At 39.8% G+C, this 72,089-nt stretch overlaps 1 protein-coding gene and 2 long non-coding RNA genes across 4 annotated transcripts; 2 read left to right on the forward strand and 1 right to left on the reverse strand.

Annotated features, from left to right (window-relative positions):
- The first annotated feature begins 9,812 nt into the window (after positions 1-9,812).
- LOC116653190 lies at positions 9,813-21,457 on the forward strand. Its single transcript, XR_004306662.1, has 3 exons — positions 9,813-10,243; positions 11,606-11,709; positions 15,928-21,457. It is a non-coding gene; the product is annotated as an uncharacterized LOC116653190 (long non-coding RNA).
- On the reverse strand, positions 15,474-33,039 carry LOC116652406. 2 transcript variants are annotated; one of them, XR_004306661.1, is made up of 4 exons: positions 25,518-33,039; positions 24,300-24,359; positions 19,796-20,158; positions 15,474-19,247 (listed from the first exon to the last, which is right to left on the reverse strand). It is a non-coding gene; the product is annotated as an uncharacterized LOC116652406 (long non-coding RNA). The 2 variants fall into 2 exon arrangements; XR_001554358.2 differs by lacking the exon at positions 19,796-20,158 and having other exon boundaries at positions 25,518-33,025.
- Positions 33,040-45,776: 12,737 nt separating this feature from the next.
- Positions 45,777-48,874, forward strand: HTR1B (5-hydroxytryptamine receptor 1B). Its single transcript, XM_015859058.2, has 2 exons — positions 45,777-47,068; positions 47,693-48,874. Exon 1 carries the CDS (start codon positions 45,866-45,868, stop codon positions 47,003-47,005), a length of 1,140 nt encoding a protein of 379 aa, XP_015714544.1. The 5' UTR covers positions 45,777-45,865; the 3' UTR covers positions 47,006-47,068; positions 47,693-48,874.
- The last annotated feature ends 23,215 nt before the right edge of the window (positions 48,875-72,089 follow it).

Here is a 72,089-nt window from a genome sequence, read left to right on the forward strand (position 1 = left end):
AAGTACATGCCAGAGGCACCTACACAAGTGATCACTGTATAAACAATCAAGCAGATGAACAAATCAAGTGAAGATTAAGTATATTAAAATTCTTAGCACTAGATTAGAAATAGAACAGGAAATATCTTGCAGTGGAATAGATCTGTTCCTTTGAAATAAGAATGTGAAGGAACCTCCTTCATGGGAAACTGTGGAAACAGTGCTTAACTAGCAGTACAAAGCACAGTAACTGCTGCTAGTCATTCTTCATTTAAATCACATATATACAGCAGTTAGGAGCTGCTGTCAAAACAGAATAAACCATGTGGGTAGTGTGATAACATGCTGTTATTTCCTATCTAGCCGTATATTTGCTTTACTGTTTTCTAGTTTTCCTTCTGTATCTTCTTCAAAATGAAAACAGGTAGACTGAATCAGTTATTGTTTACTGGTTGCTTATTACAGAGTGGCTTTTAAACAAAGTTAGAGTTTCATAAGCCAGAACACATTAATTCTAGATCAAATAATGAGTTCACATATTCACATTGGACCTCACTTCCCGTGTTTTCCAGTGGTTACCTCTGGGCTTTCAAATCAGGCACGGAATCCAGTTATTGTGTGTGTGCCACATTGCATTCAATTATTTTAAGTGAAGTACTGGTGCACTGAAAGGTGTCTCATGCATTTGCATTGTTTCCAGGCCTTCATATTTTGAGATACAGTACTGAGATTGAAAATACATTATTTCAGCATGAAATTTCATAACAGAGGTTCCAAGAAAGTAGTTTTATGTGCAATAAGTTGTCGTCTAGCATAATTTGATATCAAGAAAGAAGAAAATGGCATAATCTGAAGTCAAATTCTCAACATATTGAAAAGAAAATAGATACGGCTAGGTATTTTCTAATTATTTGTCTGCTTTTCTCCCATTTCTAAGAAGAGTTATTGTGGGCAACATAATACTGAGGACATTTTAAGCAAAAATAGTGATATGATTAGATAGGTATTATACAGTTCTGTATAATTAACATGGAAAATTTCACAAATATTATGACTATTGGACATAACATCAATGTAAAAACATCTTATTTAAAACTTCAGAATATTCACACATGTCCATAGGGCAGTTATTATCACCTTTGGTTTGACTTGAAATGGATACATGTATGTTTGTGTGTGCAGATATACACACATATACACATATAAAACTGCATACTAATGAGGAAATGGGGTGTTCTCCAATGTTTTCTCACTTACCTTTTAGTCAGTCACGTAGACTAGTACAGAAACAATTAGTGCTTGAAGGCAACCGTATGCATTGATAATAAAAATGTGACGCGGTTCTTATCAAATTCTCAACTCAAAAATATGTTTGGACAAGCTAAAATTTCACTGTAATTGTGGAACAAGAAAAGCAGTGCAGAAATACGGCAGCATACTAAAGGTAAAGACTGGCTATTACACAGTTTCAGTATTGAATTATATTTGGGGAAAAAAAAAGGGGGGGGGGTAGGCTAGAAAGAAAGTATGGAGGAAAAGAATGGCTTTAAGAGATTCATCATTGTATATTCATATTTTCCTTAAAAAATAAATGAGTCAAAAAGAATAGGCACCTAAAATATTCCCTTGCACTTAGACTAGGAAGCCATTTAGCATCTCAGGCATAACTCCCAAGATTTTAACTCTGGTTAAAACAAGAGAAGCATGAATAATTAATGACATGAGCTGCTTGGCAAGATGAGTATTACCCCTAAATTACTTTGAATCAATTAAAACTAAAGATTAGGATCTTGGCCTGCAAATAAATAAACGAGTAACAAATTCTGATGACCCAAGATTATCTGTGCCTTTCCCACAGAACCAAGAAGCTCTTTGGATGATTCTTCCCAGCTCTCAGCAATAGTATTTGTGGTTAATGCAGGAGATCACACAAAGCTAGCAGGGGAGAAAGGAAATGCTGTGCAGGAGGAGATAAGGAAGGAGCACCAACAGGGAAGCAGGGAGGCAGAATCTGAAAATAGCAGCTATTCTAGGAATTGAATTAAGGCCCTAACTACAAAAAGGCACTCAGAATAATAGGAGTGATACTGAAATATAAGGTTCACAATCCAGATACCCATACTTATAACTTAATACTTTACAAAGAAAATACAGTTACAGTGAATCAGGAGGGGAAAAAAAAGAAAACAAATAAAAAAGAAGAAAAGAAGGGGAAAGGAAATTATAAAAAGAAAAGTAAAAGGAAAGAAAACATATAATTAAAAATACACATTTTTACAATGTTTGGAGATTTTTCTGAAAGTTTATGGATGAATCAGGACTGTGTCCAAATGGGGAAAGAGGCCACTAGGAGAAGAAATAGATTGTGCTTTATGCTGCCAACTTAAAAATAAAATAGTGATTGTTAAATAACTTGAGAGTTACTGGATTCCTTAGTTCTTTGTTAGATAAAGACTGGAATTTTTATACATGAAAACTAGACTTAATTGGGAATTTTCCAAAATCAAAAACCACAACTCCCAAACCCAAAAGCAGAGGATAAAATATTTCATCATGTCACTGGGAGATGAAATATTTAGTTTGGGACTGGTTTATGCAGCACAGAGATTAAGCTTCATGAATTGAGTTAACATAGAGTGGAGGTTTGAAGGCTGGGTCATCAGGATTTACTGCTCAAGTTGCGGAGTAAATTGAATGAAGATGAATCTAAAGAACTTGGCTGAGCTCAGAGTGGAAATGTCAAGATGTGCCGTTTAGCTTAGAATGACAAAACAAAGGAAGAGGATGCCATGAAAGTTGATTTGCATGAAAAGAAGTGTCAATATTTCTTTTGTCTGATGCATAACAAATCTTGAAGTCCTGACATTTTCACAGGATGGAAGTCTTGATTTGTCACCAATTCTGGTAAATTTAAACCCCGTGTACTGTTAAACAAGAGATGTGCACAGTATTGTAAGAGCAGAGTCAGGTAAGGATCTGAGGTGGATGTCTTGACACTTAACATTAAGGTAGAGATCAGAAGACCAAAACACTTTTTCATCTGAAAGGCAGATTTTGTTAAATATAAGCCAAAATATTTAGCCTTTTAATGAGACAAAACTTGTAGTCACTCATGCAGAATAGAAATTAAATTGTATATAAACGTCTCATCCACCCACTGCATCTTTACAGGCAAGTTCTTGCTTCTCTGTATGGTTAGTGCGCCTTTTCATTTGCAGCCAGCTCTCTCTAATCCGTAAAATATTTCTCTCTGCCACTGTGGGTGCTTGGTTAGGGGTCAGTTTCTGCTCCTGTTAGCATTATCTCTATGGGTTCTAGCCCATAAAAGCCTATGGAGCCCATCAGTCACCTTCTTGTCATCGCTTCCACCCTCTGAACCCTTCCTCTTTCCCTTGGGTCATTCTCAGCCCTGTGGAGACACTACTTGGAGCACAAAAAGTACATGATTCATTCTGGGAACAAACTGTCCAGTATGTGTGGGAAAATCTGTTTTTGTATAGTTTTAGATTCTGGTATTTGGACCACAGAACTACACTGTTTGGCAACATCACAACTTTTCTGATTTAGTGAGTACAAAGGTATCATTTATTTGACTATATGAAACGAATATTGTTTCTTTTTTGGTGAATCCATTGCCAGTATTAATTAGCTTTTTCTCTGTATGAGATTTTTCTCTCTGAAATAAACACTTCTGATAAAGTCTTTCATAAGTTTAAAGACTTTATTTAAGCTGTGTTCAAAGTATGAAACAACTCATATCAGCATGATAAATTTTGACTTTATGGAATGTATTTTCATAGCAGCAAATAAGGAAAACATTAAGATCTGTGACCTCCAAAGGAGAAGCAATCCCAATGTTATTCAAAATAGCACAAAGAAAATTGTTTGATCCACCAAGAAAATAAAATAGGTGTATTTTGATGATCATAGTGGTAGCTTGGAGCTGATGAGAGCAAACTGTATACCATTCTACTGGTAGTAGGAGACACTGAATGGAAAATCAGAACAAGTTGGGAAATCTCAGTGAATTAAAGACTCCCCACTTACTGCATACAGAAGTTGACATAAATCAGTGTGATTTATGCCATTTGGGTCACCTGACTACAAATATCTAATTGCAATAAAAGTTGCATTTTTTATGAAAAAAAAAAAAAAGGTTGTATACTTTTATTTATTTATTTATTTTCTTTTTTTCTTGAGTAGATTATTTAGGCAACTATCTGTAACTCTTAGTCAGTACATAGACTATAGCCGGCATGGTTACATAGAGACATACTTAGTCAGATATTGCACATGCAATATGTTTAATTTTACAAAAAAAAAAAAAACCAAACCAAACCAAAACAAAACAAAACCTATTACCATGCCATTATTCACATAAGTAAATTTAAAGCTGGAACATTCAGTTTCAAATTGGGAATATAGCTACACAGTCACCAAAATTACTTGAAAAATCAAATATTCATTCAGATATCTTTCCGTTGTAAAGAGAGATGATGGTACTTCTGCAGGAAAACAAGCTCATTTCTTGTAAATGCAACCTCTGATGGTGAGATTTGCATACCTAAAAGCAGAGCTGTGACAGATACAGTCTTAACAAACATCTTGCTCAGTCAATGGACAAACCCTTTTTGTTCTGAAGATACCTCTGTGGAGAATCACGCAGGAAGCAACATTAGTTGGATATGATAACAGAATTATTTTTAAATAGAATAGAAAAGTTGTTGGTGTATGGAACTGAACATAAAATTTAAGAGTTTGGTCATTTTCCTGTTCTGTGGATTCTCTCATAAAGAAAATTTTGAATTACAGGTAATTAGAAGATGTATAAAATAAACATATGGCAGGAAAAATATGAAATAGAGTAATAGAAAAAGGGCTATCTTTACAGTCATCTGGTTAAAGATATTAGTCACATTTAGGCTACATCCAGTATTAGCTTGAGTAGATAACTAACCTGTGCTCCAGAGACAAAATGAGGTAAGCACATGGGAATGGAGTAAAATAGTACAGGAGCACACATTAGAGAATCTTCTGTTTTCTTATCACTTAATTCTGACAATAACATTTTCAAGGCATAACATTTAATATACAAATATCAGTCTTATCAGAAGTAATGTTATTTACTTAAATTTCTTCTAGTGACTTTCCATCATGAAAATTAGTTTTTCTTCAGGAAATCATACATTAAATATTTATTCAGAGCAGTACTCTGGTAAAATAAAAAATGAAAGTTGATTTCAATTGTCTGTCTATACACATGGAGAAAATCTACACATTCAAGTGGAAAGGAACTCATTTATAAAATGGGAAAAGAAACCAAAGGTCTAAAATTCCTTTAGAATCAGTTATATATATATATATAATGTATATGTATATATTCTTCATGAGTCCCTATTTTAATAATTTTAAGGCCAAAATGTTTTTACTAAGCTTTCTTGAGTCCCTGTTTTCATAATTTTAAGGCCATTAGTTTTTCTAGCATTATAATATCACCCCAGGCTTGAAGTGAGGCCCTGATGTTTCTGTGGGTGATGTCAAAAGGAAAATAAATCCACAAGCCTCCAGAACATTTCCAAAGCTTAGGGAAGTATTTTTTATCCCAGCTGAAAACAAGGAGAATAATGTGCAGAAAATTACTTGTTGGTTAGAAGGAGCTGCAGTAATAACTCTGAACTCTGGCAGTTCAAAATGGGGGGAAAAAAATGGTGATTGGACAGAAACACAGCAGAAATCTACGGGGATTAGAATACAGGGATGACACATTTGGACCAAGTAGATAAGCAATATTTACATTTACTACCTCTGCAAAAGTGATGTAGGATTGCAGAGGGAAAGTGAAGGAAAAGTGTGATCTAACATTTTAATTTGCTACTTAACAGGTTTAACTTCTATTTAATCGGAAAATTAGTTTTTAAGACTGTCCAAATCAATGGCTTATAATCGTTAATGGAGCTGTTTGTTTAAATAAGCAAATATGTCAAAGTACCTTAATGCCAAATCAACCCTAAAGCATATGAAGTTCACGTTTTATAGGGTGCTTGATTTATGTCAGCATGCTTTGACACATTGTCCAATAGAGGCCCTTGTAACAAGTCTGGGGTTCTGAAGAATGACTCACCTAAATCTTGCAATTACTTTTCTGCCAAACAAGGTGGCTGTAATTGAGAACATCAGTAGTACTGAGATCTCCCGTATGTTCTAAAAGATCAGTGCAGCACTGTCCTTCCCTTCTAATGACTGCGCAAATGACTTGCAAATGGGAGATTATCCATTGAATGCAGAAAGTTTCCACAAAGTCTAAGCTCTTTTTGCTACTCAGAAATAAATCAAAAGCATTAGATTTTTCAGAAGCATTTGTTCTAATTCAAATACACTTTTAACATCTGATAAAAATCTTTATTTTTTTTATTAGAAAAATTCTAATCTCTTGAATGTATACTTTGTGAAGTGGTTGTAAGGATAATTATAACCATAATTATACATCCTCTAAAGCCCATAAGGTTCAGTGGGGTGAATACGCTAGAAGGAAGATCATGTTTTCTTTTCCATCCAGCATTCTCAGGAAAATATTTTATAGGACAAAGAAAATTAATCGACATGATTTATTTAGATTTCCGAACTGCCTTTGAAAAAATCCGTCATGCTGAACAGAAAAGAAGTGAACTGAATTCATGATGAGAATGAGTTGGGGTTTTTTTTGCCACAAACTAGAAACTGGGTAAGAAACAAGGAAAAAGTAAAAAAGTGAAAGGAATGGTGACTTGCTGGTGGCACAGCAGGAGTATATGTTTGGTTTGCACAGTTATATATGTGTAGCATATCTACCCTGGGGAAGGTGATAAAACAGCAAGATATGAAAATTATATAGGTCAGGATAAACCTGGCAAAACTAGAAAGAAATGGGGAAATAGGCAGTGTGGTGAGGCAACAATTTGAAATTGAATACTACTATAAATCTGGATGCGGTCTTAAATTACTAATCCCTGTTCTCTAAGGATCACAGCCTAACAGAGATGAAAATAAGGAAACAAATGGAAAGATTGTCTACAAAAGGTTCGTATGAAGAATAAACTGAGAAAGACCGTAATCACATTTTTAAATCAAGATACATCTGTTTCAGTAGGGATATTGTCCCCAGGTTGGCCTATCTCAAAATAGAGTCTTTCTAAGTGTACAGATGGGAGTAATAAGAAAGATTATGAAGAGACTGAATGGTTTATACTAAAAACATATAGAAACTGAAACTCTGGGCTACAGAGAAGTAAGCTTCCTTGTCTTATGCAAGTGAAGGATAGTGATGAGAAAGATAAAAGGAAATAAATCTTACAGATCAGTGTGCTTCATCCTTCTGATACAGATTTTAGAGGAGGAGAAATACATTTTTCAGAAAAGCATGACAATGAAACAGAATTTCACGAGTGAAGCTGTTGATGCATGTGTATATTCCAGGCTCTGCCTACATTGCAATCCTTCTAGTTCGAGTCCCAAAATGTGATTAGTCAGAATCTATGTACCTGCATTTTAAGTAGTGCTTCTTCTTATGAAAAAGATATGCCTAATTTCTCTCATTGATTCCAGCACTGATAACATGTCCTCAGCAATTTCAATGCCATCTCAAACAAGTGGCAAATATCTAAAAAGCAGGCAAAGATAGACAGTGGCAGTTTTAGGGTCTGGAACTCCTGAAATGGGAAATTTGATCATTCTTTCATCACAACCGCTTCAAGTGGCAAAAGGACATTGCTTGAACAGCATTAGCTCACCACTTCTGCCATTTGTCTGAACAGAAGAAATAAGAACTGCTTACAGAGCAGCTGCCTGTTTGGGGAGTTCCCTGAAGGTGAAGATGAAATACACAGACAAAATTGAAGTCCCTACTATAGATATAATGAGGTGGAAAGGCACATTAACTGTTGAAAGTCTCTGCTGGAGGTATGATATAGTATTTGGACACCTAACTCCTCAAGTTAGGAGGAAAAAATCTAGGAATTATTCCCAGTTTTCTCTTCCAGCCACCATACAATTATTCAATGGAATGTGTACCTTCTACTGAAAATAAACTCGCCTGAATTTGTGAAGAGCTTTGAGACCATTCTAGACTAAAGTTGCTCACATAAATTGTATCTGTTTTACACTCATTTCATAGCATGTGGAAAGTCAAATGAAACACATTTTCCCAGACAAATTTTTCCAGCTTCTCTCTGTGTTTCTACTATTTCTGCTTTAATTCTCAAATAGTTAATATAGCTTCTCCTTTGCCAAAAGAGTTCTCCTCAGCCCCAGTCCTTGGATTCAGATTACAAAAATAACTTTGAAGAGAATAGTGTAAACAACACAGAAAATATACTAAGTGCACTAATGCTAGGACTGGCATGAAAACGAGTGTCTTTCTGCTACATCCCTTCTGTGCTTTGTTTTCCACTGCTGTGTTCTGCTAACCTTTGTCCGGCACTGCTCAGAAAGAGCTCGTATTCTCTGAGCAAGACTCTCAGGCTTAATAATTTAGCTTACTGGTTTGAGCTGGTGCAAAATGTGGCAGAAGTGATGGCAGAAATAAGACCAAAATAGATTTGATGGAATTAATGGAGCACTTGTGGGCAGGACTTGCTTAACACATTAAAGGTTTTTTTCCTATCTTGACAGTGAAATGCAGGGCTGTATCTGCAGGGGATGGAGAGTTAACAGGGACAGATAAATCAGTGTAATGTGGTAGCTAAAACTACAGCTTCATGGGGAAGAGCCCAGAGAAATCCACAGCTGTGTGCCACTGGGGCACCATTGCTGGTGATAACACTTAAGGGAGGGTGATAAAAAGGAGAAAGGAAAGTGTACCCCTAAGCAGACACTAAAAAGAGCCCTGTTTATCCCGGAGCATAAGACATAATAGGATTGAGCTACCCACCCCATCTCTCCTAGATGTGCGACAGGAGGCTTTTGTGTGAGCCACAGCAAAAACAGGCAAAAATGAGCCCTTCATCCATTAAGTGAACATTTTGGGGCTTCTGAATCTCCAAGATGGTTGCAGTGCTTTCAGGCAGTGTACTGTCCAGAACAAATACAGGAAAAGTCTCTGAGTCTGCCAGATTTTGCTTGCAATCAAGGCAAGAGCAACACATCTCTTTTCTCTTTAGGAGATATGTATATATATAGATTTAATTTGAGAGGGAGAGGGCTGAGGGCAATACGAGGATGCCTTGTGGGAACTCTTAGACATTAATTAGCACTGTCTAAATAGAGCTAGATACCCAGGTTCCATCTTCATCCAAATTAAAGCAATAGTCTTCAGTTCTTATGCAGTTTTATACCTGAACGTGTCCCACTTGCAGATGGCCTTGCAGAGAGATTTTCCCTTTGCCTTCTTCCCTTGAATATCACAAGGCAGGAATAGTATTGTTGACTTTAAAATGTTGCAACACTGGTTTCAGCTGTGACTCTCTGAACTGCTGCTTTGGGATGGTCAGTAGCTTACCTCCAACTGCAGGGTGAGTCTGTGAAGCTTTGGAGCAGTGCCAAAGAAGCCCGGGGATGTTTTTCAAGGAACAGTGAAATCCTCCTGCACATGACTGGTGAGCAAAGGGAAGAACATGGGCTTTGAAGGAGGGAACTCTGTAGATCTCCCCCTTCATAAAAGATGCTAGCAACATCTTTTATTCATCAGAGCTGTGCAGGTGAAATGGAAAGAAAAACATTATAATCTGGCCTTCAGACCAAGAATCTTGAAGAAATTCACCTTGCTGAAATGCTTCATCCAAACTGTGGCACAGCACATCAGCAGTGCTGGCCAGTGTGACCAAATGGGTAGACTGACACCCAGAACAACAGATCCCTTCCATTTTGCTGCTGTTGAGCCTCAGTTTGTTCTCCTCACTAAGCAACAGTAGTGCAGGTCTGACTTAATGCCATGGAAACTATTTTGTTCCAGTGCTTGGAACACTTTGTTGTACAACATACTAGCGCTAATTGCTGGCAAACAAAATTACTTTGAGTATCAAAAAAATAATAATAATCAAATTTGAGAGGGTAATTAAGAGTCGGAATGCTCAAGAGAAAACCTTCCTTTTTATTTTCATTTTTGGTGGAGATAGAAAGTAAGGAGGAGATCTTCCTATCTCTTTTAAATATGAAATAAAGTTAGAAACGAGACCTTAAAAAAAGATAAAAAGACAAAGAAAAATGAAAAAGTATTTTTATTGGCAGAAATGAAAAAAGCTAAATGCAAGAGTTTCATTTCAGAAAAACTGGATTGATGGACCTACAGAAGGTAAGTCCTTTAGGAAACCTGTTGCACGGTGACTTCTGTATCTATCCCTGGTTTTGCTGGAGAAGAGTTTTTGACAGAAAGCTGTAACATGCTTGGGAGAAAGAAGTAATTTTAGGAATATGGCAGTGAGAACTGTATGTATTAACCAACAATTTCAAGAATGTTTTGATGGAAAATTTTTCAGTGCTGTCTAAATCAAGGCATTCTGAGGTTAAAAAATGCCTATGGCAATTTATGTTCACTATAAGTACTCAATGTCAGGGCAAATTAAAATACTTTTCAAGAAATTGAATACATAAGTATAGATTTAAACCCACATGCTTAGAAAATCTCATCAGTCTAGACTTAAGTAGAATTTAATTCTACCAGTCTTAGTGATGAGGAGTGGTAGCTGAAGACACGAGTGATCTTATTAAATAAATTCTGCTTTCAATGTAAGTTAGACTCAGGATCAGGTCCAAAGTTATTACAAAAGGTGTATCAACAAATATTTATTAAAGCAGAAGGGCATACAGAGGAGCATCCAAAGCGTGCTGTATATTTGAAAACTGACATGCGAGGCGAATGAAAATAAATCTAATCCAAGCCCAAAGGCAAAACTCACTTTCTTATTGCTACAACAAAAGCAATGACTAACAACCCTCTATTCTGTTCCTACATTTCTAGAACATATATTTCTAAGAGCTTGGCATCACTACGTTGCTCACAAAATACTAAAAAACAGAACTAGCCAAGCAACAGATTTTGCTGGCTTTGTTTTCTTCTTCTTTTTTTTTTTTTTTCTTCTCTCTCTGTATTAGTGACTAAATAAGCCTACATCAATGACCCTGCTAACTTGTAAACCTAGGTGTGTTACTAGGCAATCATTATGTGCAACTGCACCTAACTTTCTCCTCTCTAAAAACAATCTAAATGTCTCAGATCCTTTCACTCATTGTTCTAATGGAAATGGAAACTTTCTGTTGCTAAATACCTACACAGACATTTTCCATAAAATTTGCAGAGTACCAAAGTTCTTGTTATCCTTTCTTCAACATAGTGCTCTTTGGTATGCAAAATGGTTAACACGCTCTGAGTGAATGTACTTGCATTTCCATTGAAATATATGTTTCATGTAAGGCTAGACTTGTTTATCATTTAGAAGATAGTAACAGTGTCAGCAATTGCAATATGAGTAAAAAATGTATGGGATTTGGATGACTATACCTAAGAATTTATTTCAGGACTTATCTCTCTTCAATGCAGTGCAATTGTTAAATGGCAAATTAGTGCATAGCTTTTCTGAGGTATCACTGAAAGATGCCTGTTTAGCATTTATATAATGAAAATTACAGAATAATATTTTTTGTACTTTTCCTTAAGGCAGACTTCATGTGCCAGTGGACTCCTGAATTTGTTGGAACGAGATCAAGAAAAAGCTGAAGGAATTACAAGAGTACAACTACTGATGCTAGAAGTAATAGTGAGTAAGTGGTAGTCAGCATCATCTTGCCAAAGCAGGTGCTTCTACATGAAAGGTGAAACCTTGCTTACAAACAAACAAACAAACAAAACCAACCAAATCCCTGCAGTTAATGACATGTCATCTCAAGTTTCTACAGATAATAAAAGCTCTAAAATTTAGTGCAGAGAACACAAAAGCCATTTCAGCTAGGTTTGGCTGCGAGGATACTTAAGACAGATTAGAAGATGAGGTGTAAGAAAATTCTCTGTATGCCATCCATCAAAATGGCAGCACTGACAACTTGAAACCACTGTGCAATTAGCAGCTACTGGCACAACTATCCTGATGGATGCCTGGTTAGTGATAAATCCAGCATAAGTAAAGAAACTGCCACCTATGCTGGGCAAAAGACTTAACTCTCCACTGCTTAAGTGGAGAGGAGCAATTCCATTACTCAAGTCTTCTGAAATGAGCATTTTCTGTTGTTTCTGTTCTACTGGGAATGCTTTACCATCTTAACTGAGGATTAAAGAAATTTTAAAATTAAAAATGAATACAGTTTTTCTTATAGTTCATACTCTTTTACAAACCTATTAGAGTGATCTCAGTACTCTATTAGCTGCTCCACTTGAGTCTTCCCCAGTGCTTGGAAGGGTCAGTGGGATTTTAGAAAGCCAGAGATGTTCAGAGCAACAAACAGGTAGGGTATGCAGAGTGCACTCTATAGCAAGGAATAGCAACGACATAAAAGCAGAGGACTTATGCAAGCTTAGCAAAACTCTTGAAGAGAGATGGCAATGACATTTGAGAGGCCAGGAAACTTATGTCAGTGGAATAGGAAGAGGAAGACAAATGAATGACACCACACGCCTGGAGGCCAATGTGCTTTAAGGGATGTTTAAACTCCGGGGTATTTTAAGCAACAAAGAACAAAATTTGTCTTGCTCTCTGAAGAAATCACACATTAAAAAAAACAGCAGGAATCACTCAGCTCTCAAACCTAGTGTGTGTGGTTTTTGCTTGTTTGTTTGTTTGTTTTTTAACTGTCAATATATTATCATTTTTTCCTCCTTAGCTAATACATCTGTTAAGTAAAAGGTCTTTCACATAGACCTGAGCAAAAAGGACCATTTACAAGCTGGTTTCAGCTAGGGTGCAAGAGGGTCCTCTGAGAAGCAGAGATCTGCTGTGACATTGAGCTGAGAGATCTGTTGGCTGAAAAAAAAAAAAATCATTTTGACAAAAAGGAAAAACTATAAAACTGGCATTTGGGCAAACACTACAGGGAAGAAAAGTGGGGAAAACATGAAAAACGGGAAAAGACGTGCTTCTACAGAACAAGAAGAGAGGGTGGTAACACACTGGAACAGGTTGCCCAAGGAGGTTGTGGATGCCCCATCCTTGGAGGCATTCAAGGCCAGGCTGGATGTGGCTTAGGGCAGCCTGGTCTGGTGGATGGTGACCCTGCACATAGCAGGGGGGTTGAAACTAGATGATACGGGTATGGGATGATTAGGGTACTATGGTTAGGCTGCGGTTGGACTTGATCTTCAAGGCCTTTTCCAACCTGAGTAATTCTATGATTTTGTGATTCTAAGATCTTTCAGGTCCTTTTCAACCCAGGGCATTCTATGGTTCTATGATTCTAAGAAAACTAAAAACATATTCAAAACTAGGAATTTTCCACCACCAACAACTACGCAGTCACTTAACCCACTGACATTTCTTAGAATCATGGAATCATAGAATCATAAAGTTACCCAGGTTGGAAAAGACCTCAAAGATTACCAAGTCCAACCACAGCCTAACCATAGTACCCTAACTCTAATGACCCTCTGCTAAATCATATCTCTGAGCACCACATCCAAAGGGTTTTTAAACACACCCAGGGATGGTGACTCAACAGCTTCCCCGGGGAGCCTATTCCAGTGTTTAACTACCCGTTCTGTAAATAATCGTTTCCTAATGTTCAACCTAAACTTACCTTGGCACAACTTGAGGCCATTTCCCCTCGTTCTGTCACCTGTCACCAGTGAGAAGAGACTTGCCCCACTCTCACTGTAAGCACTCTTCAGATACTGGAAGAGAGCAATAATGTCTCCCCTCAAATTCCTTTTCCCCAGACTAAACAGTCCCAGCTTCCTCATCCTCTCCTCACAGGGCTGATTTTCCAAGCCCTTCACAAACCTTGTTGCCCTTTTCTGTACCTGCTCCAGTATCTCCATGTCCTTTTTGTACTGAGGTGCCTCAAACTGAACACAGTGCTCGAGGTGAGGCCTCACCAATGCTGAGTACAGGGGCAGGATGACTTCCCTTGTCCTGCTTACCACACCATTCCTGATACAAACCAGGATGCCATTGGCCTTCTTGGCCACCTGGGCACACTGCTGGCTCATATTCAGCCGACTGTCCATTAGTACAACAAGGTCCCTTTCCATCAGGCAGCTTTCCAGCCACACCTCCCCAAGCCTGTAGGGTTGCCTGGGGTTGTTGTGACCAAAATGCAGAACACTTGGTCCTATTGAAACTCCTGCTGTTAACCTTGGCCCATCGATCCAGTCTATAATATATATTGTCTTGTTTCTTTTTAACAGACAAAATGACCCCATGAAGGACTTTCTCCTCTGATTTCCTATGAATGTATGATAACATCAGCAGTGCCCAGCAAGGCCAGTTCTAAGTGTTCTGATATTGGTTTGACCTTAAATCAGCTTAAAAGGGCCTTGGTTTTGCCCTGTTGCTCTGAATTTTGAGATAGTCATAGTTTAAATTACAGAAGCATGAAGACAACAGCAGGAAAATATGTTCCTGGTGAATTTTAATTATGGCAAAACCTTCCTAAAAAATAGAATTATTTGACTGACTAATAGGAACACACTTACAGGGTCCAATTGAGACAATGTTAGAACCATTCTCCACAACATTTTAATTTATGGTGTACTTTTAACAGTTTAATTTTAGGTGTATTTGTGTCTGGAGTCACAAAGGAATACGAACAAAAGGTATAATATCTAATTATTTATTAAATTTGTTAATGGTGAAACATAGCAAACAGGATGGTTCAATACTGTCACATACTGTGTGGTAACACATCAATAGTTATCATACTGCAACCAGTATATTATAGTTGAGAGACATGTTGAACAATGAAGAAAATTTTGCATCAAGTTGCTGCAAACTTTCCTACCCATGTTAGTGATGTGCTTTACAGGAAATCCTGGAAGTGTGATTTGATGTTAGTCTCATACAGATAAATATCAACTCATATTCTAGCTACACTTGAAATCAATCAGTGTTCTGCTTAGTAAGGCATGAGCCAAAGAGTTCTAAACATTAATGCAAAATACATATCTTCTTCAGAGGAGAAGGAGCATAGAGGATTTCTATAACAGGAAAAATCTTGTACCTGTTCTCAGACAATCTGACACATTGCACTGGGGAACCATAACTAATTTGTAGCTTGGAGAAGTGCATATCTATAATAGAACACACATATACACATATCCAAACACAAACAACATACACCATGGACTAATGGACTGCTCTAATCTAATGTCTTCTAGATTATTCACTTGAAGATCATTGGCTTTATATGTATTCACTTTCTTAGAAAATTCCCCATCTGATAGTAAAGGCCTCTCTAATTTGTCAGTTTATAACACTATTTATACAAACTCAAATGCTGTATTGTACATGATAATAGAAAATTGCAACATTTTGCTTACTGAATTGTGATAGTAATTTTTCTGCCCGAGATATTAAATAAGAACAAAGGACTATATTTGAGGTTCTGCTTTTTTTTTTTTTTTTTTTGCAAGAGTTACATATTTCCCAGACAACACTGATCTATGTCTGGAGTATTACTTTCAGATACAGAAGAGAAGGAACAATCTTTTTTATCAGGCTTTGCATTACTTACTTCTGTGACATCTTTTTTATTTTTCACATTGTCTCCATGGGACCTGTTATAGTGCTAAACTTTTTCAGAGAGTTTTCTAACAGCTTTGTGTTTAAGCACTGTAAAATACCTTTCTAGATGGGTGTCAACCTGGATTCTTTCTTTTCTTCTCAAGCATTATCACCAGTAATGAAGGCTGTGTTAAATAAATTCCATTTTTGGGTACCTTGCAGCCACCCTCTGTTTTGTGCATGAGTTGCTGCATCTTACATAATCGACTTTTCAGTTCATGGTAAACAAGAAAGAAGAATTTACTCATACCTCTCCCTCTTGTTTGAACAGACTCTTAATACGGCTGAAGATCTGCTGTGTATATAGGTATGATAACAACTCTGTTTGCTTTCTGTCCCTCATTAATGCTAAAACACAGGGCAGATTTTTGTCCTTGCAAAAGTCATCTAAAAGCATTATATGTATTCCAAGCCTCATGACTACTACATGTGGTACTCTGATAAATACGTGTTTATAGGCACCAGTGAACTTCCATTGCTTACAGTAAATACTGTAAATTGTAAATAGCGTTTAAATTGAATCCTTTACATCTGTGAATGCTATGAAAAACCGAGGATAAATTCTAAATAAAAGCTGTTATACGATAAACTTACTGATGTTTCCCACACAAGTCTCTATTTTGTTGCTGTGATACATGTTCAAAGGCTTTATGCCTTTACATTTAGGACATGTACATAAATATATGATTCTTGTTTTCTTCCAAAGTGAATGACTCAGTATTTATATCCCTATATGATGCATATGTGTTCCTTTTGCATCTTTTTGTCACTGTAAATCTTTCTATGAAGATTTTGCTTTCAAGTGGGAACATAACTGGAGATTTGCAAAAGCAAACCGTGGCTTAACATTGGTCAGCTACTCTGGAAGAGAGGGCAGATGTGGAGGAGAGATCATAACTACCCAGAAGAAAAAGCCACACAGAAATGTCAATACAATGCAGGACCCTCGGGTAATGAGACTGCTTAGTTGTGGGGACCAAGCTGCTATCTCTACTAAATGTTTGTGATTGTGTTAGGCTGTATTTTGGTGTTGATTTCTCTATGAAACTTACTTGTTTTTATTTAAAAGGCAAAATATCTCAGCAAAGCAGAGGCCCTATATGGGCCAAAAGAATAAAATTCCTCACATCCATCACAGATTTTGTATATTCGGTGTGTAAACCATGAAATGGCACTGATAGAACAACAGTCTGGTATTTATTGTATTTCCTTTGTTCTTCCGAAAGGAAAAATGCTGAGAGAAGATGCAAAAACGTGCACTTTTGAAATATCACACAGATGCCAGATCACGTTTTGCTGTGGAGTGATCCCACTAGTTTTTTTAGCAAGGAATTTGGTTCCCCCAAAAGAAGAGACAACACCAAACATGTCTATCTACTCTCTGGAAATGAGAGAATCCCTGGCACTGACATAAAGTGTCACCATACACAGAAAGCCACATCTTCGTGGCTTCCCAGTCCACACTCCTTCTGTGAGGGTACACAGCGGGATAAAGGTTTTATTTATTAATAATAAGTGCCCAAAAATAGGCATACAACTAAATTCTTCACCTGTATAAAGCAGAGAAAACTGGAGAAGAAGGAAGAAGAAGGAAGGAAGTTAATAATAAAAAAGAGAAGGCAAGAACTGGGCACGAGGAGTGGCCAAGATCAATATTTCTAGAAGATTAGATTATAAACTGAGAAAGAAGAAAGGAACCAATTACTGGATCAAAGAATAAAAAAACTCTGGCAATAAATTAAAGTGATGAAAATGAATTAAAAATTGCAGTGCTGTTAATCATGTGCAGTTATGTGAGGTTAGTAGAATCATAGATTGTATTAATCTGGTCGGAGCTGTGAACTAATTAGTGAAGTGGAATACAGCTGGAAAGTCATGCAGGAACCATGAGACAGTATACAGACATTGGTAAAATGTACATAAGAATGAGTTTTCCTGCAGTTATATTTTATTGCATGGGTGCTGATCATGAGTGAATACGGTTAAGTTGTCCATATCAAATCGATTAGAAGTGCTTTGCTGATCTTTTCCTCTCTAACCTCAGGCTACTTAACCTCGTATTTAATAATAATTCACTCCCTCTACATCCTGCCTTCCTCCTGCTGACAAGGTCCAAGTCAGATCAACTGATCCATCATGATTTGGCTTTAGAGTTGCAGAGTTCAGCAGATCATAATCACAAAAGAGACAATTACAATGGGATAAAAATGGCCACTCTAAGAGGGGCACAGTTTTAAGGAGACCAGAGGTCTGCCATTGGCTGGCTTCTGAAACCCAATGTATAGCTTAATAGGGTCCTGTATGCTCTCTGCTATGCTAATAGCAGACCTAAACATTTTGAAGAGTTGCCACACCAATAAGGGAGTCTTCCACAAAGTAGCATATCAAGAAACACTGATGGAGAAGTTTAGGACACAACTATGAAATTGCTTTTCACTGTCAGAGTCAGATAACTAAATACAACCTTGCTAACTAGACACAACCTGGCCCAGAATGCCTGAACACTCATTCCATTTCAAAGTAACTTCAAAACATTGAATTAACTGAATACTGTCTCCATCAAGCTTACATTTTTCTAGTTCCACTGACTTTGTGAAACTAGTTACTTATGACTTTTATTAGTCTGAAACTGAATTAAGCTCTAATATCCTATCATATTTTAAGCACATGGATGGATCATATAGGGGCTCCTCCCTTTGGAATGACAGTTTTACAAAACCTGCAGTGCATGCAGGTGACATCTGACTATTACTTTTTAAATTGATTTGTTGCCTACCTGTACAGCTAAATAAGAAACTTGTAGTGATTTGCTGAGGATATCCAGATGTTCTGCTTTTCTCCCTACATGGGCTGGTCCCTCTAGCTGCACACCAGCTTTGGATCTTATAAAAGTTAATATTAAGGAAAGAAAAAAGAACTTTTCTGTCACTAATTTCTCTCTTATTTTTCCAATGAAATTTGAGCTTTCAGTAGATATGGAGAAGGTGGCTACAATATATCAGCTACAAGCACTGGTGAGGAGTAAGACAGATTAAAAAGTAGACAGAAACCAGGAAAAGAGCGATGAAAAAGCTCCAAAAATCTGCTTTAGAATGATTCCTAAATGCATTAAATGGATCAGGTTTTTTTTTGTTTTGTTTTTGTTTTTTTTTTTTTTCAGGCCAGTTCAGCAAATTCTGGCAGGGTAAACATTGGAGATACCTCTGAGAGCCTGGAGATTTGAAGACCCCCAGCCGAGGTATAAGATGTTCTAGAAAACAGTATCAGCATGATAAAAGCTTCTGGTGATTCTGGCTACAGCATCTCTTAGAAGGTCCAAAGAAGCCATGTCTTTGGTAGTCTGTTGCTGGGCTCACCAAGGTCCAATGCCAGAGAAGTATCACGCAGCACAATTTGGGAAGGCGCTCAACACTGTCATTGTGTGAAATGGTAAAAACATATGTGCTTTCCTGATTTTTCCAATGGACAACGTGTAGGATGAGAAGATCAGCTTTATCTATAGCATGTGGGAGAATTATTACTGCACTTCTATTCTGGCCTCAGTTTCTCACCACTCTCCCTGAAGAGGACAGAAGGAAGAATCATCAGCCTCTATGAAGAAAAAAAATGAAAATTAATAATAATAACACACACACACAAAAAAACAAAAAAACAACCTACAAACAACCACAAAACCAGACCAAACATGCAGAAATGCATCTTTCTGAGACTGTTTTTCTAGTGTGTCCATGGTCTGTGCTGTTTGCTTTGGCTCAGAGAGCTCAGGAGGTCTGTGTCATCCTTATACATTTCCCAAACTAAGATATCACAGGTCTGGCATCCTTTCTTCTCCTTCATATTCTTCTTGAAGTTCCCTGTCCTTCACAGTATAAGTAGCCTTTCCCTAAATTCCGACCTGGCTCCATGATAGTGTGTCATTCTCTCCTACTCCCTGATCTGTTTTCAATAAATATTTCTTCTAAATGAACATAACTAATTCCACAAAGGGAAAACTATTTCTTAAAGCATCTACTGCTGCCTCATTTCCAACCACATGACACAGGCAGATGAACCAGACATATGCTACATCCACCTCATATGATATGAAAGCAGACCTATTTCATGGCATTGGAGAGGAGGATGAAATAGCTACTACTCACCCTTCTGCTTCATGTTGCAGCCATACGTTCCTGCTTCTATTTGCCATGTCATTCACCTGCATGGCAATCACCTCTCTGGTGGTAGTGGGTATGTTTGGCATAGGCTGCCCAGGCCTTTCCAGACCAAGGAACTAACAAATAATATAATCTTTCTGTCCTTTAAACTCTGTCAAAGTAGTGTCATGGAATGAATCTGGTGAAAGCAATCTTGGCCACTGTCACTTTACAAGCACCTTCATGCCACGGCCTTTCAAAGCTTGCTCCAGCATATTGGCTTGGTTGATTGAATCACAAATGCGTCTTTCCCAAATGACAACCACAGACCCCTGAGTTACTCCTAGATTTCATGTTCTTATTGTTCGTCTAAAAGAGAATCATAATTTCCTTTATTAGACAACTACCTTTTATCGTGCCTCTTTTGCTCCATGTCATAAGAAATGCATGACCTGTAAGTCTTACAATGATAGCTGTGTGTACAACTATCTCTGTTGGTTAAAAGACTGACCTATGTTTTATTAATATTTATAGATATAAATTTTTAATACACAACAATTCTGCATTATTGAATAGGTGACTTCCTGCGTCTTAATGGTTATGGAATAGGAGTGGGCTCCTTGTAGTTAACATTGCAATACATTTTTCATTATTAAATATAAAGCTGCTACTTCTAACCTCCTCAAAAAAAGAAATCCCCTCAGAAAACATGTTGGTACTATGGTGTAAATTCTCTCAGGAGGTATAGAATTTATTTGTGACAAGTTTGCCTAAGGGATTTAGATTTATGGCACAAGAGTTTCCCATAGCTGGAAAAAGTTAATAAGTTTCTCTTTAAAGTTGCTAAATTATTCGAGCATTTGGGATCACTTACTCAGTTTTGGAGATGGCTGCATTCTTATTTGCAAATTGATCTTCATGTTTTAGAAGGTGAATGTTGCTAAAATAAGATATTCCAACCATTCAGTTCTTGGACTAAGATTAGGATGTAGATTCAGGCTTTTGTAAATTTAAGGTCTTTAATAGTTGCTGCATTGTAAAGTAATTGCATTTTAGAGGACAACTTGGGATTTCCAAGGAGTTACATAAAAATATGGACCGTATGGCATAAGAAGGTCAGTTTATTTCTTAGGAAAAAGAAACAAAGCAATTAGTCACAACAGTCACGTTCTAATTCTTCTCTGCCAGCTAAATATTCTATCAATAATGTCAAGGTCCAGTTTGTGCATTTTTGTGATAGTAAGACTTTCAGTGGTGGCACATGAACAGTGAAGAAGAGTTTCTCTGGACTAACAAACTTGACAGCATTTCACCATTAGACGGGTTGTGTTGTTCACAGGCTGTTATTGAAAAAAGGACCATTGTGTTCTTCAAATAAAAGTGTCAGTCCAATGAATTTTCATTTAGGAAGGGATGCTCCATGTGAATACCACAATCACAGAGTAGTCTAGTATAATCAGTAGTTGATTCTCTTAGACCGTCTCTTAATGTCAAATTTGTACTGCATAAAAATTAGTCAAGTCAAGCTTTTTCTTCTCAGAATCTTCAATATGGTTCAAACTGGGACAGTTTGGATTTTTTTAATGATGAAATACTCATCTTGAAAAATCTGTTTGCCGTATCAGCCTTCTTTTATGTTTCATTTTAATATATAACTTTCAACTACAACTGAGTCCACCTCATATGATTTTCAGAATATATATATATGCCAGTGAATCAAAGATTCAGCTGATGGATTTGCCACTGTAATTCCTTATTTGCAGGATATCATGTCTGTGTTTACCTACAATGAATGTAAAGAAAGCTAGAAATCTTGCAATCTGTGCAGAAGAGTTGGTGTTGCTTTAAAAGCCACTCACACTAATTGAAGAAAATTGGTCATGTATATGATTAGGAGATATAATTCAATATTCAGAGTAGTCAGTAATTAAAATCTGTATGTTATGAATTAATTTGGATCATGTGTCATCTTAGAAGTTGCATGAATTCTCCAGTTTTAGGAAACAAATGGTCATCCAGAATTTGGAAAAGGTTATCTACCCTGTTGTATACCCACATTCCAGTGACAGTCAGATGAAAGTACTTGCACACAGTGACAGAGGCAGCTAATAAACATTTCATTACACTCAGTGAAAGAGATCATGTTACCATAGATTCTTTCCTGATGTATTTCTCATGTTGTCCAACAGTCAATTGAGAAATAAATGTGTTTGCAAAGAAAAACAACAAATACCACTACACTGTGATGGTATACTTAAAACAATTATAATTATTAATTAAATATTTAAAATGCAATGTTTCCCTCTGATTTCACAGCCAGTGAAATCCATCCTCATCTGTGAAGCTCAAATTCACTCCATATTTTTATCTTGACCTGCAAATAAATATTATTTTTTATGCATGAGTCAATATAATAACCTAAAGAAAGATCAGAGTTTCTGTGTATATGGAATATAATGCGTGTGCGCCATTTTCCAGTAGAAGTGTATGAAAATGCAGCAACACTTCAAGACTGCCATATTTCATTTCTGAACACCACAAAAATAGCAAGACACCCACTCATTAGACAGCGCTGTAAAACAAATAACAAAGGCAAGAACATTGTTTCCTTTCATCTTCAGAAATGCAAGCTGGCAAGCTCTCCTGGGGTATGATTAACAGTTTCTCAGCTGGGGGTACTTGCAAATGAAATTATGTCTTTTGCTATTAACCTTTGATGACATCAGTAATTCCCACATCTAGGAGATAATGCCTGGTAATGGACACGGAGGAGGAACACGCACTAATTCACGCTGCAAACAGCCACACCGAAACACAGACTTGGATGAGTTTAGCTTCCAAGTCATCTGCTAAGCAAACACCAAGTTTTCAACAGCACTCAGAAGCTCAAGGCTCCCACAGTGATGCTATGAGGAGATTTTCAGAAACATTCAGGCACCAGCTCCTCTGAAAAATCCACTTATTGCTTTAGGTGCTGGAAGCAGCTGCAGTCTTCTAATGAGCTGCCCCTCGCAGACTTTTTCAGCCTCAGGGAACAGTGGCTCAGAGGCACTGCCTTGCTCTGCCATTCCTCTGCCATTATTTTCACTTACCCCTTCCCTCACAAGACTGCGCTACCTGCGTTTTACTGCTGTCACAGCTCCTTCCTATCTCAGCGGTAAGTACGGACTGTGTTCTTTTGTGTCTGTCCAGCAGAATGGTGTTTGAGCATCCTGCTCCAGTCCTCTGGGCTCCACTCCAATACAAGTAACATCTGCTTGCAAATTACCCTAGTGCTAGGAGACAATGATGTATGACCTTTCACAATACTGGGCGAGGTATCGATCAGCGTCATTGATCCCATGTTTGAGTGACTGTCTCACCCAGGAAGACAAGTGAAGCAAAAAAAAGTCTGACAGTGTATGCAAAAGCCTGTGTCTGATTGGAAACTTCAAAACCTCTTTTTTTTTTTTTTAAATTTAATTTAATTTAATTTAATTTAATTTAATTTTATTTTATTTTATTTTATTTTATTTTATTTTATTTTATTTTATTTTTTCCTGGCCATTTGGCCTGGACAACGTTAGCAAATATCATACTATCATTTTACTGAGAGGGGTTTGAGGCCCTGGCACAGACTGCTTGCCCTATCCCTGTAGGCTCTCAAGGCCAGGCTGGATGGAGTTCTCAGCAGCCTGATCTGGTGGGTGGCAATGTGGGTTGGAACCAGGTGGGCTTTGAGGTCCTTTCCAACCCAAACCATTTAAAACTTCTCTGATTTTTATAATTGTTTTTTAAAAAGTGGCTTCTCCTATGCAAATAACTTATTTTATTTGGTTTGTTTGGTTTTTGAATGGACAAGCGACTATAGGGTATCACACAAACCTTTACTTGTGTGAGTAATCCCTAATTACAGAGCCACTGCTCTGCCCCATAGGAAACACTTTGCAGATAAGACACAACACTGGTCAGTACCTTTGCTAGGGCTAGATTCACACATTGCACATATGCTTTTCTCTTTTGGAAGACATTTTTCTAATTTTTAACAACCATCTATAAGAAACAGCTCTTATTTCTTTTTATCACTTCACTGGGACATCATTAGTGGCTTGTTTTATCTTAAAGAGACAACTAAGATTGGCTTCCAAATGGTAAGAGATAAAACTAGATCACCTCATAAGCCAGCTCTTAATACATCCAGACTCACAGCTGTAACATATGGTGTTACCTAAAACTAAATGATCCACAAAAATAAGCACTTTTGCTGCTTTTAGTACTGTTCTGCACATACCTACCCACAGTATGACAGCTGGCTAGGTGAGGTTATGCAGTGACACCCCATTTCAGAAGGAGCATAGGCAAATTTCTGCTAATGCCATACAGATTCTATGAATAATGGATTTAGCAGGCATGCATGCTGAAGTGGGGTAATGAAGATGCTGTCCTTGGTAAGTGAATTCATGTTAAAATGGGAAAACAACTCTATATATCATTCTTACATCTGCAATTCCAAATGGATATCTGGTATTACCTGGGCAGGGAGATTTGTAGCAGAATGGGTTTCATCAGAACATCCCAGTTTTCTGGGAGGCTGCAACAGAGTTTAAATAGATATTTTCAGATCGAAAGCAGAGCAACTAAGGAGATGGCAGAGAAATAACTACCAGTTCTGCATAAAATGTGAATGTTTAGAAAATGTTTTCATAAGGAAGCAGAGTGAACAAACCAATGCTGATTCCATGCAAGAGGCTTCTAGCACAGATGCTCAATTGTTCCAGTGCACTCACCTCCAGAAGGATATTCTGCTTTACCTCTCATTGCTAGTGGCATGTGATATACTGCTTATGAGACATGCTGAGCAGAATTTCTCTAGTAACAAATCAAAATTTAATGTGTTTCCTTTTTTTTTTTTCTTTCTTTTTTTTTTTTTCTTCCTTAAAAATTTAATTTACACATAGTATAAGAAATCTTTCTTTGATAAGGTCAACAACCCTGCAGTCAGCCTCCATAAAACACCTCTCTTATCCCTTCTGGATAATGCCATGTTTCATTGCTCCCCTTGCCAGTACCTTGGACTGCAAACCACTGCTTAGGCAAGTCAGTCCTGTCCTTGCATCCAGTCCTTCTGGATGAACTTCTTCCTTAGGTTCTCCCCTCAAGATTATTCTTAATGAATTGATAAGTACAATTGATAAATGAAAACAACTTAAGTGAAGCACATCTCATTGAAATCCTACTCTTTATAATTTGCCACCACTGGAAGAAAACAAAATAAACCTCCCACTGCCATTCTGCCACACAAACGCTCAAATGTCTGGAAACAAAACAGTAGGAAGCCCAGCCTGATCCATTTAGAACTGGCATAACCTATAGTCTGTCTCCTTTTCTGGTGTTGCTTCCCAATGCCTGATAAAATAGGCACGGAAGAGGCAAACAGCAGCTTAATCAAGTCTCTGATATAGTAAATGTAGAGTTACTTTTTACCTACCACCTAAATACCAAAGCATTAGACTGGATTCTGGGACACCTTTGTCCCTGATTTTTTAGCCTTACTAATAAATAATTGTGTTACAAGGCATTTTTCATCTAAGCTTCCCCCTCTGGGATGCCTCCCAGCTTTCTCACTGAGAGTCGTGCATCGTTCCACCTGCAGTGCTTGAGAGCACCAGCCCATGCAGCCTGGGTACTGTCAAAAACTGAGCGCAACATCAACCCACTCTTCTCAGTGTGTCTGCAGGCTTCTACTCACCTCTGCAGAAGAAGGAAAGTGATTCCCTGCGTAGGCATCTCCATGGTCAATGAACTCTTCCAGTCACCTCTCACATCACTTGTCAGGGATATACGCTGGCACCAAATGAGCAGAAATGAAGGCAAAAGCCTTCTCTGCCGGACAAATCAAGTCTGACAATTGGCTTGCGGTGGATGCCAGAGAGATTCTGAATATTTTGGCAGAAATGCAGGCTTTTTCTAGGTGAGAATCTGCCTACATAGAATTTATGCAAACATTTCCTCACTTGGTCTGTAGCCACCCCTTTGCAGCTAAGCAGTTCAGCGCTATCTCCATTTCTTTACATAATTCTGAGTTTAAAATACTACCATCACCTAAAATAAGAGGAGTTTCAATTACAGTGTTCTCTGAAATGAAAGAGGTGGAAGCCAGTTTGACAATTTAAGCTGATAGCTAAGATACTGCTGCACTAGCATTTTTGGCACCTGGCCTAGGGAGGAAATAAACAGAGGGAGGGAAGGGACAAAGAGAAAGGAGGAATAAAGAGGGTGAGAGGGATCCAGTCCACTGAATATAACGCCATGTATTTATTATAAAGGAAGCTTTGTCATCAGTGAAAAGAGAGAGGTGCTTTCAGATGCTCCAGAGGGTATTCTCATCCACCAAACCTAGGCACGTCACTCCTTTCACTGACAGTGCAGAGGTCCTAGTGTTCTCAGGGAGCGATGAATCCCACTGGAATGAATTGCCTTTTCTCCTTGGAGTACACCAAGGCAATGGAACACAACACACATTTTCACTCACTCAGACCTGATGCTCTTCTGGAGCAGATGATTCTGTTGAGAGCTCATAAAACTTGGTTAAGAGAATGGGGGAAGAAATTGGTCCCAGAACCTGGCTGCAAGAAAACCTTGGAGGGGACACAGATTTACACCTACTTGGAAAAACACATCAGGGCCAGAATAGTTAACAGCCTACACTATTCAGAACAACCAGTCTGTGAATGTGGTTTGCAGGTCCAAAGTCATGGGTAATGGCAGCTGCCAAAAGAACAGGGTAAAGTCAGGGCTCCCAAGCTGAAGCCCAGCCTTCCAGCTGAAGCCGCCACATTGCTGGCCATGTGGGGAGCAGGAAGCCAGGTGTATGCCTGGAACAGCTGCTCCAAGAGAGAACAAAGGGATTATGTCTAGTGTGATAGAAACAACCAAGCTTGCAGGTCAGGGTTGTAATGAAGGCACTGGCTGAGGCAGAAATGAATGCCTTGGCTGATGGCCAGTGCAAAATGCCATTTGTCTACATACAAATAAGGTAAGAGCTGGGTAGCAAACAGGTATTTCTGCAGTATGTGAGAACTGAGTCACTGCTCAGGCAGGTATACAAAATGTTTAAAGAGGACGCCTAAGCCTTTTGTAAACACAAGGTCAGGCATGTAAGAGAACAATGTGAGTATGAGCAAACTGTCTCTTGAGAGGGCAGGTACAAATTACTATTTAGGGACTGAAGAGCAGTGACAGGAGAAGCCCCAGCACATCATCTTAGACTGAAGCAGAAGCTCTTAGGCTAAAAGCAGCTTTCTACTGCAGAGTGGCATGCAGGGGTGTGGAGAGCCAGAAAGATGCTCATGCATGAAAGCGGTGGGCATTGCTGGGTTTCCTAGGCATCACATGAGCATACCTGAAGTGAGAACATTACAAAAGTCTGTGGTATGTGGAAAGATACAAAAGCCAGAAAATGTGAAATCAGTATTTAGCTCACGGTTTCACCAAATCTAGCAGCACATTACAGAAAATTTAGAATGCCAGGCAGCATTACTCTTCAGAAAAAGAAGTTTGCTTTATCATACTGGATATGACAAGCTTTCCTCTCAGTGCAAGCAGCCCTGTGGAATTAAATAGGAAAGCAGCAAAATATTCCCAGGCAAGAACATATTTGTAAATGCATCAGGCAGCATTTGTCTGAAGCTAAATGAAACATTTTTCCACAGAACTCAAAGTAGCCAATATAAAGATCTATTAGTAACTGCAAAATATGTAATTTAGAAGGCCAAATAAAAATCACTTATGGCTTATACTGTCAAGACCAACATATTCAGGGCCAGCACTGCAAACAGGAGTCATCTGCAACTAATCCACAGGATGAAGGGGAGGGGCAGAACCCAGTAATGGCTCCAGATTTATTATCCTCTGTTGACATAGACTTTTCAATTCCAATGTGTGAGATTAGAGACAGAACAGAAGGTGCTGAAGCTCCTTTGGCCAAGTTGTGAAGACTGCCAAGCACCAGCTGTGTGCTGATCTTCCATTCTTTGGGCAAATGGCCACAGCCAAGGTAGCAAGCTGCTCTGGTATTCAGGGCTGTCTCTCTGGTAGAGTCTCTTCTGGAATCAAATGACCCCCAATCAATTGACCTGTGGAACAAATGATTATCTGTAATCTCTAATAAAAGGGATTTGGCTTCTCAGCTAGTTTAAACATCAGGTATTCAGACAAGGTATGTGATGACACAAAAAGATGTCTTTCAATACATCAGTGTTCTCCAGTAATGCCCAGCTTTCCCTCTGATATCAGAGGGATATCAGATTGATGATACCGTTCCTATGCAGGCAGTGTGATTGCACTTGACTGGCAGAATTACCATGGATGAACTTTTGATCTTCTGCAATGACGACCTCAGTCTCTTTATGATCTTCTCCCTCACGCTTCTTGGGGAATAAAATTTTAGAAAATATCTCTTTGTCCAGTGACTGTTGGTTAAAAATAGAGATCTATATACTTGATAGACACCATGAACATCAGTGCTGTGAAAAAAACAAAACTCTATAACAAAATGTAAACTAGGTGAAGATGAGCTGTCCATGGAGGTGTGCTGTGCTGCTACTGCTTCAGGCCTTGATGCCTTTAGGGGTTGGAGCAATCTTCTCAATTAGTGGTGACTTCTACTGCTATTTTTGTCATTACTATCTTTTCTGGTAACTTCTCACTAACATTTTTGAAGTAGAATTTGTAGCCCTGACCACCTTCCTTGTTTTTATAAATTCAGATCTTCAAATTCTGTGTAAGCAAGCTGTGAACCGTGCAAAATACAGTTGGTGACTTCTGTACCATCACTGCAATTTGAACTGATGAAGACTGGTGATTTAATATTTTAATGTCATCCTCTACACACCTACAATCAGCAAATGTGCATTTACAAATAAAAATTGTTTCAAAGTGCCACCAACTGTTGTTTTTGCAAACTGCAATTCAAAGCATGCCTTTTTGAAATGCACCTCCTGAATGTTATCACATTTTGTGGTGTAGCGCACAACTTACATGAATGAGCCTACATTATCCTTTTCCCAAGGCAGACAAGCAGCACATCCCTTTATAATACCTCTTTATGGCTAGCCTAGGTTTCAAAGACAACAAAATACACTTTATCAAGCACACCTTTTCTGTTGTTTGTAGAATATATTTTTTCAGATTTGCATGTTTTAATGACGATCCAATTTCTAAAACTTTCCATAAGCCTCCAAAACAATCTTAGGAAACCAAGTGCTAGAAGTTTGATTTGTTTTTTGAATGCATCTTCTATTAATGCTGTGTGAATTCCTAAGCACTGAGTATGTGCTGAAAACACCGTGCTCCAATGCTTTGCTTTCACCTTCTCCAAAGTTTAATTTTCACTCTTCTTTTCACTCTTGGATTTCCTCAGTTTCCTCACCTTTTGGTTCCTCATGAATCAATCTGGACACCTCATAAGACAAAACTCTTCTATCATCTACAGTCATTTGTAAAGAAACATGATTACACAGTGTGCAAGAAAGGCTCAGTTCTACCTATCTCATGGTGCCACGAGTGGGGTAAATACTCTCAGAAGTTTGTCAGTCTGCACTGCTTCTGAGTAATACAGTGTGGGGCTCTTCTAGGAGCTTGAATGGTTACAGCTCATGGTGAGCTATCTCCATAAATAGCATCTCTAAATCAATTCTGTTTGCTTGCTGCGATCATATGAAATGCATCAACTGTTGAATAAATCAATGTGACCCCACAGATTCCTTGGCCCAACATCTTGTTATTATTTTGTGGCTACTGGCTGATTAGGCATTTAAATAATTATCTGAGAGAGCATCTGCATTATTTGAATATCACATTGTGAACACAGCTTTAGATTTCTCCAGTGCTTTATTTGCCAGTAATAATAATAATTGAATTAACAACAGCCTTCCCTTGCTTTTGTTGATATCATTTAGCTTTTCCAGAGAGGACAAAGCAGGCATTTTCCTGGTTTGAAAGGAAACATGTTCTGAAAGGTCTGAGCTATTGAGTGGTGGGAGCTTTCATTTCAGAGAACAGTAAGTTACTCCGACATTCCCAGCCCAGACTGATCCAATATAACGAGACCCCCCTTGAAGTCTGAATTCTGCCATATTTTCTCTATAAAAATTGCAGCCCTGGCCCCATGTAGATGAATTGGGTAATCGGTGGTGACTGATTTCTCAGACCATGGATATAAGAGAAGGGAGAGAAATGACGCAGTGTCAGGAGCGTGTAGGAAGTTCAAGAACATGGAGAGGAGATTCCAAGGTGCACTTCTATGACAGCAATCCAGTGACTGCAAAAAAGTGAGTGAGCAAAAAGAAGATACTGCTGAAGGGTGAAATAAGGAGATTACAGCTCAGTGCAGTGATTAGAGGAGGGAGGTGTTTTCAGCAAAACAGCACATGGTTAAATGGAGGAGCTGAAGTAGATGAGGGTACAGATTTGCTGAAGTGCCTAATCACATGGAAAGAAATCTGCTCAGATTTCTGTTCTGAGAGAGAAGAATTCAAAGCAGCACATATTGACAAAACACTAGGTGCCCAAGACGTGTGTCAGTTCCTCCTATAAAAGTTTTGAAAGAAACAAATTGGTAGTTTGAATAAGAACAGCACTGAGTTGCAATGCTCTCAGTTCTCCTTGTAAGCAGAATTATGATTTTTGAGATTATCTCAAAAATGTAAAGTATTTTCTGAAAGCATCAAATAAATAGAAATATCCAGATACTTAAATCTGCCACCGCCTTATTGGTATTTGGCTTCTTACTGAACTCACTGTCAAAGAAAAGCAAAACAAACCACAACAAACAATGCTTTTATTTCCACTCACTATTCTACAAGTACCAGCTCGCCAAATCCCAAGTGCTGTGCAGACAGGCTTCCTAGCCTTGGCTGGTCTTACTGGAGGAGTTTTGACTATGTAACATACATGAATGCCATTGCCATGGAAAAGTATTATATCAGATAAAAATAAGGCTTGATTTTGTAACTGGCATCACAAAAGCAACAGAGAACAGAAAGACAACTGGCAAACAAAAAAATCTTGAAGGCTTGCAAGGTTAAATATCAGATTTCTATGGCCCACAGTAGTGTGGTTCTACAGTTTTACCAGAAAAAATTAATTGTGATTTAATTAAAAGACAGTTCTGGTGTCAGCTTAGGCTACAATAGGGAGTATTTCCTTCCCATTACTGACAAGTGAATCTGAATTTGCAAAGCTGTAACCAGAACCTACTGCCCATACTTAACATTGGTTTATTAAAAAAATATTAGTTTTCCCTGTTTCCTAATCATTTGCTTCAGTGTTCTTTCCCCACAGTGCTTTCAAAATGGATATGTCTCAGCACTTCATTAACAGCAGCGCTTCCTTTTGTAACAAATTTGCATTACTGTAGTGTACAATATGTGTTTGCATCTCATTTACATTAGGATCCCTTATATAATTCTGGCAAAAGAGGCATATTCATAGGAAAAATCTAATACCTGCTGCAAATATTTATTTGCAGAGACAAGGAGGATAAGGCAGGCTCCTTGATTTTGCTGCAGCACAGATATATGTGGAGCACCACATCTTTTCTCAACACCCTCTCCCTGACAAAGCATTTAACAGTGCTAATCAGTTCAGACCAGGCTCTCTGCCTGTATTGGTGGCTGAACAGTGACCCACAAATACCTTTTATCAGAGCGAGATTGCCAGTCTTTCATTCCAGCTAATGAGAGGCTAGGCAGGGTGAACAGGGATGGAATGTTACTAGAGCTCAGGCTCCATGAAACTACATTTTGCAGCATCCAGTCACATCACCTCTCAGTAGTCTATCAGTGAAAAACTAAACTCCAACGTGTAACTACAGGCTACTTTCCAGGCTTATGGAAGACTCAGATATCTGACTTGCCTGCAACAAATGAAGTAATTCTCTACTTCATGGCGGTGATTGTTACAAAACCGCTTCTGCTGAAGTCTGTCCATTAAACCTAATATTAATCTCTAACTAGGAACCTCTTCACTTAGCATTCCTCACAGTTCTATGAGGAAAAAATAAATATCCTTCTGCTTCTCAGAAAAATGTTTCTGCAACCGAACCTCTTATTAAATCCTTACATCACTGAGAGCTGTCCTGTCATGCAAAAACTCTATTAGCATGAAACAAAAGTTAGAAAACACTGAATGTTCCTGTTAAATGAAAGTTATGATGAAAAGCATACGTTCCGCAGGGTTTGCCTAGCACAAAAGCAATCTTTATCGAGTTGCTCTAGATATCTAATAGGAGCAACAGTAACAGTAACTGAATTGTCGCACTTTGCTTTCATACATGCTAAGGCAAAACTTTGCTTCAATCAATAATCATCTAAACACAGTTGCTTTAGTCCATCAATTGTGCTTTCTGCTCATTGCAGCCCTCCTTGAATCACACTCAGACCAGTGGAAAGGTGTTATTTCTTGTTCACTGGGATCTTCCACATTCCTGGCAGCCCTTCATATCTCTTACTTCATTACCCTGATTTCCATTTTCTCTAATTCCCATGATTTTAGAGCATTTTGTTTTGAAAGCCAAGCAGCCCACTGCCAAAATGAAGTCACCTTCATTTTGCTAACACAGAGTGCTGGCCAGTGGCATGACAAGCAGGGTGGACTTTCTGTTTGGATTTTAATCTCAGAGATGATTCTCCCCTCTCCCACTCACGTACAATACTGAAAGTGATGAACCTGTATAATGGTCAGTAAAAGTCTTGTCTTGATAGCTGATGCTATCTTCCCAACATTCAGTTATTAATATTAATTAATCCTTTGTGGGTATGTTTAGAAGCCTTGCTGCATTAATACAACAAAAATAATAATAATAAAAAAAAGACAAAATAAAAAAAGAGAAAGAAAAGAAATGCTAGTGGGAGAAGGAACCTTTGGAAATCATCCAGACCAACCTGCACCAGCACTGTATTGTAGAGACAGCTCCTCCTTGAAATATCTCCTGATTTTATTTCACTGATTAGTTTATATAATGGTGGAGTATGTCTGTAATCTACTAGTGAACAGTTCTGTTACGTATGTATATCTTAAAATAAAACAGCCCTGATTTCCCACTAGTTCTATTTTGAGATTCTCCTAGAAATAAGACAGCTCGAGAGCCTAACTATTCTAAGGGTAGAATCAAAATTTTCCAAATGTGTTGTAAAAAAACCTCCTCACTACTAATCACCGTGGTTGTGAATAATAGATTCTTTCCTCCCTTTATATGATCATCTTTCATATATATTTACGTATATCACACATACATATATATATGTGCATATTTGTATTATTTTGTATATAATGTATCTCATATATATAATTTATATATGATGGTATATATATAGTACACATATGTATATAGTATTTATAATGGTATTTTTTTTGTGAGATCTACCTATATCTACAGCTATATATTTCAGTCTTCCTGCTTTGAGACAAGTAAGGCAAACAACTTTGCAAAAAGGTGTAGGAAGAACTAATGAGACTGAAAAGCCAAACAGCACAAAAAGAAGCAATGGGGATATAAAGAATTGAAGACAGAAAGTCTCTTCTACCTTCGGAAAGAGGTTACGAAGGATGCTTGATTGCAGGCTACAGAGAGCTGTACTAGTACAAGTCATTTGATACCAGGTACTCTTTAATTTAACAGACAAAAGCATGCAAGAATCAACTGCTGAACACTGAAGTCACCAAAGTTCACGTTAAGAAAATGATGGAAATTTTTATCAGGGGAAGCAGTTCACTGCTGGAGTAGATTAAAAAGGGATGTGGGAGAATGATTTGGGGTGGGTCAATTTTCAACTGTGTGACCAGCTGAAGACCTCTCTCATGTCCCTTAGAAACTGTCTGCTTTTCTTCCAGTTATCACAGCTGGGATGATAAAGTGTATTGCCTATCTCCCTCTTCTGTGGCATGATTCATTCTTTACTCACTAACTTTTCAGTCAGAATAGGGCCAGTAAAATCATATAGCCCATGGCTATAGAATAAACCTCTAATACTTCCCGAGCCCTTAAAAAATTTTTAACCTGTTTATGGATTCCAAGAAGCTTCAGATAAGTAGGTGTATTTCAACTATTACATTGCTTCTGTGTATAAACAGCTCCTATTCCTTCAATCAGGCTCTAGATGCATGTGATCTGCCATTCTGTTATACCATCTCCTACATTAGCATTATGTTGCCTTTCCCGGTACTCTTTGCTACTCTGATTGTTCACAGAATCACAGAATGGTAAGGGGTGGAAGGGACATCTGGAGATAGAGTCCAAACTTCCTGCAAAAACAGGATCCCTATAGTAGGTTGCAGAGGAAATCATCCAAGCAGGTTTTGAATATCTCCAGATAAGGAGATCTCACAGCCTCTCTGGGCAAGTTGCTTCAGTGCTCTGTCACCCTCAAAGTAAAGAATATTTTCCTCAAGTGCAAATAGAACTTTCTGTGTTCCAGTTTGTGCTCATTGCCCCTTGTTCTATTGCTGGACACCACTGACGAGAGCCTAGACTCACGCTCTTGACACCCACCCTTTAGATATTTATAAGCACTGATATCCTCTGTCAGCCTTTTCCAGGCTGACCTTTCCCAGGTCTTTTTGTCTCTTCCCTTATCTACCGAGCTGGTCATGACATCATAGAAAGCCACCAGAATTGTTAAACATGATTTCCCCGTGGTGAATCCATGTTGACTGCTCCTGATAATCTATTCTGCTTGCTTGGAGATGACATCCAGAATATCTTCCCTGGGACAGAGGTGTGGCTGACTAGCCTGTAGTTTCCTGGCTCCTCCTCCTTGCCCCTTCTGAAGACTGGAGTACATTGGCTATCCTCCAGTCTTCAGATATCTCTCCTGTTCTCTGTGACCTTTCAAAGACAATAGTGGTTCAGCAATTGCTTCTGCCAACTATCTCAGTACACATGGGTGCATCCCATTGAGGCCAATGGATTTATGTGCATTGGGCTTGCCTAGACAATCTCTGACCAAATTCTCCTTGACCAAGGGGCAGCCTTATTTTCCCCAGATTCTTTCTCTTACTTCCAGGGTCTGGGATTCCCAAGGGGTAATTCACAACTCAACAAACTACTTGTAATGCTTACTTTATTAGTATTATCTACAGTTATCTCCGATTATTTCAAAATCAAGAGAAGGATCTCTTTCTTGAATAATGTTTACTTATGCTTTAATTTATGCCATGTAGACAATGACAACATTTAACTAGGATGACCTTCATATTATCAGAGTAAAGGAACTGATGTCCCTAACAGCCTTTCTACTCCCTCATATTTGATTTTGGGTAAATAAGGAAGGGTAGTACTCTAGGAGTAAATAACCATTTTCATTCTCTTGCATATGAATTATATTTATGGATGGGGTATCCACAGCTTCACTGGGCAACCTGAGGCAGCGCCTCTCCTAACATCTAACCTATTTTTCCCTTCTTTTAGTTTAAAGCCATTTAAGGCCATTTCTCTGTCCTATCACTGTCAGACCGTGTAAAAAGTCAGTCTCCCTCCTGCTTGTAAGCTCCCTTCAAGTACTAGAAGGCCACAATGAGGTCTCCCTGGAGTCTTCTCTCTGATCTGAAAAAGCACAACTCCATCCTACTTATGTTTGACCACCAATATTTTTTTTTCCCATATTTAAGCTATCACATTCTAAAAATCTCATTCTGTGTTTGTCCAAACTTGACATGACTCCAGCCTAAAAATATTCTATCAAGATGTTGCCATTACCTCATTTTTTTCTTCTGTTTGTCATAGGCAGTTACTCAAATTCTTTAACAAATATCAAACATTCAAAAAATGCTATCCTGTGTGTGAGTAACGTAGGCAGAATTTAACTGCATATGAACACAGTTATATTACTTAAATCATAGCAGGGTTTGTTCCTCATTTTATCACAATTTTTTTTTTTTTTTTTTTTTTTGGTCTCTTGGGTCATTTGCTGTACATTCCTGGTGTGACACAAACATTTGCAAATCACCTCTATTTGAATACTGTATAATTTAGTGAGGCTACTGCTTATATAATCTACAATTGTTAAAATGCAAAGATTTGAATTATCTTACATAGTTGAATAAATATCTTCAGATTCATCTAGTGCCTTCCTCACATCTTGCTGTTCCCACTAAGTACTCTTAGCCATTTTAAATGTCAGAGGGCAAAATGTAGAAACTTTTCCAAAAAATCGCCCTAGGACTACTTCATCCAGTCCTCCACTTTCAAAGTCATGTCAAGCATGATCATGATTAAACACCCAAATTATTAGGGTATGGTTTGGTTTTTTTTTTTTTCATTTCATTGGTTTTGTGTCTTCGATAAATCCAACAAGGAGTAATTCAATGGAAACTGTCGATATAGTAATGAAAAGAAAGGAGCTGAAAAGCTGCAGTTTGACTCATAAATGGAAAAGGAATTTTCCAGGGTTTTCATGTTTTCTTTCCAGAAAACAGAGAGCAGATGATTCTAAGTATGCCTAAAGTCTCCAAAACTTGCTTCAATGAATGAAAGAGAACATCTAAACTACCTAGGGACATATACTATAATAATTTTCATGTATCAAACCCAAGAAGAGGTGCACACGTGACTATCAGTTCCAAGGAATATCTCTCCTTATAATTTTAAGCCAGCTAACATCAGGCTTAGCATCTGACTAACCCATTGCACTTCTCCTGAGAGGCTCATGTCTCAGAGGACTCTGTGCATTTCCCGGCAATCAAATGGCAAAGATGAAAAGTACTATCAAAACCCAGAGTTTTTGTTTGTTTGCTTTTAAAGGAGATTACTAAAATCTCACAGATCTCTTTGAGACTATGAAACTAAAAACTTTTTTAGAAGTTACAAACTATCCTTGTTGTAGAGGAATGGTGTGCTGTGGAGATCTTATCAAGTTTATATTGGAGCTAGTAGAAAAGCTCCCCTTACTACCTGGTTTTCTACCACTAGTACAAGGGCCATTAGCAGACCAGCATGGTAGAGGACAAGAACAAATTAACATCCAGTGTTCCATACAGTCCTGAGCCAGTAGAGTCTGCCTTGCTGAGGCAAGTAACATAACACTAATGAAACAGGTTTCTTAGAATGAATGCCAAAATTTGCACTATCACTGAAGGAGAGAGGGAGAGACTTGGAAAACTGTTGAGAATAGAATTCTGACTGCTGTTTCCAGATGCTTAAAGTTTTATTGTGTGTACACTTTAGTCAGAGGTTAGGCAGAATCACCCAAGATGAAACCTGCAATTCTTACAATCAAACATTAAGTGAGAAATTATTGACTGGGGATCATTTGGAGAATTTGTCCTCTTAGTACAGATAAGTGCAAGCACATACTGGAAGGGGAAATCATGATCTTTTTTTTTCCTGAACCCCAGCCTTTGGAAACATGTTTTGCAATCCTTTTTCCCCTTTTGTCTCTACAGCTTGAAATTCAGAGCTGCCATAGAACTGAATATCCTGCTGCGCATTACATTGCAATAGTTTACTTTTCTGCTTTCTTTTGTTTTTAACTAGTTGCATAATGGAAATAAGGGACAGTTCTTATTACTGTTTCTAAATAGTAAAATATTACAGTTTTCCTCAAACAGAAAATAAGAGATTTGTACATTCTGATAGACCTTATTTTGAGCTCACTGTTGCACTCACCTTATCAGTCGATCAGTCACGTACTGCTGATCACTGAAGAAGGGAGTTCTGACAAACACAGATGAATACCAGCAAAACAAATGACTGTAAGTAATTTTTGCTGATATAAAGATAATATAGCAGGCCACTCAAAGCCCACAATCAGGACCATTAACAGCTATTTTCAAGGCACTGCAAATACTTAAAGCACAGAGGTAGTGCCTGTTCTGAAGAACTGCAGTCTAAGATAGAGGCACACAGATGGAGGAACATAACCAAACAGATTACTAATAACAGGCAGCAGTCACAATCAACAGCCTGGCTCTTGTCGAGTGTGGTCTGTAGACATCACAGCAAAGCAGGATTGTTAGGTAAGATAATGAGGATGTCTGTGCCTTTTAAGGGAGCTTCTCTCGAGCCTGGGAGAGCATGAAGACATCTGATTGAAATCAAATAAGACTGGGAGGGGCCAGTATCAGAGGCTAGTGGGAGACAGCAATTGACCTGAATATGTGATGAGAAAGGGATAAGCTACTAAAAACTCTGAAAGTTGTGTAAAGAAGATTGGTTTGTTAATGATATACTAGTGCATGGGTGAGATAAGGGAAGGGATGCACAAAGCAGAGATAAAAAGTGAAGGGACCATGATCAGAACATTATGTAATAGAAATATGTGGTAGTGTTTGGGCAGGTGTAGTGCAGTTTTCAAGACCAGAAAAAAACCCATATGAAATCTAACATGATAGAGACTTAGCTGGAAGTATAGCTGCTAAACCTCTTCAGCTCCACCTAGTAAAAGGCAGTTTGTCCAACGAGATAAATCCACCCTAAATTTTCCCAGCATCGTACATGGGTCTTTAGGTTTTGGAATATAAAAATCCCTCAGTATTTAGCGCTCTGTTTTAAACATAAGGCAGGCCTGGAGTCTTGGGGGAATCCTACCTTCCCAGTTACAGGACACAGAGCAGGTCTGGGGAGTAGAAAGATGAGCTCCCATACAGAGGTGTGCTGAGCCACAGGAAAAAGCCACTGAGAGGACAACTTGAAAGTGAAGAAAGAGTGTTTAGCTTTAGAAGCCTAGGCTTGCTCTTAGAGAGGTGAACAACCATGCATCCACTGGTGCCTTTGCAAATCTCTCAGAGAGCAGGTAAAGTACTTTGAGAAGAGCCAGCACTGGGGAAGACACATCCCAGAGCAAATGGTCAGTAAGGTCCCAGAATGTACTTGCTGGGGCAAGAATCAGCCATACAGATGATGGACCTAGTTATATCTGTCAGTATATGGGACCATGTTTAGCAATCCACAATATAGAAACCTGGCAAATGTTAGCTAGAAGGCTCCACCACAGCAATATGGCAGCCTAATGTGTTATAAGACAATTTTGACAGAAGAGTGGACAGTGAGGTGGACTGAGAACTGGCTGACTGGCAGAGCTCAGGGTGTTGTGATCAGTGGTACAGAGTCCAGTTGGAGGCCTGTAGCTAGTGGTGTTCCCCAGTGTCTTGTTCAGCATCTTCATCAATGCCCTTTACAACCCATAAGACCCTGAAACAAATGGTTTTCTCACACCTGCTCAGTAGTCCACCAAGTTTCATCGTCTGACTCTGACTGTACCCACATGCTTTAGAAGGGAATCTACCTACCACAGACTCACAAAAGATGATCCTGAAACCATGAAAATAGTTATTAGCCCAGCATCCCTCAAATAGAAACAATGTAAAAAACATCTAATGTAAAATGGATTACTGTGTTGGCTGAGCTGTCTTAACCAGCAACCAGTTAGCTAGTATTAAAACATGACCAAAAACTTCAGTGTTGACAACTTCATAATGAACATAATAGAAAAACATGTAGAGAGAACATTTCTTTCCAAACTCTTTTTAGGTAGTTGGTCATATTTATTTTAATAAAGTATGAGGATTTACATTTCTGCTAATTTGTTTTGAATTCTGGTAGTATGATTATCTACTTCTAGCTATCTGTAGACACATTTGAATCTTTCAGTTCCATCAGTTGCATGGAATTAGCGTCTCTTACAAAGAAAGAAAGCAGGAGAGACAGAAGGTATGACAAATAATCTGTCAGAAAACATAAAAACAAACAAACTACTTTACAGTGTGTTCTATGTAAGAAATAAGACTTATTTTTCCAAGGAAGGGAAGGGAAACTCATGAAATTAAAAGCTAAATACTAAAGTTTTCTAGTTCTACTTCCACAATTATGGAAACAATCTTGTAAAGGAGGACAAGACCAGAGACCAGATCTCTAGCTTTAAAAATCTAGCGTATCAAAGGCGGTACTCAGAAGCAAGGTATTCTTGAGACCAGTGCAGAACCTTTACCTGAGCATGTTCTGACCTGAGACCTTCTCCCTGTGAAAAAAAAAAAAAAAAAAAAAAAAAAAAAAAAGATAAAAATAAAGCATACTGTTCTGAACAGAGATCATATCTTTCTTTTACAGTTAAGTATTCCTTTCCCCAACGGCACAGAAGCTCACTAGACATCGAGAAACACAGTTTTACAAGCATCAAGGACGGATGCCAATTAAGAGTCTTTGGATAATTAAAAGATTGGAAAATAACAGGCATTTGGCACAGCAGCTTCATTAAATCACTGGGGTGAGGCTCACCCAGCTTGCTGATCTGGCTCCCTAGCTTTACCTGGTTACTCTTCTGAAAACCAAGTGTGATATGGATCTGCCATCAGTCAGTGGCAAGATTGAAGTAGCACAATTTTATCTACCTCTACTGAAGCTTTTGCTTCTCAGTCTTTGTTTTCCTCTTCAAAGAAAGAACTGCACAAGGAGCACAACCTTTGCTGGCTGGATTATCCCTTGGTGGAGTTAATCTCATACACTGCAGTATCCAGACCTGCAGTTTCATAACAGCGTCTCTCCATGAACAGATTGTGTTGGAACGTGCTGGTTTGCCCACTTGCCACCAGAAGGAAATCTTCAGCTCGGCAGTACCTCAAAAAGTGCTGCAGAGATTAAGGCATGTGCCTTGATTCCCTCAGAGGACCTCCTGACCTCGGCAGGCTCCGGCATTTGGACAGCCATTTGCTACTGCTTTACTCTTGTTGCTGCAGTCTGCATTCTACACAGACCTACAAGATCTTCATGGCTTCAGAATTTCTGACTTTCAGCATTCTGCAAGATCTTCTCCCTAAGCTTCTTGCTAAGCTGTATAGACAACTAAATTTTGCAATTGAGTCTCATACTGCAGAAGAAACTGTCAAGTGACATCCTAAAAGGATTCAAATTAATGGATAATGCATTTTATTAAATTAGCAGCCCAAATCTGCATACCAGCAAAAGCTCCTCGTTTCTGATTACCTCTGGGAACAAAGAAGACTAGAGCACGCTTATACATAGTGGCAGTGGGCTTAAAATACATTACCTTCTTTTCTAGATAAATATTAATTAACCATGTAGAAGAACCATATTCTTAGTAAGAATAAATCTGTACTTCCCCTTAAATCAGCATTGATGTGCTAATTTTACAAGGAAAGTAACATTCCTTATTTTCAGCATTTTACTTCTTTACTGTGATTCACTGCATTGCACGAGCTTCCTTTAAGCTTTCTGTGTGAGTAGCTTGTTGCTTAAAACGTGTGCAGACTTCTTTTTCTGAACACAGAATTCAATGTTTCATTCCTGGAAACTTGGTATTTGGGACCTATCTGAAAACAACTGTGGATCCTAAAAAGAAACCCTTACTGATTTCATCCTGTGAAGCAGAAAGAAAGATCTGAGCGTACTGAAAGGGGCTGAAGCTTTAAGCCCAATACAGGCCCACATCTGAAAGTGGGGGATTTATGTTCTGCCAGCTCTGAGAACAGAACATGAGACTTTTTTTCACTCGAATCCCTACAGAGTCGAAACACAGGGACCTTTCCCTTCATGCTGAACAGCCGCTTTTCTTTTTTTTTTTCCTTATGTGACAGGCTGGAGTTAAATGTTATGCCATCTACTTTCGGTCTTGGTAGACAGCCGTGCCTTTGTGTTGTAGTGTCACGGCCATTTCCAACACTTCATTCCCCAATGGATCTGTATGAATTTCAATGCCGACAGATCCTGGTGGGTTTAAAATCCTTCAGGTGTACAACTGAAGCCTGCCTAAGGCATGGGTATAGTTGAATAGCCAAACTCTCTGGTTGCAAAACAGGCATTTGCACTGATTTTAGTGCAAATTAGAGGCTCCAGCAACCTCAGATGGAAAGCACAATAACAAGGCAGCAGCAGCAGCCCTTTTCAGTCATTTTTTCTGCTCACTAACAAAGCCAGAGAATAACGGGAGCATGGAAGGAGAGGTGATGGGGTAGAATTGAAGCGCTTTCCTGTGGAGCATATCCAAGAAGATCATTAGAGAGCAAACCCCGTAGCTGAATGGGGAACAGCCACCAAGCTTTACTACCGCCTCCATGAACTAAAATCTGTCAGGGTAGATGCAGTGTCTGGAGATGAAATGCAGAGACGGTATAAGGGGAACTGGAGTTTCTTTTTGCTTAACCCCAGCTGTCTACTTAAAGAGTAATTGAATACTCCTCAGAGGGTATTTGAATGCATCTTCAGGCACCTGTACCTGACCAGTGTGAAGAACAAGGAGATAACTCAATCTAGCTTTACTCCCGTGGGATGAAGAAGTCCGTATGTATGAGTGCCTGCTGAGCCCACGTGATTTTTCTTCTTTTCCTGGGTCCTCAGAGTCAAAATCAAAACCAGTCCCAGCTGTTTCTTATAATTAAATTTCAGTAGCTCAAGCTGGGTGTTTTTATTTTGACTAGTGACTTAAAAGTGCTGGCATTTAAATGGCCTCAGCTATATTTCAAAGTTAGCATTGAGAAACTTCACACATATATTAGTGTTATTTTTCTGTTGGCAAACTCAACAAAATACCACCGCGTTGATTTACATAGTGAAGGTTATCTTTGCTAACAGAAGGACTACGAATATCATTATTTAAAATAAGAGGATGAATCTCATCACCGTACAGGAGGCTACAGATGGCATTACATGCAACTTGCCACCTGGGTCAAAGGCAGAGGTGAAGTTCATTTTGTGCACTGAGCCCTGTGCTCAAATGTACTTAAGGGACCCCAAAGCCAAAACTCATACAGCATTATCCGAATTTAAAACAGATATGACTGTAGAAATTTCCATTTCTGACACTTAGTTTTGTTTCTGTGTGTTGGCCCTCCCTCTCTCTAATTTATTTACAAGTCACTAATTATATCTGTGCCATATGAGCCATTATTCATGGGCAGTTTGTGATGCAATAGACCAGTAACGTGATCAGTTTTCATTGCTATTTCTGTACTTTGGTATATTAATACATAAAAATCTAGAAATAAGGAGCATTAATAGCCTCATGCCAGCAGAAAGAAATTAATTTTATGCTTGCATCTGCACAGAAGCCAAAAGCTTCAGGGAATGGGATCCTGTCCTATAAGCATCTTCTTAGATCCAGTTAGGAGAGGGGAAGGTAAACAGCGGGCATGTGGCTGCTGCTTTGAAATGCAAGCTTCGCAGTGACAGCACAGCAGGGAGATACAATCACCCATGCGATGATACATATGATTCACAGTATGTTTCTGCCTGGTGCTCCAAGACATCAGCACTTCACTGACAACCCAGCTAGAACCTGCTTCTTTGCTGCCATCAAATCTCAACCTGTATACCCAGCTGTGGCATGGGCTGCGTGCAGCCTGGACAGAGAGAAAGGGTAAGCTCCTGCTCTGACACCAGTTCTGGGATACACCACTCGCTGCCTGGAGAACAGCTGCTTCAGTGCTTAGTGGCATATATTCTCTAAGCATCAGCTGCAGCAATGCACCTCTCTGGGGTATGGAGCACTGTCTGTTGGAAAGCTGACTTTGTGTTGTAGATGCAGCAGTTCCAAATCCCAAACTGAAGCCCCAGAGGGAAGGCACAGGAATGACTGCTGAACCTGCCAGGGGACCAGGTGATCCCTGTGGGAAGCTGTTTGAAGTCACCAGAGTGACTGTGAATGTGCTCCTGAACACTGGCAGCAGCACTACATACCCAAGTGAAGAGCAAGACAATACTACAACAGAGAGCAAACCAGAGAGGAGTGGAAAATTATCTACCTGCCAAGGCAAAGAAGGAAGCAATGAACAATGATCTCTCATGTAAATAACTCAGAATTAATGGAGAAGGACAGAAAAAAAAAAAAAAAAAAAAAAAAAAAAAAAAAAAAAAAAAAAAAAGCAGTGTTCAGAAAACACAAATATTTTATAACAATTGTCAACAACAAAATTAATGGGATGGTCAGAACTCATCCCCTGTTCACAAAGTATTTGCATTACACAGCACAGCCGAAAGCAGTGGCATAGTGAGAACCTTGCCCTTATGAGATTATACAGTTTTATCAGATGAGTCTTTCCATGGGAGAGAGCAGTTCCTAAGCATAATGCAGGGACCAGATTTTGGTCTTGCTATTCCCTGTGTTTTAAATTTAAATCAGCCTCAAGTATGCAGCCCTTTTTGGGAAAAAAATACTGAGCTACGGAGGCTAGAGGGCAGCTGCCAACTTAAGCACAACTAAATTCAGCCAGAAATGTTGAGCAGAAGTGGAAGCAACAGCAGACGATATTAGAAAACGGGATTATAAAGTCTGTGCTCAACAAAGAGACCAGAAGAATGTAGATAGCTCTACATTATTATTTGCAGTGCAGCAAAGCATAGAGGCTCCAACCAATTACCAGGCTCTGTGGAGGACAAGGAGGCATTGTAAGATAAAAACATGGAGACAGACCAAATCCTACCCCAAGTCCTGAATGGAAAACAGAAAGTTTTGATGTTTAGTGATGTTTTACCTTCCTGTCAGATTGGTGAACTTGGGCACACTTGACCACCACACTGTGATGGATCCAAGGCAGCCCTCTCTCTCCTGCACTCTGAATGTCTCAGGAATTGATTTGGGACCCACTTTATGCAGCGCCAAGCTCACACTCTGCCTTCTGATCCCAGGGGACGCGTGGGTGCTGAGCTCATCCCGAGATCGGGGCACCTTGCCCAGTGCTGCAGTGAGGAGCCCCTACAGGGCTCTGAGCCAACCGATTCCCTTAGCTCGGCGTTTCTCTTCCTGGACCCCGTTTCAGTACCGCCCCACCCTCCTCTTACCTTCCTCCCCCCACCCGCATCTCCTCAGTGCGCCCGTCCCTCCATCTGAAGGATTGCCAGTAGGGAGATGGGGCGAGCAGCGGTGCGTACAGGTGCGCACAGCTGTGCCTCGAGGCACAGACCCTCCCCTTTCTTTAGATTTGAAGTGTCGTGTCAGGCAAATGTGTACTGGAGCAGGCATTTCATTGAGCTCGGAATCGCCCTGACCGGGCACAATGCTGACTCTCATCTCCTATCGCGTGCGAAACTTTCCTGCTGCTGCAAAGCCAACGCCGGCGGGAGCCCGGCCATCCCCTCCCTCCTGCACCTCGGGGATCCCGCGGGGCTCTTCGGGGCGGAGCACACTGAAAATTAATGAATAAAACAAAAAAGAAAGAAAAGGAGCACGAGAAGAGCTGGGTCGCCACGCCGGGAGGGCTCCGCGGGCAGCCGGCATCGCCCCATCCCCGTCGGGCCGCGGGGGGCCGCTCCCCCATCCCGACCCCGCTGCCGAACCTCGGCTCCTCCCGCCGCCTGCAAAACGGGGGGGACGGAGGGAGGGCGGTGCGCGGGGCCGGGCAGGCCGGGCCCCCCCCGTCGGACGCGGGGAGGGAGGCGCTGGGAGGCGGCAGCTCCTCCTCCGCGGGCAGGCGGGCAGCCCGCCCGGGAGCGGCACGGGTTGCTCGGTGCCGGCGGAGCCGCGCCGCGGGCTATAAAAGGGGCGGCGGCTGCTCAGCCCTCCTTCATACCGGCCACTGCCGAAGGCTGTCGGCGCTGGGCCGAGGTCGGGCCCCGACAGCATGGCCGGCGGCGGGGTGCCGTGGGAGGGGAGCTCCCCACCCGCCTCCCACAGACCCTCCCCCCGCACTCGCGGTGACAGCAAACTCGTGGCGGCGGGCTGCGCTTGAAGGCCGGACCCGGCGGGGCGGCTCCGCTGCCCTCGCAGCCGCGCCGTCGCTCCCGCAGCCGAGGGGAAGCCGCCGCCGCCCGCGGGCATGCGGCGCTGCCGCCGCTCCCGTCGAGACGCGGAGCAGGGCGGCCGGCGGCGGGGCTGCGCCTAGGGGCGGCCGGGAGGGGAGCCCCATGCTCGGGGCTCGGCGCGCCGCGCGAAGAGGCGGCGGGGCGATGAGCCGGCGGGCGTTCCCGGCCCCCGCTTCGCCCTGCGCCCTCGGCCGTGGGGAGTGAGATTCCGCGCTCCCGGAAGGGCGCGCGGGAGGGAGGTGGTGCCGGCGCGGGGATGCTGCAGCCCTCCCCCGGCGCCGACGGGGTCCTGCCGGGGTAGCCGTGCCGAGCCCAGCCCCGCCGTCCGCGGGGGCGGCGGCCGCGGAGGGATGGAGCCGGCGAGCCCCTGCCCGGCGCCGCTGCTCCCCGCCAACGACTCTTACCACGGCCGAAACTGCAGCGCCGGGGAAGGGGTTTACCAGGATGCCACCCCCCTCTCCGGGAAGATCGTGCTCGCCGTCTTCCTGGCGCTCATCACCCTGGCCACGGTGCTCTCCAACGCCTTTGTCATCGCCACGGTCTACCAGACGAGGAAACTCCACACGCCGGCCAACTACCTGATCGCCTCGCTGGCTGTCACCGACCTCCTCGTCTCCATCCTCGTCATGCCCATCAGCAGCCTGTACACTGTGACCGGCAAGTGGACGCTGGGTCAGGTCGTCTGCGACATCTGGCTGTCCTCGGACATCACCTGTTGCACGGCGTCCATCCTGCACCTCTGCGTCATCGCCCTGGACCGCTACTGGGCCATCACCGACGCCGTCGAGTACTCCACGAAAAGGACTCCCAAGCGGGCAGCGGGCATGATCGCGCTGGTGTGGGTCTTCGCCATCTGCATCTCCATACCCCCGCTGTTCTGGCGGCAGGCGAAGGCCGAGGAAGCCTCTAAATGTTCGGTGAACACGGACCACGTCCTCTACACCGTGTACTCTACGGTGGGAGCCTTCTACTTCCCCACGCTGCTGCTGATAGCCCTCTACGGGAGGATCTACGTGGAAGCCAGGTCGAGGATTTTGAAGCAGACGCCAAAGAAAGCGGGGAAAAGACTGACTCGGGCTCAGCTGATCACGGACTCCCCCGGGTCGTCCTCCTCCGTCACATCCATCAACTCCAAGGCCCCCGAGGGCCCCAGCGAGACGGGTTCTCCCGTGTACATGAACCAGGTGAAGGTGAAGGTGTCGGACGCCCTGCTGGAGAAAAAGAAGCTGACGGCCGCTAGGGAGCGGAAAGCGACAAAGACTTTAGGGGTTATTTTAGGAGCCTTCATCGTCTGTTGGCTGCCCTTTTTCATCATCAGCCTGGTGTTGCCTATTTGCAAGGATGCTTGCTGGTTCCACATGGCCATCTTTGACTTTTTCAATTGGCTGGGATATCTCAACTCCCTCATCAATCCCATCATCTATACCATGTCTAACGAAGACTTCAAGCAAGCTTTCCACAAACTCATCCGTTTCCGCTGCACAAGCTGAACATTTGGAATGCGATGTGTTCTCCGGGGCCGCCCCCGCGCACGCCCGTGCCCGATGCCACAGGTGGGTACGATGGGACGGGGAGGAAACGGGGAATGGAGCCAGCGGGGAGCGGCCTCACCGTACCGCTTTCCGTCCCACCTCGGGCACGGCTGATGGGGGTCGGGCCGTCTCCCTCCCCAGCTGCCGTTCAGCCCCTTTGCGTTGCCGGTGGCAGCGATGCTACACGCTCCTGACATTTCACAGCGTGTGTCCCCCTCGACTGGCAGGGAGTGACTCACGGCAATCTGCTCTTTATCCCACCTATTAAACCAATCTGCCGGCAATTCGTATGCTAATGACCGCGCTGAGGCTAATTAGAGCTAAACGGCTCCTGTTGCCGAGCCCCGGGGAGCGGCGGCGCTGGGCGGGGAGAGGGGCGGCCCCGGGGCCGGAGCCGGGCAGCGCCGGGGGCAGACCCGTTGGGCAGCCTTGATGGGTGTGTGATGTAGGAAAGGGAGGAAAGTAGGACAGGCCGTAGGCTAAGGGTGCTTCTAAACTTCAGCCTACTTTCTAGCTTCCTTACGGCTCTGACTGCTCTTCCTGGGAGCTGCCAGTCCCACTCGGTTCTACGCTGTGCAGAAGACACGCTTTGCCTTTATTGGGATCCTTTAATAATTCTGCCAATCTCTTGCTTTTTGTCTGCAGAATCAAGTTGCTATTGTAAAGACCCACTGCTTGAAACTTCCCCAAGCCCAGTTGCCAGACTCATGATGCTGCAAAAACGTCAATACATACTGCCAGCAAACTGCTCAGCTCTGCATTTCAGTGTAATGACTCTGGCAGAGATGCTGTTCCAGTAGTCACGCAGATCAGTTGCAAAAAAAGAGGGCAGCCTCGAATCAAGGTCTATAATTCATCCGGACTGAAGAAAAAGTTTGAGAGTAAACTCAATTTATTTTGCAGGCTTAACTTCTTAATTTGTTCTCCGGCCAGTTGTAGGGGTGTGCACAAGAGCACAGTTGTCTCTGTCTGTGTTGGTAGCGTAGTTGTACTTCTGCACACCTGTAATTTCTTTCTTTCAGTGGAAAGAGTTGCTCACTCCTCACGAGCCTTAGAAAGGAGGGTGGGGGAGGGAAGGGGGAACAAACATCACAACAAAAAAACAGCTTTAGAAAAAGGAAAAGAAGGGCATCACAGAAAACTCTGTGCACGACTCCTTCAGCTGAATGTGTGTGAGAAGTGGCAGTGTGCAAAAGCTATGTTTGTATTTCCAAACAATAGCAAATGCAAGTACAGTAGAAACGAGTTGTAGACCTGTTCAACTGCACCCGTATCTATAGCCTGTCCTCGTAGTTGTCTTCACGAAGTCAGTGCTTCTTGCTTCTCCTCTGTAACTCAGGAGCAGGAAACAAGAAGTCCAATGACCTTTTCCATAAACCAGCTGGGAATAGAAGTAGCAGTTTGCTGTTGTAGCTGTGTTTTCCATTTTGTGTCAGTTGCACACCCTTACCGCATGAACCACTGCAAAATTTAGAACTCTAAGTAATTACATTATTAAATGTCTATTTTGTAAAGAAGTGAAGCAATCTGCTCTCACAGAAGAGCAGTATCACCTGCAAAATAAATACCCATAAATCATGAATAAACTGATGTTAGTGAAATTACTCTCCTCCCTACTTTCCCTTTATTAGTTCCCCCCCCCCCTCCCCCTTTTTTTTTTTTTTTTTTCTGGTCAGACCTGAAGGCCGGTCTGCAAATATCCAGCAGTCAGAGTTAGAGTTTTGGGATATGATCCACCTGCTGTGATAGAACTGCATTGATTGTTTCTCCTCTGTGTAAATGAAAATGAGTATAAACAATAAAACGCTTTACTGTGTTCTCAAGAGAGTTTGGTAGCAGTTGTGTGACTAAAAGGAGTGTTTATTGGTTTACCAATTATTGGTCTCTTGATATTGACTTTTTAGGTAATACTGACTTCATGAGTCACTCAAGAAAGCAATTGATGAAGGCTGAAATTGCAAGCTTCAATCTCTGGTCACATTTTTAACAGGCAGATTTGCTTTCATCCTAAACAGCACTGTTAGATAAAATGCTTATTATTTGTATGTAATCCAAAATTGAATTGTAGGTATTTTTTGGGGCAAATTTTTCTTACTCCATTTGTAGGAAACAAACTTTTTTTTTTTTTTTTTATTAAGCACTTGGTGGATACTATATGCAATTTTTTTTTAAGGCTGTATGTGTGCATTCCAGGTAGGGCTGTTATAAGTGCTGCAAAAATCTCATGTGATTTGTCTACCTATTATTATTCAGAGAGTCATTTAAATAATAGGATTTAAATGGACGGTAAAAAGGAATCTGTGCCTCTGCACTAAATGTAAAGAGGGTGTATTTTCATGGGCAGAAGGGAAACTATCATGATACACATTCAAGTAGTGGAAAGTAAATGTTTCAGTAATTTGAAGAAATCCAGAAGTCTTGCCTCCAAATTGCACATCTCTGTAAAAAAGAACTACTGTAATAGGCTTCTACAAAGTGCCACCTTATGTTATTAATGATAAATTTAATTAGAGGAATCTTCTAAAAGAAAAGTTTTATTTATTGAGATGCTTAAATTGCTTTTAAACTTTTTTTTTTGGAAATATACTGGGTGAAGAAAGCAAGAAAGATAGCATCTAACATTGCTGTTCTTAACCTGCTATCTCTAATTAGACATTTTCTGATGCTGTAGTATTAGAATTAGCTTGGCTTACCTCAAATTGTTGGTGAAATCAAGATATTTATCTGTCTAAAAGTGTGAAATCAGACCATAAAACGAATGCTTTCAGCATTTCCACAGGCAACTTATGTCCTTGATCAGTGTTAAATAGTTATATGACATGAAGAGCTTGGGGGTTGGACTTTCCTAGTCTTCATGCTGTATGAGGGGTATGTGATCAACTTGACAGCAGAAACTCCTGGCTCCCTTTCGTGAGGTGAGATTTTTGATGAGAAGCAGGGAGGTTGGATATAAAGAAATTTTCCTTCCCTGTTTTTTGTTCCCCTTCAGAGCTGGGGCTCTGAACTTTCTGAATAAGCAGCTGATGCTCACTGTTGGGACACTGACTGGGTCTGAAACCAAGAACAGAGGAGCTGTACTGACTGAAGGCTTTGTGCTGCCTGAGCAATTTTGTCCTGATTGGAAAACGCTTCCCATAGGGAGATAGGAAGCCTGAGGATGTGTACCTGTTCACAGTGAAAGGGAAGAAACGTAGGTCAAATGCTGCACGTTGCAATGCAAATATGTGAAAAATGTCCTAGGATGGAAAGATTCACTAGAATGTTTGAGGATAGGAAGGGTGACCTGCATGAGCTAGTGACTACGTTGTGACCAGCACAGCTCATACTGGGTAGGTTTTAAAACACAACTGTGTTCAAGGAGCTGTGGTGATGCTTTGTCTCTTTCTGGAGCTCCAAGGGATCTGAGGATGTTCTCCTGCCTCTCCACCCCTCACTGTGTGTGGCAACTGGAATTTCCAGCAGAAGAGGTTACTTTCTCAGCCCACTCCATCTCTCGCAGAAGGGCCTCAGAGGATTCTGCCTCTGTGTTACTTTTCCATGGGAACCTCTTCATGATCCTACAGGTAAACCCTAAACCTCAAAGGTGCCCAAGCCTGTGTTGTTTTGGTCTTTCATTCCAGAAGCATTGTGACTTGCTCATTTATTTTTGGTACTGGGTTTAAAAATTGTCTAAAATGATCTTCTAAAAAATGTTTGCTGGGTACCAAGGTATGAAACTGATGACACATTTGCAGGCCCTGTGTTTCCCACTTTTCCTAGTGAGGGGTGTGTTTGTGGCAGTGCTGCTGGCTGTGAACAGTGTGAGATACATGACTGCTTCAGGGGCTGCAGGAGAGAGGGCAGCTACCTGCTAGTATTTTGCAATTGTTCTTAAGAGGCACTTTATTTTTTTGCTATTAATAAAATACAGATGTAGCTTATAGAAATTAAGAGGAAAAATCTTTTGTAATGAACCTTTGTTACCCCCATGCAGAAGTCAAGCCACTCTCTCTTTTGTGCGTGTGTAAGAAAAGGCCTTGGCTGCTATGCCAAAGCTCCATAGCACTAAAGGACTTTCAGTTAATTCTCTGGAAATCCATACCACATTCAGTGCTGCATCACCCCAGCAAGCAGGACTGGCCTACAGCCTCATCAGGGCTGTGTGGAGTAGGGCTGAGAAGCAGTGCTCTGTCACAATTCTTCTGCCATGGCCTGCCCAAGGCCCACCTGCCTTCCATTAGTCGGGTGCTGCCACAGCCTTCTGGGCCTCGCTTGATCAGAAGGGAGTGAATACTGCTAGAAGTAAACACTTCCACATCCCTCTAGAGCAATTATTTCAGGAAATAAAGTGACAACAAGTAGTTATGATATTAGGAAAAAAAAAACACCTGTGGTTTGCAGTTGCAAATAAGGCTAAGCTGGATGGCTAAGGGCAATCCTGTATTCAAATGGTGAAATCCCATTCAAATTGAGACTATAGAAGACTGTGAAGAATGAGTTTCTCCAGCAAAGACACAGTCTGCAGCTAAGAGAGAGGACAGGGGAGTCATTGCCAATCTGCAATCCTTGACCTTGGTGTGAGGAAAAAAGGGGTTATTACTTTCAGGTCTCAGGACTCCAGCAGACAGGTGAGCACAGTTTCAGAGAGAACAGAGATGTAGGAAAATTGCAGGTGTATGTTTATTCAATAAAGTAGGCTGACTTCTTTTTGTGTGTTAGAAGCATTATGTTTTTCACATATTTGACATACATGCTTGAAAACCTGACTATATCTTCCCTAAAATTTTTGTGGCTTATATTGCTTTGACAAAATACGTATAGATGTATTTATATATATATATATATAAATTATCTATCTCAATAATTAGCATCTAAAACAAAATACATACATAGTCAAAGCGGACTATTCTATGCCAGTGGGCTGGTAATAATAAGGATCATGGAATGTTTAAGCTCAGAATGATCATGTAGAAAAGCAGGCTGAAAATGAAGCTTTTTAATCAATCACATATTAAGCTTGAAAGATGTAATATAGCAGGCAACTCAATAGGTGAGGTGAAGAGGAGATCCACAGGATATCAAATTTACAATACAGAGATCAAAATCTCTTACTGAGTCATTTTCAGGAGCTGGAGAAAGAAATGCTTTGCTGTTCTTCTCAGAGATCAAACTCCTTGCAGTCATCCTTATAAAGGAACAAGACTTTTTTATTGTCTTTATACAAATAATGCTTTGAAGGCTATAAAACAGTCAGAGTTCATGGCTGCAAGGCTTTCACTGAGTAATCATATGTTCTGTCTTTTAGGCTGAATGGTCATAGAATAATAGAAAAGACAGGAACAGGGTATCATTATGTAAAATAACCCGTTTTCTGTATTTCTTTCCCTTAGAGAACCAAGGTAAGAACTACAGTGAAAAAAAAAAAGAAGACAGTATCTGGACATTTTAGGCATTTACAAGGTTAAATTAAATTTCAAGAAAGTGTTAAGGTTGAGTGGGACAAAAATAAACACATTTCCTGGGTGCAGAGAAGTGGAAATTAAATTAGAAATCTCCTTTCACCCAGGTACCTTAGTGGGGTCGCTATCCTAATATTAATTTCATAAGATCCTTTCTTAAAATCTAGATATTCCCAGATTATATTATTAAATTATATTATTACATTAACATTTATAGTAGATTTATACCTACTTTTATATTGGGGCACACACTTTCCAAGCTCACTCATTCTTTCCCTATAGGTTTAAAATTTCATTTACATGGTGCTATTTTCTACCTGTGTGCTATGTTTGGATCATGGGCCACATTTGGACCCAGCTCTCTAGTCCAGCCCCTGAAAAAAATATTAGGAGCAATACATTTATGACAATTGGAGCAAAAACCAGCAAGGCTCCTGTTTCTTATTTACAAGAGAATGCTGTCCTTCCTTGAACTCTGTTCCTAGAAGAATTTGCTGTAGAGTTGGGGTACACGGATACGATATAAACAGAACTGTACAGCAAGCTTAGGCCTTGCACAAAATGTCGAGGTTTTAAACACACACGCCATAGTAACTGGCCTTGGATATGAAGTCCAGAAAGAAACTGGTTCTGAATCCTTACTATTCTCTGATGCTCCACTGCTAGGCCCCACATGCACACAAGATCTTGTTGGAAACTGGCTGGAAGTCCTTTGGTCCCACTGGTAGCTAATGCCTCTTGTGCATTCCACACTCATGTGTCTCTACCCCTAGATACAGACATGCCTGGCTCCCAGAGCATCTTGCCTATTTTCCAGCTAGTTTAGCTTCATCTTTGTGAGCAATCAGGCACGTTTGTGTTGGTCTCTCCAGTTGTTGCACCTTGAGTACAGTGGTCCTGCTGATTCTTGGACCCCCAGCCACACACATGCACACAAAACAGGCTTCCTCACCCACAAAAGTTCAAAATTGAGTTTAAGAGGACATGACAGACTACACTGGTCAGGCATAGGGCATCACTAGACTGCAATATAATCAGACAACACAGGGCCAGCCCCTTTTATCCCCTTATTACCATCTCTTTTTCCAACACTTGCTCCTCACCAAACCCCTTTTAAATCTCCCTTCCTCCAACTTCAATTCCTTCCCTAAATATTCCACTCTAAGTCTTGTTCAAAACCCAAATGCTCTCCCTTGCATCTTGTGTGTCCCATACTACTGTCAGTAATACCTTCATTCCATAAGGTGTTTCTGTTGACTTATTGTGATTGGTTTCAGGCCTGGACACGTGGGTTCAGGCTTTTTTTCTAAGTCTTTTATTTGGGTTTCCCACTTCTTATGGGTCCTTAAATTGAGTTCCCCCGTATCACTTGCCATTGTGCTTCTGTGCTTCTCTGGTCTTGTGGAAATGAGCTTTCGATAGCTTCCCCTCTCCTACCATCATCTCTGTGTTCATTTGGTGGTGGTTGGGGGGATCAGAGAAGGTTTTCAGGATGTAACCTAACAAATAGATTCTATCAAGAGAAAACGAGAAGGAAAAATGAGTATTCAAATCTATTCTCAGCTGTGGGGCCCTGAAGAATCAAGGTCCTCATGTGTCAGGCCAGAACTAGATCTTAAATATCGCAAGTTGAGATATTACATACCAGACAGATAGATCTGAAGTGCCTTTGTGTAAGCTTTCTGCACTTTGATGAAATCCACACTAAAGGAAAAGATGATTGAAGGAAAATCATAACTTAGCCAGCCTTTTTCATATGTGTGTGCTTTGGTTAAAATTCTAGCAGGAGCTACTTTTAGTTCCTTATGAGACTGTCAGTAAGGCACTGAGCAGGTATTCACACCTGGGCAATGTATTCACATGTTTAAATACTCACAAGCAGTGTTTTTACCTATAGATAAATCAAGATACCAATCACTTCCTTAATTTCAAACACAAGTAAAAGGTGATCTCTAAAGTCTGTGATTTGAGACCTCACAGAGACCTTGGGAAGAGGAATAGTCCTCCTCTTAGTCTATATCCAAGTCCCGGAAATATGCTATTTAACATTTACACTAGGGGGGCTGGAAAATCAGCAAGAAAAGAAGAGTGATGCTGAGAAGGCCAAAGTAATGTAACACTGGAGAAAATAATCCTGACTGTGAATGTACAAATAGAAGTCAAAAAACAACCACTTTTAGAGACATCAGGGAGTGTGTTGTGGAAAACAGCTGCACTCAAAGGAACAAACAAAAGATCGGATGCAGAAAACAAAGCAAAGATGATATTCGTTCATTTTGTAAATTCCTATATCCTGTATTCTCTGCATTACAAGAAGGTCAAACCTACACCAGAAACAGTGCTGTAGAACTAGAAAACATGCAGGAAAAAAAAAAAAGTATCAACAGAGTGTGTTTGAAGCCTCTTTTGGACACAAGCAGTCTTGCACTCTCACTACCAAGACAGATGAGCCTGTGCTTGAGGCTTCCTCCTTAATTAAGAGTGAGGCAAGAGAAAGCAGGCGCATTCAGAGGACAAACATTTTTACAGAAAATGACACATTTCTAAAAGCTGTCCAGTTCAGCCTCATTCCACTGTGCCTGAAAATCCCAAGGAAACATTTCTGACACTTTTCTTGCTTGCAGTTGTCCAAAGGAATGCTGATTCCCCAGCCCAGCCTGCCCTACTTCTTTAGGCAGAAGTATTAAGACCCTTGACTATTCTGTCACAGACTCTCAGCATGACCCTTCTGTCAGACATTAAGCTACAACTAAAATGGATATTGAATGACACAGTAAAGATTGTGTTCAAAGCAAGCATTGTCTTAGGTCTTAGACATGCAAAGTGTGAGGCTGCTGGAGTTGGTGTACTACTTTGCAATTCCAGGGCTCAGTTCCTGGGGCCTGCTACATGCTGTGTCTCTACATGTGCAGAAAAACTGTATATTTGGAAAAGTAATCAAGCTGCAGTTTCCTAGAACTGCAGGCTCCCAGTGCTATGAGGAAAAAAGGCTCTCACATGCTTTTCTGTTTTGTTCCTCATCTATACACAATTAAAGGGCATTAGCTTTCACTTACGGTGGAAGGATTTTGTCTCTTCTCTCTTTAGTTAAAACGCAGACCTCCCCAATACACAAATTGGCATTGCTATAACTCAGCTCCCACAGAAAACAGTTGGATGTCAACACCCTGTAGGATACTCTTGCCCAGCTAGCCTTTTAGACAGCAGTATTTATTTCAATTAAGTAAGTTAGTAGAACTGGGAATTTTACATTTTACTATAGGAAAAGTGAATTGATTTTTTGCCTGAATGACACATTTCAGTCACACTTCAGTTAAAGTATACAAAATATTCTGAGAATTTTGCCAACAGATATAATTGAGTTCCTTTAATCAAGCTTGGGATAAGGTCCTAAAGGGATTCTACCAAGCTTTGTCCAAGCAGCATGGTTACTAGTTCATTATATAGAATGAAGCTTTTCACATTCTTTCAACTTCCTCTACATGAGGGATTTTTGCCTGAGTGATGTATGAGGATTAAATTCTTGAGTTAGCTAGAGAAACCATTTATTTTTAAAGGATAAAAATTCAAAAGATAGTAAGAAATGTGACACAGTACTTCCAATTGTATTTAATGAAGCAGTTGTTCCTAAGCAGAGGAGTAACAATGTGGTTTGTTTAGTCATAAATGAGTTTTATAAGAAAAAAGTGGAGGCTTTAATGCTCTAAAAATACTCCTACATACTTAATTTGATTATTTGAAAAGTTGCAACTTTCAAATTCACATTTCTCAAACTCAAACTTCATGTACTTCCCTTTCCATGTCTCATACGTTCTTTCAGTAACAGCAAACAAACAAACTAAAAATGACTAGAAAGAGATATCAAAATGGGCATGGGCAAGGTAAACAATATATTCTTTGAGAGACTGCCTAACTGTGGTGGTAGCTTTTTGTCTGAGGGATCTGCATTTGTCATCACGAACACTTCCAAGTCCAGAGGAAAACTTTGAGGGCTAAAAGACCCATTTAACTACAGACTTCATATTTCCTCATCTACTAGATTAGTAAAGACATGTAGTTTTTCAGAACTGTTGCACAGTGCATGTTGGCAAATATTGATTTCCTTTAATACCTGTGATGGCTGCAATTTTACTTTAAAGTAATGCATAAAAGGCCACTGGAAACAGCTGGGGTAATTCTACTACCTCTGGCTGAGGCAACATGTCCTCCATTAGTGACAAAGATTCTTGAGTTGGGAATGATTTTAGTTATCCCTGATGGACAGTAGGCAGTGATATTATAGCTGTAAATCAGTCAACATTCTACTTCCTAGATCTGACCAGGCAGTTGTGGACTTTCAGGACTAATTCCATCTGTACATGTCAACCAGCTTCACTGCGTCCCCTTTGGGGAGCCAGCTGGCAGCAGCTCTCACACTTCTAACACCAGGTCCAGCAGGACAGTAAGGCTTGTGTGATGCTGAAGGATGTGTGAGGTGGCTCCCTGTTCCTATCCTGTCAGGAATTTTGTGATCAACAGAAACAGCAGATGGAGAAATACATGTTAATTGCCTGACCTCTATCAGCACTTTAGCAGCTCCCCATCCTTACTGCTTATGTAACATCAACTTCAGTTTTCCTCAAAATTCTAAAATGCAAAGCAAGAGGAGCTCTCAGACATTATGCTTAGGGGATAACCATTTTTATTCTGCTCCCCATGTTTTACCACTCTTTACCTTCACAAGGTAGTGGCTACCAAAACTATATTTCCCCTATCCTGCACTGCGCCCACATGGCCCATAATTGCACCATTCTCTGTGCTGCTGCTACAGCTGCCTTAGACAGCATACTTCCTAGGAGGGATTGTCAGATGGGTCTGGGAGCATAGGAAAGGCAGACAGGGGTTTGACCTGTAATTCTGTGCCTCAGTGCCCCTCTCTTAAGGAAGGCTGGTCTTCCTTTGGAGAAATAATTATTGTTATTGTCCTATGCTTTTCAGAGCACATTTATGTAAGCCCTGTAAAGAGCTGATTTCCAAGAGTGTAGGAATTAATTAGAATACTCACATAATTTGGCCCTTAATGCTTCGCAAACAAAAACAATGACAGTTGCACCCTCCCACCCCATACATAGTTATGGAAAACATGACAAAAAGGATTATTAATCCTTTTCACTTTCAGGTACTGTTGCTGTCTACCTGTTGCAAGTCAGACTAGAAAGCTCAAGAATCATAGTACTCTTTTCCTGTCATAATTCCTATTTTGTGTGCCTCAAAGTGAGTTCCCTTCTGTAAGCTGCATTTCTATTTCTCATTGCAAAATGAAGCTGATGGCAGCTGGTGATTTACTTACAGTTTAAGAGAGAAAAAACAAATATAGTTGATATCAGGACAGAAATACAAAGTGGTGCAAAATTCAGGCCTGCTTGACAACTGGATAGAGCAGCTCACCAGTCCTCTAGTTTGCATCTCCATTGGGCTGCCAGTGGTCTTCCACTTAATGAGTTCCAGGTGCTGTTGCAGGACATTCAGGGTCCTTGCATACTCTTCTCTACATTGCTGAATGTCACAGAGCTTTTTTAACCAACTTTTCCAGTCCTATTTCTCCATTACCAATTTTCAGATTGTGCCTAGATTGTCCCAGGATCCTGATTTTGAGGAACATCCAAGCTAGGGGGATAAAATGTATTGCTGTTTAAAGAGCTACCTGTAAACCCATTAAGTCCAGTTAAGTTAAGAAAACAGAAGTATGTACATCAACATTAGACAGATCAGTGGAAAAAGCAAGGAAATTACTCTACTCTTACCTGTCACTTATATTAGATTACATTTCTTCCTTACACTGTTTAGACTGACCAGGACACTCACAGCCATTCATGCTAAAGGCTCAGATCCAGTCCCCTTTTATCCAACTCTAGAAGTGTTAGTCTCTACTTTGTCTTGTACTCCAGACGTGGATCCAAACTTTCATGTCAGACTCAACTCTTCAGTTAGGCCATCATTCTAAGTAATTGCTTCCCCCCTAGCTCAGCCAGGAAAGGCTTCTAGCTCCCTTTTTACTTCCTGACAAAACTGTTATCTGTTTCCTCCAACTTGCAAAATTCTGCTCTCTTCTGAGCCTTGAACTTTTGTTGTTCTCTGAGTTTTCTAGATAGTAAATAAAGACAGTTCACTTGGTCTTCTGCTCTTGAGTAAACCATTAGAAAATTACAAGTCCACCTGTAAGTCTTCTATTCAGAAGAGTCTTCAGAAAGAAACTTCTCCATCCTTTGGTCTTCACTTTTCATATGTGTACATTAACCAACATAGAGTACATAGCAATGTAAATACATCTTGATATGATAGGAGAAAATCCATACAATCAAAAGCATGCAGTTGGATCTGCATTATGGAAACTGTCATGTATCTTTAGTTGCTTTATGTATGTTCTTTAAGAGGATTGTTAAAAAGGAAGGCTGAAGGTGCTAATTAAGAGATAAAGTAGCAGTTTGGCTTGTGGAAACTTAAGGGAGAAAAAGGGGAGAAAGTGGAATTGTTCATCAGTCCTCAGTATTGTGTGACATCACACATATGAAATGAGAAAGAATGCTTCCTTAAAGAGATGAGCCATTCTGCATTGAGATGATTCAGAAAGAGGTTAACTTTTTTCCTGTACTCTTGGATGCCCAAGTAGATGTGTAAGTGGAGAAGAAAGGCCTATGGCAGATGAAGAAGAAATCATGACAAAATCAACCCTGTTTAAATGAATAGTAGGAGGTAAAATTCTAGCCAAATCTAAATGAATGAGGTAGAACATAACTGCTCTTCAAATTTGCTCAGGAGGAACATATATTGTTAAGAGCAATATTAATGATGTATTAAGATGTATTAATAATGTATTCTATGACTGACAACCTCTATTTATAAAGTCAATTAATTTTACTTTACCAGCAATAGATCCAGATAGTCATCTGGTATTTTGCAAGATATTCCTTACCCCAGTTTGCTACAAAACTTAAAAGCATAGCACTAAGTGATAGAGCAGCAAGAGAAACAATTTGAGCAGACCATGAAGGTCAAAAGAATTTAAGAAGGTATTTTTTATCTTAAGGGAAAGAAAAAGTTCATTGAGCTGTTCATTGCTCTTAAAGAGTCATTCAGTACGTTATGAGAAAATAATTACTTGGCCAGCAACACATTGCATGTAGGCTACAGATACTCTAAAGCCAAAAGAGAAAATAATTTATCAAAGTGTGGAACATTTTATTTTGGAATTAATTGACAACATGTATTTGTTTAGCTGCTACTCCCTCTTCAAGAACTATAATAGAAGATCTATGGAAAATACAAAGCTTTCAATGAAGATTTCATGTTCTAGAATGGCATAATACATACAGGCACATATTACAACCTTTGTCTTAGTATATCTCTAACCATGAGTAAAACACTGAGTGGGTGTGAGCCTAAGGAATTTAAGACAATAGATGTCAATTTTATTTTATTTTAGCATCAGTACTTATAACTTACCTTTGTCCTAGTCTCTCTTTAATTGCATTTAGCCCTTCTAGTCCTTTCTTCATATCTTTGTCCAGTCTTTAAGTTTATCTGTTTCTTACTTCAATTTTACTTTAAACTATACTGATTAACAAAAAATCCTCCTTCACTTGAGTTCTTGATTTTCTTAATCTTTATTTCCCCATCTAATTTAATGGTTATTTTAAACATCTTTCTCATTCTTGCTTTCACCACTTGCTTTTGTAATTACTAGTGAGAGAAAAATCTACCACTGAGTCAGTGGAAGGTTTGATTGCTGGAAAGAAGCCATGTGCTTAAACTGATAGCTGATGGAGATTAAGTTAAGTTCTGAAGACTTGGATGAATTTGTTCCAACAAAGGTAAATAATGAGAAAATCTGGAGTGTGGGACAATATGATGATTATTGGCACTCAGTGAGGTCAGGAGCTCTATACCCTAAGGAGTTGAATGTGGCATCTGGTATGCCTCATAAAGTAGAAAATGACAATAAGGTCATGATCAAGAGAAGATTTGTTACTGTCAGGAAGTCCTGATTCTAGAAGAAATGCTGCCCATTTTTGCACAAAATTCTAGGGTCTAGTTCAAAACTAAGTTTTAAATATATAATCTGCCACAGTCTTATTGAGGTCAATAGTGAAACTCACATACTTACAAAGCAGGCATCTTAGGTAAGAGTATGTCTGTCTCTCATTTAGGCAACAGTAAGGAAATATGCACCACAGAGAATATAGGGTTGTGTTTGGTTGCCTGGTTTTGAGATTGGGTCAGCAAATTCATGCTATGACTGGCTTACTAAAGCATTTGTATAATTCGTTAATAATCTTCATCATAGCCTTTGACTTGGGCTGTCCGATATCACATGACTTCTGGTTGAGGTGGAAAAGACTGTTCCACAGCTCAGCTTGCAGAAAATACCAAGCAAGCTGCATTTTAATGCTCAGTTGCTAACAGTCTGGCTGCAGATATGGCTGGATATTTGAAACTGATATATTTAGGTGGTGTGTGGAGATGAATCTGAGGTATGGTTATTTACTTGAATGTGGCCTTTAACTGTGAAAATACAGTAAATGAGGAAGGACAGATCAGTCAGAAAATCTTGAAAGCCCTCAGAGTAGGAATGTTTGTTGTTATAGGATACAAGGAGAATAAGCAACTTAATCAAAACGAGCTAAGAAAACTAACTTTTCAGCTGACAGACTAGAAGCAATGCAAGACGGTATTTGTCATAGTCGGAGAAAATAATATTGTGGAAAGTAAGTAATAAGATAGTGAGCAATGCAGTTATAAGTTTCAACTGTGAAAGAAGTGTTATGCAGAGAGAACTGCAAAGTAGACAAGGAGAAAGAGGTCAATTCCAAGAAAATTCTTGATTGTAAGTCTTTGTAGCATCTCCCACAGTGATAAAGCTCTCCTCTCACAAGGAGAAAGACAGGATTCTTCTTTGGACATATTGCATTTCAGCTTTAAGTCTTAAGTCAAAGAAGTAAGAGGAAATGTCAACATAACAAATGGTTTAGTTTGGAGAAAATGAGAGATTTCTGTGGATGGATCATCAGCCTTGAGCAGGTAGATGAATTTAATTTACCAATATGATTTATTCAGAGGAAAAAAAAGTAGAGGAAACACAATTGCAAAGACTTTGCTGAATGTTGGGTCATGGAAAAGATGAGTGAGAGTCTTCAAAGTTCCACTGCAAGAGGAGGCTAACTGGGAGAAGATCAGGCTACAGACACCAAGGAAGAACATTTATCCTGCTGATTAGAAGGCAGTAACAGGATGAGCTAATTATAATTTTTGCCCTTTGATCACAAAAATTATTAGAGGGTGTCTTGAGATGATTTTGAGGGAAGCATATTAAGTACAAACTAAGTCATAGGAAAGAAGAACCTCGGATACATTCTGTAGACAGCACTGGGAGGTGAAAAACTAATGATAAAATTATCAGAGTAAAGAGTGAGAAGGAGTCTAAAGCATGGAGGCAGCAGTACTTATACCTGCCTTGTCTCTTACCATGATGCTTTTAAGGCAAAAGTTTCTTTCCTTATTGTCATGATTCCATGTTTTTTTGTTTTTGTTTCTTTGTTTTTGTTGTTGTTGTTGTTTTTTGTTTGTTTGTTTGATTTTGTAATTATTCCTCATCATAACATCACACAGTACACTGGGAGTCAAAGAGTTACTACTGCAGTTCTGTGGGTTGTTGATATACTTAATTAGTCCTCATCTCTTGGCCTCAGAAGAGAAGAATGAACATGTATAACTTTTGCATATAGATTCTATATAATATGGCTACTGACAATCTGTTTCATTCCTTAAGAAACATTCTGTCTTACACCTTTAGGTGCTGTCATCTGCAGAGTAACCTCAAAATCAAAATAAGAAATAAAATTTATTTATTTATTTCTGTTCTGCACAGAAACAAATTATGTTTTCCTATCTTTGCCACTCTCCTGTTGGAGCTAAGGCAGCAGCATCTGCAAGGCCTCTCTGGTCCATGAGGAGCAAGGCTGCAAACTGGACATGTTTGCCTGTGCTTCCTGTCTCACAGTGCTCTTACCCTCTGCTCTGCTGAGAGCCAGAGGCATTGCAGAGAGAGCATTAGAGTGCAGAAGAGAGAATCCTATGAGCATGGAAAAAGCAGAATCAATCCTCCTGCTCATGACCTTCAGTTGAGGGTCGAAGGCCCATATGAAGAGTAATTCCTCCTCCTTCCCTAGTGAAATTAGATTGACAGGGAAGCTGTCTGAAACCTCATTGATCACTGGTTCAGAATGTTCAATAATGTCAGGAAAGTTGCAACACTTTTTTCTTCTTTTTGTATCAACAGCATGAAAGAAGGAAATGCTTGTTGGCCCTAGGAGTCCCAGCTCACTGACTCTCAGTCTTATTTTATATATTTTTTTTTTGTATACTGAGTTTAAACTTGTTGTCAACAAGCTTGCCTTTCTTAAGTACTTTTAGTGAAAATCTTAGAAGTAATGGCCACAGCTACAAGGGATATACAGATAGAAGGTCAAACAAGTCTAGACAAAAGGAGTGCTCTTGTTATTCCTTCTTACAGAGGGAGCAGAGGCACCCTGATGCTTTCTCTTTAGGGATAACATGAAATGCCTACCGGCTGCATCCTACTGACACTGACTACAGCATGGCTACCTGGACTACAGTATCAGGAGGCTCAGGAGGCTCAAGAAAGGTGAGAAGAGCAACACGTACATATTTGTATAAAGACCCTTGGGAGGACTGCAACCTGGGTAACTATTGTGGTTGACTGTTCACAGAGGTGAGAGTGGGATTCTTTACATATCCTCTTCACCAGAGTTTCTAAACACAATCTGGCATCCCATCTGATATCCAAATGTGCTGCTAGTGCTTGGGGAAGAGCAATGAAATGAACTGGAAACTGGACATGAATTTCTTGCACTACCGAAAATCCTTTGCTCCAAACTGAACTACAAAGAGCAGCTAGCATCCCACACCAATTTGCTCCTTTTTTAACATCCAGTTTTCTTCCCGTCTCTAAAGACACACATCTGTACAGATATAAATGACCCAGTCTTGTTGCTGATTAAAATGAGCAGGAGCTTTTGCCTGTGTGCCACTAGAATAAACCGAGTTGATAGTTTTAGTTGACAATATTTAAAAATCATTAACAAAGACAATAGGCCTGTAAAATAGATTAAGAGACATGAAAATGCTGTTTTTGAGGAACATGCCTTTCAGGCCAGACAGTTTCGAAGTACAGATCTTGAATTGTATGATTTTGTGTTCTGACTTTTTGATTTTTTTACTTTTGTTCATTTGTATTTAAAAGGTGATTTTTCATTTAAACAGTGGCCGACTATGAAGAGACTATGATTTGTGTTAGAGCACTCAGTGAGACATTTCTCGTTGGGATCTCTTTGAAGCACTGTAGGAAGTTACTGCCTTTGGGTGCCACAGTGGTTGGTGTGGTTGCCTATTCCAATGGAAGGCCATCTGGGTCAGATTAAATTGACAAGGATGGCTATTCTTAAACCATTTCTGCAGGAGGACACCTGTCCAGGCCCCATGGGTATGTGCTTAGGCTCATTTTTAATTTAAATTGCTTAGAAGGAGAGCTTATCAGAACCTCAAAATGTTTGACAGTGATTAAATTTAGAATTCATGAGTAATTAGTTTTGGGGAAAAAGGGTTATCTGCTGATGTTGTATTCTTCAGAGCTTCTTTTCTGGGGTTGTCATGCAGTGTTTGGGAAGACAATGTATAAGCAAAAAATACTGTAATTTAAGATAAGACAGAACATCAAGACTGTGCTTAGACATCTCTCTTATTCTTCTGACCTTATAAAGGCACCTTTATGGAGCAATTCAACTTTACAGGTAGAAAAGAGCAGTTCCTACTGGGTTTTTTGCTGTGCTCCAAGAAACTTTTATCAAGTTCCTCAATAGTGGGGAAGTTCCTAATTGCTTTTAACTATCTCCTTCCTCCCTCCTGTTTTGTTACCTTTTCTTTGCTTTTGACTCCTGAGATATTCTGAAGAGTCTCTCACCTTTCAGAGGAAGCACCCGGGCTGGTACAAAGATATCCACAGAGAATAATATTGGCAGTGTATGTGCTGTATTGATCTTAGCCTGAAGAACTAAGCTATGTAATCTTAAGCTCTACCAACTGGTATCTTATCTCTACACAAATAAAAAATTCTTGCAATGATTCCTCCTATATGTGGTTGTATTTTTATTTAAAAGGGATGCAATTCAGACAGCACTGTTAACAGCTAGCAGCATGTTGCAGATCTGCTGTTCTGGTGGACTTACTCTATAGATCCCTCCATCTAGCCAACAAGTCTCACTTTAGAGCTTCTGAGCCTTTATATTCTTGTAGGCTGCCTTCTGTGAGACATTTCTAACATTCTGGTAGAAGCATTATCTCCACCAGAACAACATCAGGACCAACAAAATAATAAACAGGGCTTTTCAGATGGGAAGCACCCATATTCAAGAATGAGATGAGATTTAAGAATGTAAGGTATCAGTAAATTACCAAGATAAGCACAGTTGCCCAGTCAAATCCAGGGAAAAAAGGTTTAAGCCAAAGGCCCGCTGGTTATACAAGCAGAGGGGAACAAAGGGGCAGTAATATCCCTGTCTGCAGAATTAGTGATGCTGCTACTGAAGACTAACTGCCCTCCAAAATCCCTGTGAGGACCTGAAGAACACTCAGACAAGAGCTGCATAAATGGTTTGAGATCTGTAAAAACAGGGTTTTTAATGAGAACCTAGGGATGCCTGATGCATTTTCAATCACTTGCTCAAGGCTTATTATTTAAGTAGGTGGATATTAATTTTCACAAACCATGGCTGAGCAACCAGGGCCTGCTTTCTTACCATGGAAGTCAGGTGGAGCTTGAGTGCCAGTAGCAAGACAGCTGTGGGGATTTGGGCATGCTGTTCCTCCTGTTCCTGGGAACAGGAGGAATGAGACTGACACTTTTTCTTGCTTTTTTTCTTGGCATAGCAACATTAATTATCCCATAAATGATTCCTTTTCTCAGGAGAGGCAGAAACATGTTGCCTCTACATGATCCTAGCCATGTAAATGCTAATGTCCATGATGCTGTTGCCTTTTTGTGCTGTCTTCAGAAACTCCTCAGCCTGACTGAATCCAAGGATGTATCCCCACAGGTCTGAAGGGACTAGGGTTTTGTTTAGGTCTCCCAGTGCTGTGCTGGAATGTGGTCAGAGCACACTCAACAAAGCAGGCTTGTGGCATACCCTGAGGACTGAGCTAGTCCTGATACTCACTGTTTCTTCCATTGGTACAAGAACTCTTAAAATATATTTCTTGTTTGAAACATTCTAAAGAGCTTAGACAGATCAAATCTTTCTTCCTGAAACTTATTATTTTCCTTCCTTTTCTAAGAGACTATTTGATCATTCTTCTCAATTAAAATAACTGTTTCTACTTCAGCTCCTTGGAGATGCAAATTTCTCTTTCTAAAGAAAAGTCCTTGACTAGCTAATTAATAAACCTTTGCATTGATGAGTATGGAAAAGTCTTCACATTTCTCCTCTCTTTTTGACTCTAACGTGGAGAAATGTATCTTCAACTGTATTTTATATTCTCTAACATATCTGATACATACTTATAACCCATGACAAAAATAAATAGGCACTTGACTGAAAGTGGACACAGTTGTGATTAACCACTTCAGGGTGATGGGGCACCAACAAGCTTCTACTGAGCACATACAGCAGTACTGCACTACACAGTTACTTCAAAGGAGGACAAAGAGCGGTAATGGACTCAAGAGATTTTGATATTTCAGTGATTCTGTGGAGGCAGACAATCACAGAAATAATGTTATGATCATTATGTAAACTATAACTCTTCTCAGCAAAGAGCATTAGAACATCTTAGCAAGCTTTGATTAGATGAGGCAATTTCAAGACTGTATAGAGTGACTACTTTTCTGTAAAAGCTTTGGTGTAAGCTGTGTACTTTATGCCATGTCTTTTATTCTTATCTAATATGGAGATGTTTTTCAGAATAGTAGGCATGCAGTTCAGAAAATGTGTTACTGGAACTATCACACTATCACACTGAATAGAGCTTATTGTTAACAAGGTGGATGGCCTTTCCTGCCCCCTCCCTGGGAGTTTGGTGACATTGTTAAGAGCTTTATGCCATCATCTGTTTGCTGTTTCTGCCTGTGTGGTACTGTTATAGGGAAGTTTAGATTACTAAAGGAGTATCAGGATACTGAATAAGATATTTTTCTCTAGATTTTTTCCTTATATCATTGGACGAAGTAAGTTTTGTCTTAACTTGTATAGCCTAGTGCATTAATATTTACCCATGATGTTTTTGGATTGAAATAAAATAAAATAAAATAATTACTATCACATCAAGTTCATTAACAAGTTATCAACACATCAATAAAAATCATTAAAAAATGGAGTATATGTCTTTGCTCTTCATGAGGTACCGAATGTGTTCTTGCATGAACTAACAGAACCATTCAGCAAGACATCCAAAGTAACACAGTTTGGTAATAGGGATCACTTTGGCTCTAGCAAAGCAGGAGGTACCGCAGCTGATGAGAAAATAAAAAAGATGCACACAAAACACACACATGCACACACAGATTCTAATCCCCCTTTGTGCACATCAACATGCATACAAGTTAAAAAATATGTTGAAGCCTCCTAATTTTTAAGAAAGATACATATTTTTCAAGGCTGAATTCTGTGCTGGTGTAAAAGATACACAGACATTTTTTTTGCACCTATATATATGTACATTTATTTTAAAGCTGATAAACTCCACTGACATTTATAAGTGATTTAATTTAAAAAGTTTCTTTTTTAAGACTCAAAATTCATTTTCTAAGTTGATCAAAATTCTTGCATTTCAATGTTTCTGGCATTTCAGTATCCTAATTTTCATCAGCACAAAGATCAATACTACCATCTATTTCTGTTTACGGTATTTTTTTTCCTTAAAAGAAGAAGTTTCCTTAAAAGAAAGGAATTTTCTCCCTTTCCCTTTTTTCTTCTTTTCCTTAAAAGAAGTTAACTTGAATGTCAAGCAAGTTTTCAGTAAGAAACAATGGAAAATATTTGTTGTGACTGATTATTAGTTATCTCTGATTTTGTTTCAGAATCACACCTTCATCTCTCTCAAACATTTCACAGCAATAGATAGAGAAATTTATGGGCCTAATAGCAAGTATAAATTCCGTTGCAGACAGGTTACGTGAGTTACTGAGATTTTATATTACATAATTTTGAGAGATGGCTTTCTGAAATAAAATGTCATCTGCTTCTGCTTACTTTTCCTTGTTTTCTTCTCTAAGAGAACAAGTAAACATGCTGATTCTGAAAGGTGGTCCCTCTGTGGCCCATCCTTTTCCTCCATCTTTCTAAAAAGACAAGACATGAATTTGTAAGTGAGTTATCAGACAGTTCAATATACAGCACATCAAAGGAGCCAAATAAATGCACTTTCATTTGACACATTTTGACGTAGCTGAAAGTTTGAAATTTGAATTCAGATTTACCAGAAGGCTTCTGGGACCACAGCCAGAAGTAGCTGACAGCCATATTCTCAAATAACTTTCTCTGTTTTCTCCAAGAAAAATTTATTCACATATAACACTATGGTGTGCATTGTAGCCCCCTTATTAATGTGATATGGGCTAGCACACATCCTGAACAAGACGAATAACAGTAAAACAAGCTTTTCAATTTTTGTTGTTTTCATGGAAGAAATATATCATTTCACATCATCCTGACAATGCCAGCTGACAGCCAAAAATTACATACAACAAATCAGTATCAGGGCTATAAAAGTTCATAACATTTTAATATTTTTCATAAATACTTATTATTATAATAAGTATTATAATAAGTATTATTTTAAGGCTACTGCAACATATCAACACTGTTGTCAATCAATACATAAGGAAGATATGCACTGCAGTTGACTCCTTATTCTTGGTGGAATTTTCCAGTCTTTGCTTTAAACGGAGAGGAAAATTTAATTTTCAAAGGGCCTTTGCTACAAGCGTTTCTGGTTGAAAAAAAAAACCAAAAACACCATAGTATCTGCTCAGAGATCAATACCTGCAGGGCAATATTATCACATGAATACAGAGAGATCTGTTTAGACAAGAGTTGCCTAATATATGGCATAACTCAAACAGCAAGGAAAATTATAGATAGATGCAATTTTAAAGATCTTTATTGCATATTAAGTTTGGACAAACATGAAAGCTATTAAGTTGGGATTTGTTATTCATTTCAACTTGCCTCTTGATTGCTAATGTTTAAGACAACAGCAATAAGTTTTTGCAAGGGCTGAAGAGTTCGCTTTTTAACGACCTTTTGACAAAATTAAGATGAAGTCTCTTATTTCAGTATTCAAATCGCAATGACAAGAAATATCTATGTTCCATGAAATTGTTAAGCTCTTTTGATATTCTAATTCAAAGCTGCCTGTGATCAAAATTAAGGAGCAAACTTTTTGTAAAATGTTACATAATGTTCTTCTGAGTGTGAGATTCAATTTAATATCCCTTATAATAAATGAGATGCAAGAGGTTTTGAACCATAGGAGTATATGATTTGGAAGAAAGATAGAGTAAGATACTCATGGTGTCAGTTTGGCCCTCTCTGCTTGCTGTACTGAACTTATTTAAGAGGAGGATTATGTTTAATAGGACATTATAAGGAACCCTGCGTGGAAACTGGCAAACTCTAGATTGGGTGCAAACAATTTGCCTCATGTTTGGTGTTTCTTCTTCCTGCAGCAATTCTGTAGTCAACTGGATCTGAAGGCAGAGAGCTTAGTGGACATGGTGGGTGTGAAACTCATGTATCACAAGTTGTCCAGTGGCTTTAGAAGTTGTCCAGGATTTAGGAAATAGAGGCTTAGGCTGAGGAACTTCTGTCACCTCACAGCCCAAGGCTGCTGATGGCAGTGTATCCAGACCTGACCTGGAGGAGTCCTTCCTCTTCTTTACAACAATGAGCTTATTGGGACAACAAAATTTTACAGTCTAGGCACTCACATGGCATGTGGGAAATCAAGAGTCAAGTCCACGCTCTGCTAAATATTTAAATTCCACCCTTACATTTTGACACTAATTCAATCCTTTGTTGCCAGTCTCAGCAGAAAGGCTGTCAGCCAAATGGATGCAGAAAAGGAAGTGTCCTCTCACGTCTACAGATGGTCTGAGCAGCTCAAGCATAAAGAACCTTGATGGGGCTGAAAAGTTTTATTGTCTCTGTATCCACTTTGGTTATATCACAGAATATAGAGTTCAGTTTCTGTGTACTAAATCTGCAGTATTGCACTTGGAGAATTGCATTTATCATAGACAAAACTGACTTTCTGAAAAATATTTATTAAAAAAGACTGTCTACAGCTTTCAGAAGGCTTGACAAGATTTGATATTTGGCTTTCCATCTTTTCCAAGTGCATTAATAGCTTTTAAGACTAAATGACATGAGTGTGCTAGATATCTCAGCAGTGCATTAGATACGGAGAAAACAGGATTTTGTGGCTTTGTTTACAAACCTAGTGATCAGGGAGAAAGCAGCTTTAATAGAACTGTCTGAAAAATCAGGAATTTCTCCTTATCCAAACAGATTAATGAAGGGGTTTGCTGTTAAACAGCCAAAATTAAAATTAAATTGACAGCACCTAGATGATATTTCATATTATATCATAAATATTTTAATGGATGAATGTTTGTGAAAACACTCAAATAAAAAAACCCAAGAAGTAAATTATCAGTTTGTATTGTTTAGTATGTATCTGTCACTACCACTTTTACCAGTTACTTTCCATTTTTCCTTGCCTGATTGGACATCAAGTGAGTAAATATCCAGCCACAAACTGCATAAACGAATAATCCTTGAATACCTCAAGTTCTGAAAAGTCATTTATTCTCACTAGTGAATATTTACAAACAGTAGAACTGAATCTGAGCAACTGGATCCAAACTGAGAAAAAACCAACATGTCAAGCGGCAAAGCAAGTGGCAAAAAATTACAGCCTTTCCTAAAATCTTTCCCAAATATAATCACTGTTCAAGACTACCATTTTTATCAAGTGAGTTTACTTAATTCTAATATAACAGCTACTCATATTTTTTCTGCTGTGGCTGGTTGATATGATATGGCTACTTGCCTAACACAACTAACAGAAATAAAAATAACTTCAAGATTTATTTATTTATTTATTTTTCCTGTTAAGCTAAGCAACATATGAGCCATGGGTGAATTTTCTCTCAGTAAATCTAACATAGTAATTTTCATACACATTTCATTTTTCATTCACATGCAAGAGACTTGTTTAATGTAGCATCTTTGCTTAGAAGAAAATTAGGACACCTTTTATAACAAGATGTGAGCCTTTTGGATTTGTTGGTGTATATTTTAATTTATGGCCATCACCAAATCATTTCACATACCTATCCTTTCATGGGCTAGTGTTCCAGCCCCTATGCCAATGCTATTATTGGTATAGATCAGCAAGGATGACTCACTGTGGAGACAGAGAATCCAGGAAAATGCCATCCTTTCTATGTTACCCAACTAAGGGCCAAGGACCAAGGAGTTTGGGTCAGGCATTCATCCTCCATGCACTGAAGATAAGGGATGTCTGGGAGCTGGGCAGCAGAACTGATCTGTCAAGTTAAATATGTGCAGGTTGTTTCTGAGAGAATGAGCAAGGTACGTAGGTGAGACAGCTTCCAGGTAAGAAAAAGGTGCTTCCTAGTGCAAGCTGTGATCAAGGGAAGTCGTAGCAAATTGTTTTGACCATTTGATTGATTAAATCTGATTAGATTGCTTTCTGCACTGTCCTTAAGTGCTAGCCAACAGCCATTTCATTTCACCTTTTTCAGATCAAACAGAACATTGTGAGAGGTAGACCTTCTCACAGCTTGGGACTAAAGTCTGCTTTTGTCTGTCTTTCCTGGGAATAAGAAAAATTTGCATCTGTTTTTGATGATGAGCTCTGCCTAAAGAATATGCATAAAGATTGCTGTGTTTCATTAGTGTTCTCAAAGCAGTTAAATGAGCATTCTCTTTCTTCATTGCAGCAGATTTGGTCTCACACAGGGATAAGAGGAGTTTGGTGGACATTCCCTGTAGGGCACACATTCATCTTCGCAGTGACATAATCATTAATCTCAGCCCATCTCTCACACCTGGTGAGTTATTCAGAAAAAGCATTTATAGGCATTCACTGTGCAGGACTAAAGATTGTTTACACTGTGGGAAGCTAAAGTGGCCAGTAATGCTGTACCTGCATATTCCCCCATCCACCCTCCACCCCAACAACCCAGAAATTGCTTTTTTCCCCTTTTTCTCAATAACATTTGGGATGGTAGCTTTTGATAAGGCTGGAACTTTAGGGAAGCTCTGTAGAAGACTCCTTCCTTAAGTTTTTTCTGTTGATATTTCAGAAGAGACAGTTAAGAGTACTCTCACATATGAGCAACTTCCTAAAATAAGGCCAAGCCAGCAGAAAGTATTATTAAATTAACCTCATCTCTCTCTGTGGAGCCCTTCACTCTGACCAGCTGAGTGCATTTCATTTCTATTATATTAGAATCCACTGTAAAG

The sequence above is a fragment of the Coturnix japonica genome, chromosome 3 (genome assembly GCF_001577835.2).
Source record: "Coturnix japonica isolate 7356 chromosome 3, Coturnix japonica 2.1, whole genome shotgun sequence".
NCBI classification, from domain to species: domain Eukaryota; kingdom Metazoa; phylum Chordata; class Aves; order Galliformes; family Phasianidae; genus Coturnix; species Coturnix japonica.

What these genes read in the sequence shown, in the direction of transcription:
- HTR1B (XM_015859058.2), top strand. Translation starts at nt 45,866, where the DNA reads ATGGAGCCGGCGAGCCCCTGCCCGGCGCCGCTGCTCCCCGCCAACGAC.